General features: G+C 37.9%; 2 protein-coding genes across 2 annotated transcripts; one reads left to right on the plus strand and one right to left on the minus strand.

The window, feature by feature from the left end:
* Positions 1 to 28,258: 28,258 nt before the first annotated feature.
* Positions 28,259 to 29,318, minus strand: LOC145063834 (uncharacterized). Its single transcript, XM_079011410.1, has 3 exons — positions 29,121 to 29,318; positions 28,571 to 29,026; positions 28,259 to 28,489 (listed from the first exon to the last, which is right to left on the minus strand). The coding sequence occupies exons 1-3, from the start codon at positions 29,316 to 29,318 to the stop codon at positions 28,259 to 28,261; spliced, it is 885 nt and encodes a 294-aa protein (XP_078867536.1).
* An 8,886-nt stretch (positions 29,319 to 38,204) lies between these two features.
* LOC145062001 (ethylene-responsive transcription factor 4-like) lies at positions 38,205 to 39,284 on the plus strand. Its single transcript, XM_079009613.1, has one exon. It carries the CDS (start codon positions 38,275 to 38,277, stop codon positions 39,022 to 39,024), a length of 750 nt encoding a protein of 249 aa, XP_078865739.1. The 5' UTR covers positions 38,205 to 38,274; the 3' UTR covers positions 39,025 to 39,284.
* Positions 39,285 to 72,089: the final 32,805 nt, after the last annotated feature.

A 72,089-nucleotide genomic window follows, 5' to 3' on the forward strand; every position in this document is an offset into this window, starting at 1 on the left:
GTTTTTCGATGAAGACATGGGTGACAATGTAGATGTTTATCCCGAATTGCCAAACATTTTCAATGATAAGCTCAATTGGAAGGAGCAGGAACCTATTTTAGGTATGAGGTTTGAGAGTCCTAAGCAATTGAAACACATGCTTTGTAACTATGCTGTCGCGAATGGTTATCAATTATGTTTTGTTAAGAATGATACTAGACGATTACTTGTCAAATGCTGTGGTGGCAAATGTACTTTTAGGCTTTGGGGTTCTTGGATGAGTGAAGATAAGTCTTTCCAGATAAAATCTCTTATCAGTGAGCATAATTGTGCAAAGAATTTCAAATTCGGATCAATTGTGACTTACAAATGGATAGGGACCCACTTTAAGCACCAATTTTACAACAATCAAAAGATGAGCGTCCGAATGCTTAGAGAGGAGGTAAAAACAGATTTTGGGATTAACGTGAGTATGAGTCAGTGTAGGAGAGCCAAGAAGTATGCATTGAGTCTAGTTAAGGGACAATAGCTGAGAATTATGCAAGATTATGGTCATATGGTGAGGAGATTAGAAGATCAAATCCTGGATCCACAGTTAAAATTTGTGTTGATTCAATGCCTGATGGTAAGAATTATTTCAGCAAAATATACATATGTTTTGCTTCAGTAAAAGAGGGATGGAGGGGAGGATGTAGGAGGATCATTAACCTGGATGGTTGTTTTCTGAAAACTTTTTGTCAATGGGAGTTGGTTTGTGCTGTGGGTAGAGATGCTAACAATGGAATATTCCCAATTGCTTGGGCAGTTGTTTCTGTGGAAAACAAAGAGAATTGGAAATGGTTCTTAGAAAGTCTTTCAGAAGATTTGCAATGTTGGAATCATGGTAACGATTTGGTTCTAATTTCAGATCAACACAAGGTATGGTTCAAAACTATTGCATGTTTTAAATTTAGTTATTGCTATTCGAATTTCAAACATTAATGTGACTTATGTAGCGTTTGATTGAGGCAGTGAAGGAAGTATTTCCAACAGCTGAACATAGGCAGTGTGCTAGACATATCTATGCGAATTTTAGAAAGCCATTTAGTGGATCCAAGTTTGAAAATCTGTTTTGGAAAGCGAGCAAGGCAACAACTGAAGCACAATTTAATGTAGTCATGAAAGAGATTGGAAAATTAAATCCGGAAGCAGTTGTGCATCTTATGGCTAGAGATCCAAAGACTTGGTCTTTGGCTTTTTTCAGAGTTCATAATTCTTGTGAGTCAGTAGAGAATGGTTTTTCAGAGAGTTTTAATAGTGTGATTTTGGATGCCCGGAAGAAACCAATAATAAGCATGTTAGAGGACATTCGTATATATGTGATGCAAAGGATGGTGACTATGAAACTAACCGGACAAGGATGGAATGCTTATTCTGTTTGTCTAAATATCATAATGCGGTTGAATATGCTCCAAACTGAGCAAAGGTTTGTACATTTATCCAATTACATTACTACTTTACTCTTCACATCTCATGATATTTGCGGTTTTCATCTATATATGTAGGCATTGGCATGTCATTTCTTGTGGTGGGATGAAGTTTGAGGCAAGGAAGATGGACGAGGCGTTTATTGTGGATGTTGAAAAAAAGGAATGCAGCTGCAGGCTATGGCAACTTAATGGATATGGCTGCGTACACTCAGTTGCCACCTTAGCCTACTTAAATTTGACACCTGACGGTCCATATGTAGATTCAATGTACTTGGCTGCATTATACCATAATACTTACAAACAGCCAATCCATGGGATGAATGGACAAAATATGTGGCCTTCTACTGACTTGATACCCCCTTTGCCTCCATTGAAAAGGCGTATGCCAGGAAGGCCAACCATAAAGAGAAGAAGAGATGCTTCTGAACGGATGGGAAAACATACCGTCTGCAAGGCAGGGAAGAAAGTTTCTTGCAGCATATGCAAGGAGAAAGGACACAACAAGGCTACTTGTAGTAAAGGTGTAAGAACATCCAAACAAAATGGAACAAAGAAACAAAAACAGATACCTACGCAGGAGTCTGTAAACGTTACCATAGGAGTAGGGGAGGATGAGGTAATCGTAGATGCTACTGATGCTTTGGATAGGCCTAGAGATGAAGAGCGAATGGTGGGAGTCAATGGACAGGATGAAGGGGTGAATGTCAATGCTCGAGTTAAGCATGTTAAACCACCTAAAATGCGAAAGAAGTCAGAACGAATCATTAAACTGAAGCTTGCAAAAAATGTGGGGGGTGAAGGTAGCAGTGTTGCAACGGCCATGGAATTGGATTAAGTAGTTGTTTGTTATAGGGCTGTTCACTATCTGGATAAAACCGAATTGTCCAATTGGACAATTTGGATCGTACTATTTGGTTCGGATATTTGGATTTTTGGATTGGTTTTCAGCAAAACCGAATTAATATTTTGGATATCGGATTGGTTTTGGTTTATAAACTAAGGACCGAATAGTCCAAAAGAACCGAATAACAACTAATTATCTTTATTTCATATGTCTCTTTAACTATTTATAAATTTACTAAATTATTATTTGTAGTTATTAGAAGTTTTCATTGAATATACTACCTTAAATTACTTATTATCAAAAGTTTTTTGTCAATGAAATATTAACTATAATATATTTTCTTAGTATTTATTCATAAATTATAATTTATAAAAAAAATAGTTTCTTTGTAGATTTTGCTAATATTCAAGTTATATATTTTTCAAAATGTCTTGCCTCTTGAAAACCGAATTGTAAAAACCGATCCAACCGAATTGTAATTAGTTTGGATTGGATCGGATTTAAATTTAGTTTGGACTATTCGGATCGATGTTTTGAAAACCGAAATATATTCGGATTCCCTTGATTGGATCGGATCAAACCGATCCATCCAAACGAACACTCCTAGTTTGTTATTTGTAGTGAATGTGTGTTGCAGTAAACAAATGATCTTTGTATGTTCTTTTATGGTGTACTACGAATTTTAAGGGGTATTATGGGCATTTTAGCCAAAACAAAGTAAACTGACCATTTATGATGTGGGGGTATTTGAGTTATTACTATTTAAATTGACCATTTTGGTTGTGGGGGCATTTTAGTCATTATAAATTAAATTTAACATTTTGGATGTGAGGGCATTTTAGTCATTAGAAATTAAAACCATTTTTGGATGCAAGGGTAATTAACTCATTACAAAGTAAATTGGCCATTTTGGTTGTGGGGGCATTTTAGTCATTACAAATTAAGTTTAACATTTTGGATATGAGGGCATTTTAGTCATTAGAAATTAAAACCATTTTTGGATGCAGGGGTAATTAACTCATTACAAAGTAAATTGGCCATTTTGGTTGTGGGGGCATTTTAGTCATTACAAATTAAGTTTAACATTTTCGATGTGCGGGCATTTTAGTCATTATAAATTAAAACCATTTTTGGATGCAGGGGTAATTAACTCATTACAAAGTAAATTGGCCATTTTGGATGCAGGGGTAATTAAGTCATTACAAAGTAAATTGACCATTTTTCATGCAGGGGTAATTTATTCATTGTAAAAAACACGGGACTTGTGACTTAATCCATTCAACATGAAAAGGCTATCTTTAGAAAACTTTATTCCCTTTTTTTTTTTCCAAAAAAGGTTTGCAGACAAGCAGATATGGTTCAATCGTGTGCAAAGGTTTTTTTGGTCCCTTTTCCCAAACTGCACCATTTGTGGTCCCTGTCTATGCACATAAAGAAGGTAAATTCATTTTGCTTTGTCTTGTGGTGCTGTCCCAGTCGATGAAACATATATAATACCCAAATGTTTCTTTCTTTCATGCACACATACAGATACAGGTGAAAGACAATTTTTTTTTTAATAATATCATATTAAAACACAATTCACCCATGGGTTTGTTTACATCGCTTACTACTATTCAATAACCTATTACAGAGATCATCGACAAAAAACTTCATCAAAAAACGATGACAATCAGCAGCCCAGCAACACCACCACCAAATCTACAGACCAACATCACAAACTAATACCAGCAACCCACACAAAATCTACTACTAATATTGACACTAAACAACATAGGTAACACACCAAAACACAAACCCAGGAGTGAAATGCTTCAACCTACACAACATTTTTTTACTTAAACACCAAATACGTCACCACAGATGCACAAACAACACCAAAAATCCCAACACAAGACATCAGCTTCTTACGTTTGTTGTCCTTGAAGACCATCTTCGCATATGCTCCTTGCAGAGAAACGAAATGATTTTTAAGATCAGCAACCATATGTGAGATATCCATCTGACCAGCGCGAACGTCATCGACCTCAAGGTTCATGGCATCTAAGTGTCGATTAACTGCAAGACGGAGCTCACACAACTGGTCTTGGAAGTCCTCCCGTATAAGAGACAGTTCCGTCTGGGTTTGCAGTAGACTGATGGCTATGTCTTCGTTCGTTACACCATTCGAATGATTCTCATCCATGTGACGGGCGTAATTTGGAGACCAACTATGTTCTGCACGTCCGCTCGAAGCCATTTTGGAGTAAACTTAGAGACGAGATTGGGGTAATGAAGTTTGCAGATGTGCCCTTTTAGGTCAAGGAAGTCTTCATTTTATATGGAGGCGCTAGAACTGTCGATCGTTGCTCCTTACGATTCGCCTTCAATACGACGTCGTTGTGGTTGTTGGACGATTTAACTTCTTGCCATGTCATCGCTTACGTGTTAGGCTAGGTTTATGTGACAATGTTAACCGGCTACAATAGATAAAAGGGACTATATTGTTAGGTAACAAATAATTCGATCCCTTATTAAGCCACAAAATAAGTTAACTGGCTAAATGGGTCAACCCTAGAAACATTATAGGCCTATACGTAATTTTCCCAATATTAAATGCTTATGGTTTTTATAGAACTTAGCTGGCCTATATATAATAAAATTATTTTAAAAAACAAATAAATTAAGCACAGAGTTTTGGGTTTCCCTAAAAAGAGACGTAAAGTGACACAAGAGGGAAAGAAAGTGGCGTGTAAGGTGGGGATTTGGATAGAGAGTGTGGAAGGTAGGCCCCTTCTCGAAACAATAGCGCAGACGTTGGTGTTGTAAATTGTAATGTTGTCTGTCGTAATCCGGCACGTCACCTTCCTCCACAGCCGCTCACCATTTACTCCCACCTCCATTTCCCTTTTTTTTTTATAATTTTCTTTCTCTTTTAAGTAACACTCTTTATCTTCTATTTAACTATTTGATCGTTTAGTCGACTAGGTCAGTAGGTAGTATGCCCAAAAGGGTGACTAAATGTTAAAATTAAATAATAAGCGTTTTTTTTGCTGTATTTATTTTATGAACATTAACAAAAAAATAACAATACTCGTATATTTATTGTTAAAGGAAATAACCAAAAACTATGATTTCAGAAAATGTTCAATATTTTCGGAATGCGGACCTTGAAGTGGTCTCGTACCGACACGGGTTTAGTGGTCCTCCTAGTTATACGTGGTTTCCATAATGTGGTATCCATCAATGTTTTAAAAACCGGTTTGAACCGGCCGGTTGGACCGGGAACCTGGAGAAGGAACGGTTCAACTATTACCGGTTTTACATTGATTTCTAAACCGGATTGAACCGGCCGGTTTTTAGGAAAAACCGGTTGAACCGGTCAAAATAAATCGGTTGAACCGGTTAAATCGAATAAAAACACATGAAAAATAACCATTTACATAATAAACTTTGGTGATTTTTTTCAAATCTATTTAGTTTTCTTTAAATAAAAACATATGATAAATGTTATAAATTCATTTGATGTGTTTGTATTCATCAAAAACTATATTTCGTTTGGGTATTATACTTTATTAATTTTTCATTTTGACATATATGGATTGATGTAAAATACTAAAACTTATGGTTATATGTTATTTTAATGTGTTTGGATTCATCTACAATTTATTTTTATGTGTATTTTTAATGTTTGAACTTGTAAACATCAAATTCATAATTTCTATATGTATTTATGTGTAGGAAAATAGAAAAAAACATGAAAAATATAGAAACCGGTTCACCCGGCGGTCGAACCGGTTAAACCGGTTGAACCGGGAACCGGTCACCATACCAGTTCAACTAAAAAAACCAGTTTTTAAAACATTGGTATCCATGATATATCAGAGTCGTATTTCTGACGTTATGATTTTTTTTTTCGATGTTATGTTATGATTGTCAACGAAAAAAATAGATGTTTAGAGGTTGCAGTGTTGTGGTATTTTCTCTCTACCTTATATGTTTTGTTAGCATTTTATCAATCTAGATAATGTAAAATCATAAGCTGCAATATAAAAAGATTGTCTGTCGGGAACACGTAGAACTTATCTGCAATTTTGAACTTAGGGTCAAAATACATTTTCGTTGAGTAATCGTCAATGGATTCTCTTAGTTGGCATCAATAATGAAGATATGTGACGTTTTTTTGGTAAAGATGTGTGTATGAGGTTGTAAAGATAATGACTTGCAAGACTGACTTGGGTTGAGACATACTTGCAACATTACAAGAGGCGCTTTTCAGGGAGTTAAATTTTGGAAAATAGGTTGATGTCCCCACAGGCATGGAAGGGCACTCGTTGCTCATCTGCTACATGTTTTGTAAGGAGACTATTACATACCATGGTCCGATGTGAATAAATTATTCTTTAAAGTATGTGACTACGAGCTCTGCTTTGACAAGAAAGTATTCTTCCTGATAACAACTTTGTGGTTCGATGAATATTTTCCCGCTCATGTGACCACAACATGGTTCCAAAAATGAGTGCGTCCATTTGTCCAAATGGTTGACAGGGTGACAATTAGTGATATAGATGACAACTTCAATACTCACTTGATAAGTTATATGACGAAGATGTGGTGACCACGGTCAATTACGATAAGGGATGCAAGTAATTTTTCTTCACTCAAATCTATAAAATTATAGATAAGAAATCTGATCATAAAAGTTCAGAACGACTACAAATAATGTTTGCAAAATAATCTTACTATGCAACTGATACAAAAAAGAGGTACTCAAATTGATGGTCGTTGTAAGTCTTAATGTGGTTAACCGTCCTTGAATTTTTCATTTTTAAATTGAAACAATATATTAGGAGTATTTGGAAACTTCCTTCAAAGGACCCCCAATAAATCAAAAGAATGTAATTTTACATGATATGCTTGTCAATGAAAAATATGAACACTAAATTTGTCACTCGGTCAATATATCCTTTAAGAAATGCCTAACATAGGGGTGTGAATACTTGATCAGAATGTTCTAAGAGGGAATACCCTCTTGATGAGAGAATGGTTGTGGAGAGAATTCCCTCATGGTAGGAGAACGACCAGAAAGTGAAAGGGAGAATGTCCTCTTGATGAGAGAATGATCGGATAGAGAATGCTCTCTTTCTTTATTAAGAGAATTCTTCCTTGGTGGCAGGACGTTCCTTTTGAAAAATAATTCTAAGTCCTTAAAGTGATCGAGTACTTAGAAAATACGTTATAGCCTGAGCAAAAGGCGTTCCAGCTAATGCTAAATGTGCTTTGCTTGGGGGGGGGGGGATGCACTATTATGGAGAATGCGCTCCATGGATGCGCTAGTCCTTCTAAATATGCTCCAGCGGCTCAATGATGTTCTCTCGATGATGGTGAATGTGCTTCTTACTTCTGAATATGTTGGTATGGTTCTTTGGAAGCTGTTTAATGTGCCTATGTGCATGGTAGGTGGTCATGCAAGTTCTTAAAGGTTGAAGATTCTAGAAGTAGTTATATGACGTCTTATTGATTGGTTGATTCGATTTAGGGCCTATTTATGGATGGGTCAGGCCCATCATATATAGGGTACACATGCTTGCCTATAATTAAGGACTCTTATCTCCGTTAACATTTTCTACTTCAAGATATTTGTGTTTATGAGTGAATAAATTTCAAATAACAATCATTATGAGGTTAAGAGCATATCATTTGGAGCAGTTTGTCAGCAAAAACGATTTCATTTTTTAAGAGCTCGAGTGAGGTTCAACCTTGTATGAGTGATTTTAATTGTTCCTAGAAGATTAATAAATCCATTCTCTTGTTCTTGCTTAGATATACATCGATCAAACCATGTTAAATATTGTGTTCAATTTTACAGTTTTTTATTATTGTCTATCAGAAGTTTATTCCACATGTTTTATAAAAATCGTTTGTCGTTTGTTTGATGTTTCTTAACTTGTTTTTGTTGAATAACAACACCCAACACTTTGTTGTTGGATTGATGATGGGGATACAATTGTGTTTATGTAAGTGTGCTCATCCACAAACTTACATACTTAGATATATTTATGCAATGTTATCTTATGTAGCTCTCATCCGTTATTTATAATTTTTAGCATAACAAACTGCTTCAAACTTATCTTTTTATGTAGCCTAGTGCTCATCGCGATTATGGTCTGATCAGTTCTCGTCGTGACTTCATGGCACTAGGATGTCCATGTGGTGATATACATAACCGTTAAGATTTGACCAGGAAATTCCATGTCATCATGACATGGAAAATGGATTCTCATGTCATGGCCAAGAGTCAGACACGACCCTAGACGTTCAAAGTCATGTCGTCATGACATGGAAAATGGGTGCTCACATCATGAGAACTGGGCAGTTATATATTTTTTGTATCATCGATTGATAACCTTAATCAGCTCGACTTGGGTCCAATCAAAACCTCTATTGATATGATCTTAACCCCTCAAGACCATTTCTAAGTGACAAGAATGATAGGGAAAAGAATGGGACTAACTAACACACCAAAACCAAGAATTTTCCATCATCCAAGGTTTCTTCTTATATGTGATTGTAGGACAACATAATGAATCAAAGATAGATGCCCTTACATTCTGGAAATCCATAAATGAATCACCAAGATGATGCTCAGGAAGAACCTCAAGAATTCCACCAAGTGTCCACCAAATACACCAATAACTTCACCCTCCTTCTTCACATCAACTCACTATCAAAGGAAAGAACCCAAGAACACTCTCTCAACATGGCGAAGGCTTAGAGTAGGGTTTGTTGGCTGTAAATGGCTGATTAATCTCGGATTAGGGCTAAATGGTGTATAAATACAAGCCAAATTTTAATGTCAGACACTCAAAGTGTGCAAAAATGACTATATGACCCATATGCATGATCAAGTAACTATTTCTTACACTTAAGCCCCCAAAAATTTAACTTAAATCAATAGAAAGGTAATTTAAATGAACATATAGCAGAACTAACCTCAATGGCAAAGTGGGAACATTCAAGTCGTTACAAGAGATCAATTGAAAAATCATGTTAACCATAAGGACCATTTCTATATATCACTCTTAATAATATGTAAAAATTTATTTAAAGAAAATGATAAAAAAAATGTTTAATAAAAGTATAATAGTAAATTTAAATCAAATGTGGATCAAAACAAAATTGTTGGAAGTGTCAAACCCAACAAATGATAAGGGTACAAAATGACTCGAAATCCACCACTTAATTACACAAAAAAAGTAATATAATATGAGCAGGGTCGATCCACAGAGACACGGGAAAATCACTTATGCTTTTTTGCACAAGGTATAAGTTAATCACAAAATAGGGGGTTTGTTTGTAAGAAGTAAAAAAGACAGTTAAAGAACTAAGACAATGAAAAAAAATTAGAGATGTAAATGTTCCAACTCCATGATTGATTGTCTTATTAAGTGATTCAATTAAGAAATGATGTTCACTCAATTCTATCTAAGTTGGTACTTGGAAATGTTAACAAACTCTAACACTTCCTATTCACCAATTTATTAGATTTAAAACAAGCTCTCTAAAACTAACCTAATCTTTGAATTCAAATCTAAATAAGCTCTTAGAATTAAACCAATGATTGCATTAAGCTTTATGTGAATGTTCCCAACAACACCCAATACTCCTCACAAGCTCGGGAACGTAAGGATGTGTGAATTAAGTTTACACTAAAATCAATGGAAATTAATTTATGCTTGTTATTAAGTCTAATTCACAAAACAATTATGGATTTTGCAATTTAGATAACTGGAATGATCTAATCCTAATTTAAATGGCCGATAAGAATCAAAATCAAAATCAAATTCATATGATTAAACGACAAACAACAAGTCAAGACATAGAATTGGAAAATGTAGGGTTCCAGCCACACATGACTATAACAAAATCAACTAGTCTAGAATAGAAGTTAAAGTACAAAAGTTGCTTATAAATATGAAATTAATCGTTTCTAAATGATATTATCCAAGTTAATAGCCTAAAACCCTCTTCAAAAATCATCCCTAGTCCTAAAAGTGAGAAGAATGCCCCAAAATCCCAAAATAGATTATAAAAGAAAACTACCAAAATTTAGTTTTTGTGTCGGACATGAACCCCCGTGTCGGATAAGGCTGATGAGACACGATCCCGAATGGGTCCAAAGTTTGTTGCTAAAAATGTTTGTTTTGCCTTGACACCCCTCTTGTTGATTTGTGCTTAGTTGACATGACTCGTGTCGATTTTACTTTTTTGAAAACTTGATTTCTTCGTTTTAACTCTGAAAATTTTGTAGCTTTACTTCTGGCTCCTTTTCACCATTCCAAATCACCTCTAATCTCCAGAACCACCTGAAATGACATAAAAAGTGTGGAAATGAAGTGTGCCAACATTTGCCCCAAAAACAAGATAAATGCATGGATTATTATGGAGTGGAATGCAAACGAGTGAGTTAAGCATGCTAAAAAGGGTGCATAAAATGCACCAAACAAAATCTCACCAAGCTTAGACCTTTATTGTCCCCAAGAAAGAACAAAAGATTAATATAAATCGGAGAGAAGAAAAGAATAAAGTACAAATTTAAGTCCTAATTTTTGGAGTACAAATAAATCAAACAAAAATATAAAAATAAAAATGATCCAACCCGATTAGCCTTATTGTGCCACATAGTCAAGGATGTACGTTCCTTGAGCTAACATGGCATTAGCCCTACAAAGATATATAACATTAAAAACAAGAGTTTTAGCCACTCCCTAACACAGTTCAACAAAATCAAAAGTTACAACACTTGTTCATTCTTATTGGTATTGGGATAGAATATGAAACAAATTATGGTCTTACTTTCGTGAAAACATACGCGGAAAAAAATATGCTCAATCATCTTCATTTTGAAAACCATAACAATGACCAAATCCAGCTATTTGTTCATTGACAACAATCTTTTTCTAAAAAAATCTTTTCTAAAAATTCCCTAGGATTTACTCAGATTGGTTACATGTTTCAAACCACTTACCCTAGTCAAAGTATTTAACAATCAGTCTCAATGTCATAAGTTCAAGTCCAAGTCCAAGGGATCTTTTGGCAGCCAAGTTTTCCCAATTGTATTCTTTTATGAAACTCAAGTTGTTTTGGAATTGTCCACTTATTGACTCGATGGTACCCTTTTTTTCTCGGCTTAATTCTTTATATTTTTTACGTCGAGTTCTTCTATTGTTAGGAAATTTCACAATCTTTTACCGTGAGAGAATTCTAAGGCATTTTTCGGGGGACTGATGTAACACACGAGGACCCGTAAGTATAGTTGGAAACTATGTCCCTAAGTAGGGTACTTAGAAGGGAATGGGTAAAAATGAGTTTTTAGAGCGCTAGAAGGTTCGGTTCACTGAAACTTTATATTTTTATGTTCTTTCTTGGATTTGAGATTTGGTTCTAATTGAGCATTTACTAACAATAAGACTAGTCGTGAGATCCGAAAGCCAACCTATTATTATCCTTCAATGTTGAGAACCGCTTCCTTTTCCGTTTTGAACGAGTAGCTTTAAGAGATGTGTTCGTGTGTGATTAGATTTCTTTAAGATTTTAATTAAAAAATGAGCAAGTCTAATCTCAAGGCATACGACTCTCTTACCAACTCGACTATTTTTAAAAGACTGGGTTGCCTTGGATTGGATAAAAAACAAAACATGATTTTTTTTTGAATTGCTAAAATAAGAAAAAAGGGAAAAAGAAATAAAAAGGTAAAATCTTTTTGGAGTTTTTATTTTTAAAACCATGCAACATGTAATACCTTATACCCCTCCTAAGCTTAAAAATAAGCATCATCCTCAATGCTTGAAAAAGGGTGGGACTGTAACATCTGATTCAAGGTACTTTCATTTTTGACCCTTGGTATGTAAATATTTTGCACGTTTGGTCCCTAGGGGGCAGTTTTCCTATTTTTAGAAAACTTGTAGTACGTGGGGTGTACTCCTCATACGCGGGGGGGGGGGGGGGGTACGCATATGCATGCAGGGGAAAAACCCTAAATTTTAGGGTTTAGATCCTATTTAAACAACATTCTGAACCTTGAACCTCTCATTTCTCAACCTCCAAAGCCCTTTGAGTCACATTTCAAAACCCTAACCCCTTTGAAGAGTTTTAACCCTCTTGTGTCTGTTTTAGTGTGTATTGGTGAGATTTGAAGAAGAAGAACTTGGAATAAGGAGCCTCGATCAAATGAGAGCTTGTAGATCCAGACTTCTCTCACCATTTCCAGCTTCATTGAGCTATAAAGCTTGGAACCTTCTCCTTGTTTGCTTAAATCTAGTCTTTATGAATTTTTGGTCCCATTTTGGTCGTATGATTAGATCTAGTGGATTCCTTCCACTCTATAACTTAGGAGTTGCTTCTCTCAATGTTTCGGAGGTCCTTAGTCCATAAACTTAGCATCTTTATGGTTGTGGATCAACCATGCATGTGTTTAGGTCATTATGGTGAAAGTAGAAGGCTAAAAAGTGAGGTTTGGATCCTTTTGAGCCATGGAAAGGCTCCAAGTTCATGACTTTATGTATTAAGATGTTTAATAAGGCTTGAATCTGAAGTTTGGGCTTTTGGTTGCAAGTATTAAGCACTTAATGGGAAAAGTGCTTAACTGGAACGTACGCAGGGCATACATATGTGTACGTTGCGCGTACGTTGCCCGGTCCCCGATATTGCACGCTTAGTGAGTATGCAGGGCGTAATCCTGAGTACGCAGGGCGTACTCAGTTGCTGTTAACTTCAGTTGACTTTCATGATTTGGTCCACATTTAGACTAAAGGGGTTTTTGTGACATCCCCAATTTCTCGGCCAGAAAAGACCGATTTGTTTATGCTTGGTTTTTAAAATCAGAGTAATCTTTTAAAGAAAACAGTTGCGGAATTTGTTCCCAAAATATGATAAAGATTTATCAAAGCATTTATTTAAAGAAATGTATTTTTATTATATAACAAAATCTCGGGATGTCATGTTCCGATACAGACACATAAGCATAAACAGAACTTACATTATTTACACTAAAGATTTTACATCTCCTTTAATCTCTCCGTGAAATATATCTTCGTATCGATACCTGTGATACAAAGAAAACTGAGTGGGTCAGGCTTAAGAGCCTGGTGAGCATATAGGGTTTTCAACGCCCAATAATATAATTATTATATTTAATTATCAAACAATTAATCCAATTACCCACCCCCATTATCTCCATTTATTTAGTAAAGATTTACCCTAAGAACCGAATACCCTTCTCCCATTCATTCCTAAGAATTGCCCTAAGGAATTGGCACAAAGTCTAGTGCTGCCATGGTTCTTAGATTACCTTTGGTGAACACGCAGTTTAAAATAATTAATAAACACCAAGTTCAAGAACACCCATTGAACACACTCCGTTCAATAATACCTAATGAACACCTAGTTCAAATATCCCTGGTGAACTCAATCACCTAAGGAACACAGAGTACGAAAGCTCTTAGTTCAAACCACGTGATTATAATGTATATCTCGATCCTACAAAACCACTAATATTATTAACACATATAAATCATATTTCTAAAACAATCTATCCCATCCCGTCGATCCCCACATACTGACCCTATACAATGATCTTACGAGATCTAGCCTAAGGAAATCGATATGAACAACAACTGACGAAGCTGCTTCGGAAATTCCCTAGCAGCAAACGAGGATCAATAAAGACATCAAATGAGGGGAATAGAATGAGTTTCACCACGAACCTTCATTCGTAAAAGAAAGAACCACAAGACATTTTAAGTCAGGGGTAGTTATCTAGATAACAATGCCTAGGCGTGGTCTGACTATCATGAGGTATTATACCCCCAGACTTTACCTATCCCAGCATCGAACTTTGCCTAGCAGTGGCCTGAATACATGAGGTATTTAACCCCCAGACGCACCCTATCCAGCAATATAACACCAAACATACCTAGCAGTGGTCTATTACCGACACACTTTACTAGGCAGTCTACGAAGTTCCCTTAATTACTTCGTGAAAGAAAAACGCTGACATATGAAGCTCGGTCGATCACCTCATAAAAGAAACGCTGACTCCAAAGCTCTCTCAAAATAAAAGTATTGGGAAATACTACTAGAGTACTCCCGTACGCTCTCGTAACCGACACACAAAATCGCCAAAAAGACTTTATACATGATAGTACTTCTGGCACATTATAGTACTTTGGTATGCGAAAGAATCGTACCCGAGAACATAATAGTACCCTGGCACAAGCAACACCCAAGACACGGAGCTTTAAAAAAGACTACGTACATAAAATGTACTTCTGTACGTAGGACGTACTCCACCGATCATCAATCTCGCAACGCACGTACTCTTAATAAGAGACTACCCAATGTCCAAACTTAATTGAACTAAACATCCCTATTTAAGCCTTAACCCATCACTAGGCAAGCCTACAATGCTTATAATCAATTTTCGATATTAACTCCGTTTAGGCAATGCTAACTAGTGTATACTTAACACAGAGTTTTAAGTAATAATATCATATATTCACATCTTAACACATATTGAACCATAACTGATTCGCACGTTGTATATTATCAAATATATCTAATCCGTATTTCGGACGATAACAAATACTTTACATACATATGTATATTTCATACTTTAATCAATACACGTATAAAAATCACATTTCTAAATGGGACTATACACATGATACCTTATCGTATGAACACGTAATTCAAAAATACATAATCCGTACTCCCGGATCTTAAATTTGCCTCATTACCTAATCCATATTCCTAGATCTAAAACTAACCTCTTGATCTGATCCATACCCTTGGATCTAAAACTAACCTCCTACTCTGATCCATACTCTCGAATCTAAAACAAGTTTATCTCTTTATCATTTTATCTCATGGTCCAACCCACCTTTTATCACCTACCAACAACCTCATCTACTCATGTTCTACCCAACATATTTTTAGATGCAACATACGTATATAGCTTAACTCATTAAAACTTATATAATTCACCCGTTCCACAATCATCTCAAATAAACAACAAAATATTATACACGTAGCACGTATTTCATAGCAAATACTTAATATTTATGTGTTAGAAGAAAGTGACCACACACTCACTTGATTAGAAGATGATCGGACAACACTACGGCTTGTAGAAGTAGTATTCTTCGGCAGATCTGGAAGATCTTCACAAAAACCGGACTCCTCGCGGGCAAAGGTTCGGCTCGGGAATTTCACTTCTCGGGATCTTCGGGGCCTCGGGACTTGCTTCGGGGCTCGGGAATGATACCGGGGCTTCGGGATAATTCTTGCACGAAAAACGATGCAAAAATGAGAGAAAAAGGGGAGAAATGAGAAAACTACTCGGCTGCCCTCGACACCCTTTTATAGGGGCTGGAAGGTCGAATTACGCTGGGCGTAACGACGATAAGGTCGCTGACTCCCCCCATGGATAATATCGGCCAATATATATTTAAATTAAATATCGAAAATATTTAATAAACTTCAAAAATTCATATCTTCCTCATACGAACTCCGTTTTCGACGTTCTTTATATCCCCACGTAGGTGAGACTACGCTCTACAACATTCGTTTAGACTCCGTCGGCTAATTTTGATTTTATTTTTATTATTTATTTTTAGTAGGCCGGGACAGGAAAACTCCGTTATAAAATCATAACTTCTTCATCCGACGTCCGTTTTCGCCTATCTTTTTATCGTTTTACTACAATTAATGAGATATTCAATTCTCATTTAGATTGTTTCGGCTAAAAACCTTTTGGTCTTAAATCGAGCATTCGGGCTGCATACCGCTAAGTCGAAACTTCGAAAAATCATAACTTCCTCATACGAAGTCAAATTTGGGCGTTCTTTTTATGCACGCTCATGGTTTAATGTATTCTACGACTTTCATTTAGATTGCTAAGGCTAAATATCACTCTAACGTAAATTCACTTTTTACGTCGCGCTGTGTCGTGCCAGTTCTGTCGCGAAACTTCGACAAGTCATAACTTCTTCGTTATAACTCGGATTTCGGCATTCTTTATATGCACGATGTCGGGCGGAGCCTATTATATGTTTGATATGTATGGCATGTTGTGTTTTGTTAAACTCACTAAGTTCCGTTCTTACTGTTTTCAATTTATGTTTCATGTACTTCCGGGTCCAATGGGAAGAGCTCGGGGTGATCGCCTCGCACACACCACATTGTTCTGCATTTTATTTGACTTTGGTGTATTTGGATGTTTTGGTTATACTCTGATTCTATTATGGTTTTATAAAACACGTTTGGGTTGATGGCTTTATTATAATTAAAATGAAATTTTTCGTCTAAATTTTTGGGATGTTACGGGGACGATCTATTCACGAGGAGGCGACAGATATCCAAGGAAGTGACGGGTCCAGTGGCGCAACTCGTCAACAACGCCGAATATGTCTTCAATGTGTTTGTCACACCTCTCCCGGTCAGCACTATAGTTAGTGATGAAGTCCCTACCATGAATGTTTTAGACCTTGAAAGTCAATAGTGAGGGAGTCAACACGCGTGTTCACAGGCTGAATGGTGGTATGAAGGTTGGAGTAATTGCGGTGAAGATCAACAAAATGATCCATGTACATCTGGTGGTAAAGCGGGCAGTCAGAGGGGACCAACCCACTAGATGACCCAATGTGGTCTGAATAAGGTGGGTTTTGGTTTATTGGCTTGTCTTATTGATTTTTTTCTTCTCATTTCCCTTCAATCTGCCCTTGATTGTTATCCTCCTAATTTTCCTCAAGAAATTATGATAAGGTCCAATCAGTATGCTCAGTAGGAATGGATAACTCAAGCATGTAGGTAGAAACTCTATTGATAAGGAGGGTTTTGTTGGTATCAAGATTGATGTTCTGGAGAAATCCATTATCTTTCTCCTTGAACATAAGCTTGGAATCAAAGGTAGATTTGAGAAGAGTGTTTTCATCAAAAAACACAGGGAGATGTCAAAAATTAAGTCCCAACATATTGGAATGAGCAATGAGGTTGACTAATCCTCCACATTGGATATGCCCGGAATTCGCTTGGCTCACTTTAAGGAGCTTGTGGAAAATATGAGCACCCAACTGTGGTTTAATAGGCATGTCATGATTCATACAATAAAACAACCTCAACACAATTGAGTTAACAGTGCTCCTCTCAAAGCTTTGGAAGACAATGGAAGCTATGAGCTGGTGAGTGACGCGGAGAACAGAATGGAGGATGCATGAAGATTTACAAGCCTTTTGCATCAAATTATACGTCGCTTGAGATTTGTAACCAAAAACTCCTATCGTTGAACCCTTCAATGTGGTTTATATTTGGAGAAAAAGTATCTTCAACAAGAGCATCGAGACAAGAAGAGATTTGGTTCGTGGATATTTTCCATGATTGATTTTTCAAACGAAGGGATAAGACGCCATGATCATTGTAAAGGGTAGATATGAAATCCATGGTTGGATTTTGGTAGCTACGGTAGCGGAGTTTGAGGATGTATGCTCAGTCAATGTTCCTAAAAAGAGTAAGAACACCATCCCACACATGAAGTTGACGAAGGCAACTACGGTCTACCAATCTTTGATTTAGGAACTTTTTTTCCTGAAGTGAGTGTCAAATTATCCCTTTTAAATGTCAGTCACGAACTACATCCCCTCATGGTTTGGGTCAGGGGCGGGCCTAGTTCGCTTTCGGGGACCCATTGAAAGTTGTTTTGTTTTAAAGCACAAAAGGGGGGGGGGGGTAAATGAGTGGGTGTTACTAGTTCCTAACTCGATTTCTACCAAAACACCAAATATCACACAAAGATGCAAGATTTTCAACAATGTCAAGAAACTAACAAAAAATGGAAGGAGTATATTGGATTATTTCTTGAATGTGTGATTTTTGTGATGAAGATTCCTCTTTCAACCTCCCCAATTTTATCCTACACGACAAATCAAGTAATTTAACACAATTGGTGGGAAATTTGCGGACCTAGGGTGTGTTAGAGAAACCTAAATTCACCATGATTGTTTCAAGAAAGTTGTTCTAACAAACCTATATTCCTTTGATTTGCCTATTAGAGACCCCCGCTTGCTCGTTGGTTTGAGGGTGAGAAGTTGTTGAGAAATTATGTGTCACCCTATACTTTTTGAAGACGACTTCAAGCGTTCAATTGAAAAAGTGAGTCCCACAATCACTTATGAGAGCTTTTGTAGCGCCAAACCAGGAAAAGATATGCGCCTTAAGAAAATCCACAACAAATTTTGAGCAATTAGTACGGGTGACCTTGGCCTCCACCCATTTAGACACATAGTCCATCGCCAACAAGATATACAAAAAACCAAAAGAGGGTGGAAATGGTCCCATGAAGTTGTTGGATTAGTGTCTAAGTCCATAACTATTTTGGTATGTACTTGACCCGATTATGAGCATGGTCCTTTTGGGTTGCCTTCACCATAGCAATATGTAGGATGAGTTAAGGAGAGAAGGGTTTAAATATGATTTATTAATATATTATGAGAATAATATATTAAAGGAGAAATCATATTGTTTAATTAGTATTAGTCCAGAATTAATTGATAATTAATTTTGTGGCTAAAAGAGATTAATTAAATTTAGGGGACTGGACTGCAATTATTGTATAATTGAGTTATTGGGCTAAGGAATGCTAAAGGATCCAGGGGTGAACGAAATTATGATGGGAGCCCATCATATTTTCGTCCATGGCCTTATCCAGAAGGTTCCATGGGCTGCTTAGATTTTAAGCTGTCTATTAGGGTTTTGACTGAAACCCTAGCAGCCCACACAAGTATATAAAGGACCCCTTAGGCTCCAAAACGTGGACAACTGATTCTCTAGGGTTTCTAGTCGTTTTTGGGCAACCTCCTTTCTTCTCCTCTTCATCCAAGTTGTATATGGTGTTTGTGACTCCATTAGAGGTGCAACACTTGAGGCACTAAGCTTTTGAAGCCAATCCAAGCAAGGAATTGATTGTTATTGCTATATAACAATCAAAGGTAATTCTATAAACCCTAATTCAGTTTATAATATGTTAGATCTAAGTTAATTAGTCTTGGATTCAAAGCATGTACAATAGAGAAACCTAGATCCAAGCATTAGGGTTTGTATGAGCACATAGGATTGTTCTTATGCATAAAACCCATCAGTGGTATCAGAGACTTGATTGGTTTCTGTTGTATGTGATGCTATGTTGTATTATTTACTGAAAAACGAGTTTTTTGCCTCTGCCCGACTCAACTCGGCGAGTTGGCCCTACTCGGCGAGTCCAGGTCTAACTCGGCGAGTCAGTGCGTCAGGCAGAGGGTATTTCGGGATTTAACTGCTGTTTTGACTTGGATTTGATGCTTAAATTGTTTTATGAAGTTAAAATCCGAATTTTATCTTAATTATATGTTTATCCTTTCCAAAACAATAGATAATTTCAAATCTTTTAAATATTTGTTGTTTATGTGATAAATATGGATTATTTAAAGTTATTTGGTAATTATCTAATGACTAAAATAAGATTAGGTCAAATATAGATAATAATGAAATTAATTGTTTAATTTGAATTATTTGTTATTTGATCCCTAAAGTTTTGAAATGTTTCAAAAACTTGCCCTCAAGTTTTGGAATTTAAAAGTTGGTTAAAAGTTTAATTTTGAAATGTTAAATTCTAAAACCCTAGTAATTTGAAAAGTTCAAATCACACCCTTATGGTTTTATTAATTAATTAAAGTGTATAATTAAAAGTGATTTAATAAATCCATAAAGTTTTGGTTTACATTTAATTAAATTAAAAGTATAATTGACTAAGTTAAACCACCTAGTATTTTAAAAGTGTAAAATACACCCTATACTATATATAACATTAAAAGTATAATATTATATATGTATGAGTAAACAATCAGTCTTACCGTTAGTAGGCCTCATTCACGAAGCTGGTCTATAAGGGGTGTTTAAGGAAGTTGCCTATAAAATGGCGATTGAATGGGTATCCACTCTTACCCACCGCACTCTTGACTAGTGGAGGGTCGTTAGCCGAATGGGTAGGATAGGACAGAAACCTTCCATTATAAGTATAATGAAGTACAAAGTAACTAAATGCCTTTTCAAATTCCCACATCATAGTTAGTTTAGGAAAAATGTGAAATTATATGCTAATCCATAGAATTACACTTCGTACCCCTGTCAAACATTAGTGGAGCGTGTGTGGTTAACCGGCACACTAATTTGGGGATGACATTGGTAGCGAAGGGTGACTCGATGTTTGTCATAGATCAATGGAGCGTGTGTGGCTAACCGGCACATTGATTAGGTGATTGTAGCATTGGGTGCACCACGTGATTCATATGGTTATTCACACCTTATTTGTGATCCTCGACATCCCAGTCACAAATAGTAGGGCATAATCGAGATTAAACATGCCATTGAAAAGTTCAATGAATCTCAAAAGATCTAGGAGTTTCAGTTCATTTAAAACTTAAACTTCTTTTTCGTTTTTCATGGTGGAAATTGGTAAATCGTCATTTACATACCTTCAAATATTCTGCAACTAGATTACGGCATCCCTCTTCTAGGTTGTAGAGTATTGTGTTGGATCCTAGCTTGATGTTTCATTTGGGTGTTACATCAAGAATTCTAATCAACATAACTTGAATTTTCTCCCGTTTTGTAGATGTCTGAATCTTACAATAGTCTTCCCAAATCCTTTGGAACAAGCTTTCCAAATGAAGATGACATTCCGAGATACGATCAAGGAAATGAGAGTCATGATTCACTTCCTCCACCTCCTCCAATTGTTCTCCCTGACCCACAAGTTCAAAGGCTTGAAAAGTTCAAGCTCACTCAAGCCCTTTTGGCAAGTAAACACGAAGATGGGAAACCTGTGTGTGCACACCTCTTAGAGATGAAGTCACACATTGATAGGTTAAACATGTTGGGTGTCGAGATTTCAAGCGAGTTGGCTGCTGACTGGGTTCTTCAGTCACTTCTTGAATCATATAGTGAGTTCGTTAGAGAGTACTATATGATGGACCACGACGTGACCCTAATTGATCTCACCTATTTGCTTATAGCTGCTGAATCAGCAATGATTTGGCGTGCTGGTCAAGCAAATTTGTCTAGTGAATCAAACTCCCAAACTTCAATGGGCACTGGCAACATTGGAAGTCCAGAAAGAACTACGTCTGTGATTGTCCGATGTGCTGTGCTAAAGGAGTCCATTTGCTTTTATTGCCAAGAGAAGGGGCATTGGAGACGAAGCTGCCCTAACTACCTGAAAGATCTAAGAGATGGGAGAGTCAAGACATATGGCTCTACTTCAGGTAAAATCCATTATCTAACTCTTTTGAGTTCCTATTCTAGATTCTTAATACATGATTGATAAGATTACATTTTGATGTTTTGTAGGATCGAAGAAAAGAGAGGAAGCTTGAGAAAAGAAGTGAGCTGAATCTAATCATGAAGAAATGGATTTCGATCGCATTACTTGAAGAATGGATTCTTGAGCTACTACTTGGAGTTAGAATAGATTGTTAAGAAATATGTAATAACATAGTTTTTTTTTTCATTTGAATTTTGCATTGTAAGGACATGCTTTCCGCTGTTTTTATGAATAAAATAAATTTTGGTTTTATCTTATTTGTTTATCCTTGCAATGAAATATATGAAAATTTGATGTTTGTGTACTTCAATTATTAGAAAAATGGATTTGATTCTTAATTATGTTATTTGTGGAAATGTCAAAAGTTTACCAAATAGGGAGAGTTTCTCATCGCCCAAGTTTCAATTGGACAGAAACTTGGAATCATGCAATGTGTATTGTATGATGAATGAAAAACTTTCACATTTGGGAAACTTAGGCTAATTCTTTGACAAAGTGTCAATTGAAGGACAAGGAGATCAAGTACACTAGGTTGTGCGTTGATCAAGTCCACCACAAGAGTGACAAAGATATTCGTCATGATTTACTAAAGTTTAGTAAATATAATTATACTTATAAGATTAAGTGTAATTCTGAGTTGATTGAAAAAGTTTCAATGAATAGTAGAACGAATAAAGAAGAATCAAGTAGGCAGAAAGATAAAAGTTTCTCTATTCTAAGAAGAAGGGAGAGTACCTTTCATTGTGTTTTATGATAAGTCTTAATGATTAAGAACCATGTCTCAATTGATCCTCTAAGTGAGTCTTAGTGCAATTGCATGTCTAAGAAGAGGAATCGAGAATTGTAGAAATGGTTAAATCAAGAAGTCAATGATACTTCGTTACAATATCAAGTCTTAGAGTCAAGATTGTGACATTGAGTGAAAAGTAGGTTTATAACACTCATCAAAAGTGGAATTTTGAAAAGTTTTCTTATTCTTGCACATTTGAAATTGGTAAGTTGTGCTGTCTTGGATAAGACAAAGACCAACTAGGACCAATTATGTGAAGTGTTTTGTCTTGATAAGAACTACACTAACTCTTGAGTATTTGCTTTATCAAGAAATGTTTCTTGACAAGGGAATCTTATATGTCAAGGAGTCAGTGGGAGTCTTAATGGTCTTGAAAGGTTTCAAGAACAAATCAAGAATAAACCTTATCGATCATCACTAGCACACGACTTGAAGTTTACAACCTATCGTGCTGACATTATTTTGTTTCTGTGCCATTCCAATTGAGTTAATTGTGTATGTGAGTTCTATGAGTTCTCATTTGAATGCATACTAAAACCTTAGTCGATGGAAAGTACATTGATATGTAAGGACAAGTTACTAAACTACTTGGAAGACATGGTGGGCACTCGTGTTACCATAAGGCAAGAAATCAAGATTAAGAAAGTTCAGTCCATATGAGTTTGGATTTGTCACAAACTTTGGTTTTGGCAAATTCACATGGATAGGAACTCATACACCATAAAATCTAAGTGTCATAAGATTCCCTCCTTCATGAAAATGACTGTGAGGAAATGCTTTCACTAAGAGAGATCTTAAGAAGATAGCAATTGTGAAAATTGTATTCTCAAATTCGATTATGGTTACGGCATCCCTTTCCATAGTTCGAATTGTGAGATTTGGCAATTAGTTTGAACATTGGAACTTAGTAACATAAGTTCTAAATTGTTTAAGCACACATATGAGCTATCTAAGGTGAAGGTGTATAAGTTTAAGAAGCTTAGATAAAGGCTTATCGAAGCATCTGGTATTAGAAATATGAATTTCAAAAATTCAATAGGCATTGTTTTCTGGAAGTCCATTTGTTTTCTGAATACATGTCAAAGCTAGTGGGAGCATAAGTGTTATGCTTATATGATAATAATCATCATGATAGTGGGAGCATAATTGTTATGATTGTATGATTATTATAGCAAGTATTGCAAGTTAGCAATATTAATTATAGAAAAACAAAGATTCAATTTGCAAAGTTGCATGGGTTGAAAAAATTGTTTTTGCTATAATTAAGGGAGAGAATATTATACTTCGTTTCAAAATCTAAAGCTTAGATTGAGAAATTTTAATATTTTTAGTCAAAGGATACATTGTGTGTTCTTAAAATTCGATTATGATTACGGCATCCCTCTTCATAGTTCGAATTGTGAGAACATGAAACATAAAATATTATGGCAAAAGATTGGTAAAGTATCATATCTTTATGTAAGACATTATGCATCGTGTCCCATACGCTTAGGGTATACGATCGATTGCAAATGCTACAATATTTTACCATTCTAAAATTTTTTCAAATGTCTAGCGCATGAAGAGGGAAAAAGGACTAGAATTGGTTTTGACTAATTAAACAACTATCAAAGGACGATCCAAAGTTCGTTGAGGATTGGTCGCTTGTAAGTAGTTGGAAGTATGGTATTGGATGGACCATATCGACATTATTATGAATAGATAAGATTCTATTAAGAATGAGTTGTCATATGGCAAATGTGGAAATGTTTCCATATTGGGAGTTGCATATTAAGAATCTATGTCTAGATTAGAAACTTTTATGCAAGAAGGATGTTCAAATGAATGTACTTTGAATGAGAGACTTCACGTCTATGGAATTGTCTTGTAAAAATTTCCGATAGAGTACTTTGTAATTTCATTGGCCAAGTCTTGGTGACTTTTGTGCTATGACTTTGCGAAAGGATCGTTGCGTAAAATGTTAGAATCTAGCATATTCTAGTAGTGGCAAGAACCTTGTGTTCTTACACTAACAATGGGGATTAAGGAATTGTGAAATGAGCATCATTGAAAAAGTTTTCCAATTGATCTATTTCACAAAGAATGGACCATAGGAAACAAAGTGTGCATGCTTAGAGCATGAGACAATTGTTGTTGTAATTCAAGTAATGAGTTGATTATCTGAAACATAAAATGATAAATAATGAGTGATCAATATGGTGGATAAATAGAAGTATTTTATTTACTCTCACAAGTTTGGGGCCATATAGGATTAAGTATTATTGTTATGTTTCAGTTTGCATGTTTTGACTTCCAGAATATCTAGGTTATTCAAACATCCACAGTCGGTCATACGTTGGAAGTAAGTATGAAGGAAGACTGTCATGAAGAGTCTGTAGATTGTCTGAAAGGTTTAGACATAGCACAAGTTTGTTGCAGAGTTCATGAGTGCTTTGATAAGATTAGAGTATTGGATTAAACCCACGCTCACTTGGATCACTTCATGGTTTTATCACGAGTGATAAGTGAGACGATAATATTATATATTCTTAAAACCGAGACGTGTGAGTTGTTATTTGTTGGTCGGTTGCACATTGATGATAAGTAAACGCACCAGTAACTTGGTGTTATAAAACTTATTGTTGTCTGTGATTCGATCAGTGAATGCAAGCAAGCATATGAGTCAAAGTTTATCCATTCCTTTTACCCAAAGTGGGATAAAAGCGATATATGTGGGCCTCTCGATGATTTAATGATGACATGTAAGCGCTTGGCCAAGCCGGGAATAAGTTGATGTGTTCAATTGTGGTCTGTTATCAGTCGTCATAAATCAGAAGTCAGGAAACAGTATAGAGAGAATGATTAAAATTCATGTCTTATGTCTATACGATATCTTGAGAACGGAGGAATATATGATCCCTTATCTAGAGGACACGCTATCTGATAAGATCAGAGTTGACAGTGGCTTTTGAAAGCTACGATTGTTGATCAGGTTCTGAAGTCATACGGAAAATAGTTATTAGACTTATCCAAGTGGGAGACTGTTGGATTAGTGTCTAAGTCTATAACTATTTTGGTATGTACTTGACCCGATTATGAGCATGGTCCTTTTGGGTTGCCTTCACCATAGCAATATGTAGGATGATTTAAGGAGAGAAGGGTTTAAATATGATTTATTAATATATTATGAGAATAATATATTAAAGGAGAAATCATATTGTTTAATTAGTATTAGTCCAGAATTAATTGATAATTAATTTTGTGGCTAAAAGAGATTAATTACATTTAGGGGACTGGACTGTAATTATTGGATAATTGAGTTATTGGGCTAAGGAATGCTAAAGGATCAAGGGGTGAACGAAATTATGATGGGAGCCCATCATATTTTCGTCCATGGCCTTATCCAGAAGGTTCCATGGGCTGCTTAGATTTTAAGCTGTCCATTAGGTTTTTGACTGAAACCCTAGCAACCCACACAAGTATATAAAGGACCCCTTAGGCTCCAAAACGTGGAAAACTGATTCTCTAGGGCTTCTAGTCGTTTTTGGGCAGCCTCCTTTCTTCTCCTCTTCATCCAAGTTGTATATGGTGTTTGTGACTCCATTAGAGGTGCAACACTTGAGGCACTAAGCTTTTGAAGCCAATCCAAGCAAGGAATTGATTGTTATTGCTATATAACAATCAAAGGTAATTCTATAAACCCTAATTCAGTTTATAATATGTTAGATCTAAGTTAATTAGTCTTGGATTCAAAGCATGTACAATAGAGAAACCTAGATCCAAGCATTAGGATTTGTATGAGCACATAGGATTGTTCTTATGCATAAAACCCATCAGAAGTCTATACCCCTCATGTCAAATATCTTACAAATCAATATGGGTGTAAGGGGAATTTGATTCCTAGAACTAAGGGTCCCAAACTTTTGACATTTCTCACAATCTACACAAAAAGGAGTATGAGTCATGAAATATGTGTGACTAATAGAACCCATTGTCTAAAATCTTTCTTGCGGTTCTTTGGGGACCAAAATGTGCCCACATGCATAAGAATGACAAAAATTAATAATATATTGTACCTAATTTTTTTCAACACACCTTCAGGTAACGTGATCCACACAATATTTCCATAGGTAAGGTTTGTCCCACACATATCTTTTCACTTCCTTTTTGGTTTTGTCTTTTTGAAATCGTGAAAGATTGGAAGGGAATTGGTTTGTGACAAGCTAGTTCACAATATCTGCATACCATGGCGTGAGTTTTGTTACAAACATATGCTCATCCCGGAAGGTTTCACGGATAGATGTCGGGTCATCGAGTGAGACAATGCGACTCAAATGATCTGTGACCCAGTGCTCTTTCCTGTTTTTTTCTTTAATCTTTATATTGAACTCTTAAAAAAGCAACATCCACTGTACTAACCTCGAATTTGAATCTTTCTTAGTTAGTAAGTGCTTTATAGCTGCATGGTCTGAATAGATGATCATTTTAGTCCCGAGGAGGTATTGTCGGAACATTTCTATCGCAAAGACAATAGCAAGCAACTCTTTTTCTATGGCGGTTTAGCTGCTTTGCGCTCCATCTAGAGTTTTGGATGCATAATAGATGACATGATGTGCTCGATTCACTTTTTAGCCCAATACCGCCCAACAGCTGCGTTGCTCGCATCGCACATGATCTCAAACGGGAGATTCCAGTTAGGTGCTTGGATGATGGGAGCAGAGGTAAGCATGTCTTTCAACCGATCAAAAGCATCCTTTCATGGTTGAGTAAACTCGAATTTCAGCATCTTTTTTAGAAGTTTACACATCGGAACCGTGATCTTTGAGAAATCCTTGGTGAAGCGTCGATAGAAACCTGCATGACCAAGAAACGAACAAACTTCCTGAACATTTTTCGGGTAAGGAAGACTCTTGATAACATCTATCTTAGCCTTGTTAGCTTCCAAGCCTTTTTGGGACACAATATGACCTAAAATCAGTCCTTTTTCCACCATGAAATGACATTTTTCATAGTTAAGCACAAGGTCCATGTCAATGCACCTTTTCAATTATTTTTAGATTGCTTAAACATTCATCACATGAGTCTCCATAAACTGCAGAAATCATCTATGAAGACTTCAATAATGTTTTCAACATATTTAGATAAAATGATCACCATGAATCTCTAAAATATTGTGGGTGCAATGCATAGACCAAAAGGCATACTCCTATAAGCAAATGTTCCAAAGGGACAAGTGAAGGTGGTTTTCTCTTGGTCTTCCAGGGCTACCAGAACTGGATGAAAACCCGAGAATCCATCTAAACAACAATAATGAGATTTACCCGTCAGTCTCTCTATCACTTGGTCAATGAATGGAAAGGGGAAGTGGTATTTTCTAATGGAAGCATTTATCTTCCGATAATGAATACAAACCCTCCACCTATTTTGCACACAAGTGGGAACCAATTCTCATTCAAAGTTTTTAACAATAATGACTCCGACTTTCTTTGGGACCACTTGAACATGACTAACCCATTTACTGTTAGAGATGGATTAAATTACATCTGCATCCAAAATTTACATGATTTCTTTCTTCACTACCTCCATCATTGGACGATTTAACCTCCTTTATGCCTCCTTTGTGGGCTCGAAGTCTTCCTTCATCAAGATCTTGTGCATGCACAAGGAAGGACTCAATCCTTTTATGTCTGCAATTGTCCACTCAATAGCCTTCTTGTATTGTGTTTAACAAAGTGATTAACTCCTCCTTTTTTTTTTCATTGACAACTTATTAGAAATGATGACCGGTAAAGTGTTTTCCTCCCCAACTATGCATACTTCAAATGGTCTGGCAGAGTCTTCAGTTCCAGCTTTGGTGGTTGAATCACTAATGGAAGGAGTTTGGTATCGGTGGTTGGTAACTTATCTTTCCTTTCATTGACCCCCAGGTGCTTCTTGTCATCCATAAGATTAACCATTTCCAACATATCTTTGTCTATCTTGATCACCCTTTCAAGTTCCTTGATTTTGTCCTTGTCTAAACCTTGTGAAAAAACTAACTTCAAAACATCATTGTTAGACAAATTAAACCATTATTTAGTCAAAGGCTGAATCACATCCACAAAATTAAGAGAATGCACATTGGAAGGATATCTCATAGCTTCATAAATATTGAAGTTAGTGACTTCCTCATAAAATTCCATAGACAAAGTACCATTGTAGACATCAATTTTTGTTTTTGATGTTTTAAGAAAAGGTTTACCAAGAAGTATGGAACTTGAATTAGGGGAGTCGTCATCTCCCATATCTAAGACATAGAAATCAGCCGAAAAAATAAGCTCATTTACTGGCACTAACACATACTTTAGTACACCTTTTGGGTGTATTATTGGCCGGTCGACAAGTTGAATGATAACACCGGTTTTTCTCAATGTTCCTACACCAATTGATTTGTAAATAGAATATGGTAGGGCATTTATAGATGAACCTAAATCGAGCATAACTCTAGTTAGGTACATGAAGATTCCCCAATTTGCATGGCAAGGTAAAGACAACGGGATCCTTGCACTTTGAGGGCATCCTTCTTTGCAAGACCGCTGAAACATTCTCACTCACTTTTACTGTTTCGTTATCCTTAAGTTTCTTTTAAGATGTGCAAAGTTATTTTAAGAACATAGCATACCTAGGTACCTGCTTGATGGCCTCAGGGAGTGGAATATTAACTTCAACCTTTCGAAACATTTGCATAATCTCATTATCTTCCCATTCTTTCTTTGAACTTGACAATCTACCAGGAAATGGAGCTAGAGTGACTTTGGCTTCAGTGATGAAAGGCTTCTTTTGATTGGATTTGTCTTTCTTTTGCTCTTCTTGATCTTTCTCTAACATCTTTACCACTATCTCTTCTTCCTTTTCTTCAAGATCTATCGACTTCTTTGGACCATCATAACTTTTTTTGCCTCTTAGTGTAATAGCACAAGCCTTGTGCCTCGGGTTGGTCTCGTTTTGGCGGGAAGCTTTCCTTGAGACTTTAATTTGCTTACTGACATGGAAAGTTGTGACATTTTTTGTTCTAAATTCTTTATGGTTACTTTGGTCTCTAGTTGGACTGATTGAGTGCTCGTTGCCAAGATTTTGACTATGTATTCCGAAGACATACTTGATGAACCCGCCTATTAAGGTGTTTGTTGTGGCTGTCTTGGTTGAAATTTTGAGGTTGAAATAATGGCCTTTGTTGGTATGAAGGTGGTTGTCTTAGTTGATAACACATGCCTTAATTATGGTTCTTCCCTTGATTGCATCAAGGCTAATCATAAGCTCTTTGATTATGTCCAGAATAGCCATAGATATCATTTGATTCTTCATATTCTTCTTCTTGCAATTGAAGGCACATGTTGGTTGGGTGCCTGATATGGGTGCATATTCCATAAGGGAGGCATGTGGGATGCACACCTTTTTCTTTAGCAAGCATCATTACCACCTTAGTCAACTCAAATAGTTGTGCTTCAATTTGAGGAGTGTGCACCCCTTTCACACCTCGGGGTGCTTTCGTATGCCAATCTTCATATTGACTCGTATGTTTTGGATCCTCCACCATGTTCTTGATAAGATTACGAATCTTGGTGGGGGTCTTATTGGTCAAAGACCCTCCATATGAGGCATTAAGAAGTATCCTTTCTCAAGGAGTCATTCCCTCGATGAATTATTGGATTATTTGTTTATTTGCTAATGTCATGATTTGGGCAACATACACAAAGCTTTTTGAAACTTTCCTAGTATGTATGAAAGGCTTCTCTTTTGTGTTGTTTGATCCCTGTTATATCTCTTCTTATTGTCGAGGACTTCATTTCTGGGAAATATTTATCTAAGAAGAGGTTTGCAAGGTCCACCCATGTATTGACGTCCCCGATGGGAGGTCATAGAGCCAATCTTTTGTTGAGTCTTGCACTACAAAGAGGAATGCCCTAAGCTTGATTTGATCCTCTGTGACGTTGCGTGGTTTCATGCCAACACACGCAACATGAAAATCTATGAGGAACTTATGGGGATATTCATTTTTGAGTCCTCTAAAGGTTAGGAGTAGATTAATGAGGCCGAATTTTAGTTCAAGGTTTGTGGCTGTAGAACAGGTGATGCAAGAGGTTGATGAGTAACCTCTTGCCTCACCTATTGGCAAAGGGTTTGCTCGGGTGGGTTTTGTGGACCACAGTTGTTAGTGTTGTTGTTATTACCCCCATTTCCTCCTTGGTCTCCCATGGTAGAAGTAGGAATTAAGGTTTTATGTGGGTATGGACTTTGGGAAGCTATGAGTAGGTGAGGAGGGTGGAGTGGTGTTTCTGGATGAGGATGGTTGTGGTGAGAGTGAGATAGTTTTTGTTTCACTTGGAAACAGTTTAACTGTACAAAATGTTAATGAATAGATCATGCCCAAGTCTTGAGACAGGTATATCATACCATATGTTAATGACAGGAGCGGTGGATGATGAAGAGGTCCCTGAACCCGATTACCTCTTACGAAGCTTCGCTTACTTTCGTAACCTATTTGCAGTCTTCTCTATCACCTTATCAATTGGCAATGGTGTACCCGAAAATATCTAGGCATAAACAATTAGTATCACCGCGTCCCCGACAACGACCCCAATTTGAAGGAAGTGTCAAACCCCAATAAATGATAGGGGTACAAAATGTCTCTAAACACACTGTTTAATTGCACTAAAAAGTAATACAAGGTAAGCATGGTCGATCCATAGAGACACATGACAATCACTTATTACTTTTCCAAAAGGTATAAGTTAATCACAAAATAGGGGGTTTATTTGTAAGAAGTAAAAATACAGTTAAAGAACTAACACAATGAAAAACAAATCAGAGATGTAAATGTTCCAACTCCATGCTTGATAGTCTTATTAAGTGGTTCAATTATGAAATGTTGTTCACTCAATTCTATCCAAGTTGGTACATGGAAATGTTAACAAGCTCTAACACTTCCCATTCACAAATTTATTAGATTTAAAACAAGCTCTTTAAAACTAACCTAATCTTTGAATTTAAATCTAAATAAGCTCTTAGGATTAAACCAAGGAATGCATTAAGCTTTATGTGAATGTTCCAAAAAACACCCAATACTCCTCACAAGCTCGGGAGTGTAAGGATGTGTGAATTAAGTTTACACTAAAACCATTCAATGGAAATCAATTTAGTGCTTGTTACTAAGTCTAGGTCACAAAACAATTACTAATTTTGCAATTTACATAACTGGAAAGATCTAATCGTAATTCAAATGGCCAATAAGAATAAAATTAAAATCAAAACTCTTTGTTGAAGCAAAACCAACTTCAATAGATATAAATTGAAAATAAACATCAATTCATATGATTAAACCACAAACAACAAGTCAAGACATAGAATTGGAAAACCTAAGGTTCTAGCCACACATGACTAGAACAAAACCAACTAGTCTAGAAGAGAAATTAAAGTACCAAAGGTATTTACAAATATGAAATTAATCATTTCCTAATGATTTTCTCCAAGTTAATAACCTAAAACCCTCTTCAAAAATCACCCCTAGTCCTAGAAGTGAGAGATAATGTGTGGAATGCTTCAAAATCTGAAATATATCATAAAAGAAAACTACCAAAATTCAGTTTTTGTGCCGAACACCCCTGTGTCAGATAAGGCTAAGGAGACAGGACCTTGGGTGGGTCCAAAGTTCGTTGCTAAAAATGTTGGTTTTCACCTGACATGACCCCCCGTGACGATTAATGCTAGCCGACACGACCCGTGTTGACTCTACTGTTTTGAAAACTTGATTTCTTCGTTTCTACTCCGAAAATTCTGCAGCTTCGCTTCCGACTCTTTTGCACTATTCCAAATCACCTCTAATATCCAGAACCACATGAAATGACATAAAAAGTATGGAAATGAAGTGTGCCAACACTTGTCCCAAAAACAAGCTAAATGCAAGGATTATTATGGAATGGAGTGCAAACAACTTAGTTAAACATGCTAAAAATGGTACATAAAATGCACCTACCAAAAACTATAAAGACCTCGCAAGATATATATATATATATATATATATATATATATATATATATATATATATATATACCGTAAATGCCCTTCTATTTTTTATTTTTATTTTTTAGACTTAATTTTATAAAATGATCGGTTGAAATTGATTTACACAATAACACAATAGATGTTAGTTTACATATCATCCTAGCACAATATATATATATATATATATATATATATATATATATATATATATATATATATATATATATATATATATTTAATTAGTTAGTTAGGATGATATGTAAACTAATATTTATTGTGTAAATCAATTTCAACCGATCATTTTAAAAAATTAAGTCTAAAAAATAAAAGAAAATAAAAGGGCATTTACGGTATTTTGACCATAAATTAAATATTAACATTAATTTTAATTCCTATTATTATGGAAATAGTTTTATATTTCCATAATTTAAAAACCTAATCTCTTTATTTGTAGGGGACACTCCATCAAAGTCTACCACTGGTCAATAGCCGCCACCACTCCATATGCATCATCTCTATTCATATTTCATTGGAGCCTAACATTTTCATCTTTAACCCACATCACTGCCTCATCTCCTTCGTCAGCACCATTGTAACCAACATCACACCCAAAACCTCATATTCTCACCCTCTTCTTTACATATAATTGTTAATTGGTTTTAAGGGTGGAGTGGGTGGCTGCGTTTTGTTGAAGGAGATGACAGAAATAAGACTGTATTTTATACTTTCCTCATCCTTGAAACTTCAATTTTTTTTTCCAGATCAGAACATATACATAAATTTTTACACGTCTTCAAGAATAAGGTATTTATTATTAATGGTCTTTTGGTTGTGTTTTGTTGAGGGAGAAGACATACACAAGGGTAAATCTTTAACATGCCATGGATATGAATTACTTTAATCAGATACTCTCTTCACCAATTTGTTTATTCTCCATTTGATTTTGGCAAAAAAAAAAATGATTATCAAATCCTAACACCAATTCTCTTTTGCGATCCCGGTAGTCTTTTTCTTATTTCGTCTCCATTTGATTAAGTCGACCACAACATAACAAAGATTTATTTTCCATCTTCAGTGACCTTATCCCAAAAGGTTGTTCGATATGTTGATTCACAAACAAAAAAAGTAATTAATGTTCTTCATTTTCGAACCTTCGATAAAGGGATGGAAGCTGCGATCAAGTACCCGCAAATTCAACTTAAAGAAAGGGTTAAGGTTGTGTTTTGGTTCATTGTAGTTAAATATCATATATTATACAAGAATGTCATATTATTATTTTTCTAGAAGAGAATGTCTATATTTAGTCTAATTTTTTCTAGAATGTATTTTATTATACCAGAAATATGGAACCAGATACAATCCATAAGGGTCGGCCTTGGTGCCTTAGACCCTATTGATAAAGTGAGGATAACTCACCTCGCTAGTAATGCTGAAATACTGCAAATCTCCGACTGCTGTCTCACCAGGAATCCCAAACTATTACACAATAAACACCAAAATTAATACCCAAAGCAACCTTCTTGACTAAATATCCACACCATTCATTTAGTCCACTCACGTTATTGGGCCAATGCCCAAATACCCAAATCTTGACTTGGAAGTCCATATAAAAGCCCATTATCGGCCTAATTTACCAAATTGAGCCCAACCTCCTAATTGGGCTTAACCCCATGATCCACTACCACTACCTGGCCCAAAATATCTCATTTACAGAGTCCAGCAAAGGCCCAAATCCATTAGACCATAAACAACCCAAATCCGAAGCCCGTTTGACAAAAACCCAAACAGAGGACGTACGCGGGGCGTACTCATCCAAACGTTGACCACTATCGGGGTGGTTGACCCAGTATGCTGGGCGTACTGGATTTACGCTGGACATACTGGACGATTTTGCCAAAACCTTATTAAGTGCTTAATAGCTTAAGCACTTAAGCCCAAACTTCAGATCCAGAGACCTAACATGCCTAGGATCCATAAAGTCATAAACTTTATCACTTTGGACGTCCATAAAGTTCTTAATGCTTGGTCTTAATCCATTAAGACCTTATTTTCCATGCATGGGACACATTCAGTTGATGGGACCTCATTTTTATCATCCAAGGTCCCCTCAAGAGCCCAAAAGGATGATCCTTTTTGTCCAACACACAACATGCACCAACTTGTGATTTTGTGACAAGGAATGGGTCTTTTAAAGAAAATGGAGAGATCTAACCATATAAGCATAGAGTTTGGAACTTTATACCTTCTGGAGCTTCTTGAGCACGAGCTAACTTCAGATCTACAAGCTTGGTCTCTTCCTTCAACTCTTTGATGCAAAGATTCCCTCTTAAAGCACTCAAGAACACACAAATGAGCTTAAACACACAAAAGGGAAGGCTAGGGTTTTGGGAAAGACGAGTTGATCTATGGAGGCTGAGATAAGAGGGGTATTGGTGCTCATTATGTTGCTTATATGGGCCCCAAACCCTAAATATTAAAGTTTCACCCAGACATTAGTACGTCCAGCTTACACAAGTGTACACCCAGCGTACTCTTATGTACGTGCAACGTACTCCCTTTTTGGCCCAAGTTTGCAAACATGGTCCTTAACTTATATTGGCTCTTCACTTCCAACCCCCAAGGACTATAAATGACAAGGAACAGATAGAAGAGGGTTCGAGAATACTTGACAAATCTCAGGATGTTAAATTTAATTCAAGAAATAAATCAGACTTTGATGTTAAATACCGGAAATCAAAAACTTTAAATCACAAAACCCAATTATTAGAACAAAAAGTTATATATTTTTTTAAAATAAAATTTTATTATGTCAAGAATGAAATGTATCTTTACAAGAATAAAAATGCAGCATATATTCCTTTTATGGATTCAAATGAGTTTCCTAAGATCTATTAGCTTCCTTTTTTATCCCTTACTAAAATGTCGAATTTACCCTTTTATAATCGTTTTTTTTTTAAATTAATAATAAATCATATCATACTAATAGTATATTTTCAAGAATAGTTTTATTTTTTATTGATCCAATGGTCACGATCGAGTTACACGGTTACATAGTAGATGCTACTTAACAGTATTCTTCAAATGTTTCTACTATCTATTGTGTGCCTGTAAGATTTATTCTGGACTAATCATTTTAGTTATTTTATGAAAGTAATTAATGTATATTAAATGTTGAAGAATTAATTAATACTCGTTATATATTTAACATGTAATATACATTAATTACTTTCTTAAAATAACTAAAATGATTGGTCCAGAATTAATCCTACATGCACACAATAGATAGTTAGAACATAAGAATATATATATATATATATATATATATATATATATATATATTACTTTCATAAAATAACTAAAATGATTGGTCCATAATATATATATATATATATATATATATATATTTGAGTGTGAGTGTATATATATACACACACACACACACACACTCAAATAAATAAAATATCATTTTGCCAAATGTCATTTTGTGGTATTTTAAATTAATTTTTATTCAACATGTCATTTTATGGTTTTTTCATTTTATTAAATTTCACATGGTATTTAAATGTAATAATAAATGCATATAAATTTTATTAATGGATTTTCCTTTTAATTTTAAAATTACTAAACTACAACATCATTAGTTTTCTTTATTTATTTATCTAAATTATTTGTTTAAATTTAAAAGATAAAAAAAACACTTTAGTTTTAGTAATTCAATATTTTTCTTACATTCCTTATACATCCAAATTTCTCAATGTTTAGAATTTCATATTTATTTATTATCTTATAAATAAACTCATTTAATACATATGTCTCACACCCAATATATATATATATATATATATATATATATATATATATATATATATATATATATATATATATATATAGAGAGAGAGAGAGTTAGGTTCAAATGTTTTCACTATCTATTGTGTGACTGTATGATTGATTCTGGACCAATCATTTTAGTTATTTTAAGAAAGTAATTAATGCATATTAAATGCTGAAGATGTAATTAATACCTATTATATATTCAACATGTAATATGCATTAATTACTTTCTTATAATAACTAAAATGATTGGTCCAGAATCAGTCATACATGCACATAATAGATAGTGAAAACAAAATAACATAACCCTATATATATATATATATATATATATATATATATATATATATATATATATATATATATATATAGAGAGAGAGAGAGAGAGAGAGAGGAAATGTATAACTTTAGTTTAAATAAAAAATAAAGACACTATTTTAGTTCTAACAAAGCTAGATAAATAGTTGAAATGGTTTTCTATATTTGTAAGTTTTATCTTAACCATCTTTCGTTATATGGATGATCCTCATGGTTTCAATTTCTTGTATGGTTGATCTTTATCCAACTGAAATGACATTTCTACACTTTTTAATTTATTTTATCTTTTGCATTTGACTAATTTTAATTAAAAAAACTAAATAAAACCTTCAATCCCTTACCCCCAATATAACTTATCTCCCACTTGTTCCATTTCTCATATCTGGTGGCCGCATATCCTATTCCCCAACTTTGAAGAACGAGAATGTAATCTCACGATCTTTGATGTGTTGTGGAACGTAGTTAATGATGGAGGCTTTAAGAGGTCGAAAGACATAGAGAAAGGGAGATAACGAGATTATTTGTCATTCCGACACACATCTTTGAATCTATGCAATCAAGTAGTTTTTTCTTGACAACATAGGTTTGTGATGAAGTAGAACTGAGTTATACAAGTCTGCCACAAGTTAACATACACCAAGGGTTTCTAAGTCTGAAGAATATGAACCTCGTCTGTACAAGTCATAAGATCTTGTGTTTGATGTAAACGAAATGAATGTTTATAATGAGTTGTTCGTGGACAAACTGAAAAGCAAGATGCTTATGTTAGTTGGGATTCATTAAATAAAAATTCATAAGAATCAATGGTATGTATAGTTTAATAGGTTGTTAGTCAAGACGAAAAAGATTGATCGAAACTCTGTCTTTGTCAATTTTCACATTCGAGATCTTTCTCTCTCTACCTAATTCTTAGAAAATCTAACCCTATGAAAACCCACTTTTAGAGTCAAAGTAACAAAACTTAAAACTGTTAGTGACAGTGGCATTTGTTGTGAAAGATGATGAAGACATAGAACTTTTCTTGTGAAGATGAAACTAGTCTTGAAATTAACACAGGAGGATGAAACATGAGAGATTAGTTAGTGCATTTGAAAGTTGAGGATGAGATAATGATAATGGTAGAGAGCTAGGGTGGCAAGTGTAAAATACTAATAACAGATCAAATTTGTAATTGAATGAAACGATAAGACACACATAAAAAATTAAAACAACATAGACTACCCATATAATTAAAAAAAAGGTTAAAGGAGGAAACTTATAAATCTCAAAAACCTTGGGGACCATTTATCCAATTTTGTAAATGTTTTACATAGACTTATACGTAGCTCTACTCCAAATTTTATAGACCAGCGCGTGGCGTCAGAAGCTCCGATCACGCGTTACCTTTCCTTTTCAATTCGGCCACTTAAGAAAGCAAAATTAAATAAAAAATTAAAGAATATATAAAATTAATGGAAAATATGATGCCGCCATGCCACGTAACCCCCCCGCCTTTATGGGCGGCTGCCCCCCGTCTACGCTCCTATCGTTGACCGGTTCTCCTCCATCTCTCCCTATATAATCGACCCTTCATTCTCTTCTTTCTCTAAACTGCCGTCAAACCTTTCCTTTTTCCACCGTTACATCCTATTCAATGTCGCCTAGAGAGAGAACACCGGCCGTCGTCAAAGCTAACGCCGCCGATAGCGGTGTTGGTCCGCTAGTAAGAGAGGCGCATTTTAGAGGGGTGAGGAAGAGACCATGGGGGAGATACGCTGCCGAGATTCGTGATCCTGGGAAAAAAAGCCGTGTATGGTTAGGTACATTCGATACGGCTGAGGAGGCGGCTAGGGCGTACGATGCGGCGGCGCGTGAGTTTCGTGGTGCTAAAGCCAAGACCAATTTTCCAGTGTATGAAGATAATTGTTTGTTGAAAGTGGAAAATGATGAGTTGTTTAAAAAAGCGAATTTAGTGAGTCAGCAGAGTACGAGTCAGGGAAGTACCGTCGAGTCCGCGGGTCGAGAGGCGGAATCGGTAGTGCCGTCGTTGGATCTCAACCTCTCCTACGGCGTCCCCGCTCCGTCGGTGGTGCAGTTTCCTTTCCACCAGAAGAATCTGTATCGTTTTCCTCCACCCGCAGGTACGGTGACCGGATTTTTCTCGCCGCAGTCGAATCAAATGTTTTATTTCGACGGGATCTTCCTCTCCGGACAAGTTCAGGTTCACCATAGCGGCGGCTACGATCGCCCTCCCGTACTTTTCCGGCCATCTGCTAGCGTTGCACGGAGCGATGACTCGAACTCATCCTCTGTTATCGACTTGAAGCCGTTACCAACTCCGGCACCACAACCACAACCACAACGCATCGCCATCGATCTTAACCTTCCTCCACCAGCTGAATGAATCAATCAACCTGATTTTGATCTTTATTATCTAATCACTAGAGCCTTTTTTTCATCGGTATGATCTTTTTCGTCGGTCAACATCGTCGACTGTAAATTCTAAATCAGATCTCAATTTCTTTGCAACATTTAGAGAAATCTGTAGCGTAATTTCTCCTCTTGTTGTTCCTCAACATTTGCCTGAATGTGTAATCGCATTTTGTAGAATTATTCAACGTTTTTTTTTTCTTATTAATGTGACTTTCTACAAGTTTTCCGGTATCAATTATTGTAGATCGGTGCATTACAGATCCATTCATGTTATCTAATTTGCAATTTTCCGTCGTAATCGCCGGCGAAATCGTGTCTACGGACGCCACATGAGTTTCAGGATTGAGTTATTTCATCCGTACCGGTGACGCGTTTGTTCAAACAGGAAAACAGTCTTATTTTGACTTGTAAAAATGATTTTTTTTTGTTGACTTAGATCAGTTATATTTATGTTAATAACTGAAAATGATAACATTACTTAAAATGGCCTTTAATATGGTTTATATGAAGAACGTATTTTTATACTTAAATTATGCACTAAAAATCCTTAATTGTCGATATCGTTGTAAATGGGAAAAAATTAAGAAACTTTGCAAGGGGACAGAGCATTGAATTTGGAGTGTATTAATTTAAAAAATAAAAATAAAAAAAGGAAGCCACGTGATGCACGTGGATAGTAGCGCGTGAGACAGAGGTGTGGGTCCGATAGGAGCTGTAGAAGTTGTGGGCGGATGAACACGTGTGAGGAAATAAGTGGAAGACGGACACGGAGACCTTATCCGACAGCTTCCCATTAGGGCAACTAAAATGGAGCGCCATAAAAGATATTGGCCTCCATTTTCATTTTGGTGAAAAATGAGTAAATTTACATTTTTAGTCCCTTTGGTTTATATGAATCTGTATTTTTAGGTTAACTTTTAAAATTTTAACATGGATTCACTCTTGCGTTTTTTAAAAGTTGCAACCCATGGTTAGATGTTAAGATGCTCAGCGTTTTTCAAAAGTTGCAACCCATGGTTAGATGTTAAGATGCTCAGCGTTTTTCAAAAGTTGCAACTCATGGTTAGATGTTAAGATGTTCACTTAGGTACATTGCAAATGATGAATGTGTGTCTCTTTTTGTATTTTGTACCTTTTATTATATTATTTATTTTAATATAAATACATATAACCCTAGTTATCCCAACCCTCACACCACTAATCACTGCCACCAATCACCAAAACCACCATATCACTCAATCACTAAAACAAACACTATTATAATACCCAACCACGACCACCCACTTCTGCCAGAAACCAACCATAATCGACACCATTACCTATGCTACAACCAAATCCACTAACCATCACACTACTATCACTACCACAACCACTGAAACCCTAACCACCACCATCACTAAATCATCTAGCCTTTTGATAATCAATATCATCACCACCACAAAACTGAAACCTTAAATCTAAAATCAAAACAAGACGGTCATCACCTATAAGGTAGAGAGATCCGTTAAGATGTTGATGTTGGACAACCACATGTACGTTGGGCAGAGATATTTGGTGGTAGGGGATGTGGTCATTTCCAAGGGTAGCATGAGGCGAGAGAGACATAGTAGATCTAGTGGGTTCCAAAGTTAGAGGTGGAGGTAGTAGATAACACTGGAGAGAAGGTGGCTAACGATGGTTGCCTTTCCGGAGATGGAGATGGCGTTATCGGTGGTTGGAGGTTGAGGAAGGAAAGAGGTGAGACGTAAACGGTAGGCAATGATGGTTTCTAGATGTAGGTGACAAATGAGGGAGGGAGAGTGGTGGGTGTTGGTGATGTGTGAGGGGATGGGGGCGGTAGATTCTAGTTGGATAAAGAAACAACCATGGTATATGTGAATGTGATCATCGATGGATGTTGACTTTCATGGTTTTTTTATTTTTTTTTTTAAAAAAATGGCCCATTATGGTATAAGAAATTACAATTTTAAACCCTTTAGATTATAGTTTTTTATTTATTTTTATTTATTTTTTATTTTTTTTATTTTTGGTTTGAGGCTAATATGATATTTTACACCCATTCAATTGACACCTATTCATAGAAATAGTCTAGGGGCCATGGTTGAAACTTTTGGAAACAACATAGACAAGTCATATAAAAAATTCAAGAGTAAATTACACGGATGGTCCTCGTGGTTTGAGGTAATTTATACGTTTGGTCCTTGATTTATTTTTTTTAACTCGGACCGTCCCTATAGTTTTATTTTATTGTGCGTTTGGTCCCTAACCAGCTTAAAATGACCAATATACCCTTACCTATTATTTTAAATGTTTTGTTTTTTATAAACTTGTTAAATAAAATTGTAAAAAAAAAAATTGTTTTAGATGTGAGCCCATCACCCTCACCCATACCCATACCCGACCTCCCTCCTGTCCTTCACCCTCATCCTCTTCTCTACAGGACTTCTTACCTTCCCTGCCAACCCATTCATGTTTTCCTGCAACCTATCAATCTTCGTCTTTGCATAACAATTCAATACATTAAACCGCCAAAAAAACATGAACCGAAAGGAATTATCCAATCAATCAAAATCAGAAAAAAAAAAAAGATACCTGTAATGAAGTCAAAAATTCAAGCTCTTTAATCAAAATCAAAGGCTAAGAACACTAGAACAGGAAGGAATCCTTGAATGATTCAACTTGCCACGATTTCGGTTTTTTGGATTCTAGATTTTTTACAATCTCCACATTTCCCCTAAATGCCTAAACACAATGATTTCTAATGATATTTCCATCAAGAAAAAAAAGTTGCAGGTGTGTGAACTAGTTGCTTCGTTTTTTTCTGGCGATCTGCAGTGTTCTAAAGTCTTCTACGATGATCTGCGCCATTTTCTTTGGTGACTTGCTTCCTTTTTTTTTTCGGTGGACCTGAAACGTTCGGTTTGTTTTTTGGAGATCTAAAACTTCGTTTTTTTTCCGGTGGAATCTATGAAGGGGGAGATGAAGAGATCTAACATTTACTTTTTTCGATGGCGATCTGAAAGAGGGAGACATGGAGGTTGCCAATGAGGTCCGATGAGGGTGAGTGGCAACGATTTTCTCTTCGTCTGGTGTTGCCGGTTGAGAGTCAAAGGGAGACAGATGATTGTCGTATGGTCCGGTGGATCATTTAGGAGGGTGGACGATGGTCGAGAGGTCTCCGGCGGCTGAATTGGTGAAATGTTTCCGACGAAACAGACACTTGTGACGGCAAATAGGTGATCAATTTTTCATGGTGTCTACGTTTAGGTTGAAAGTGAAGGTAAGGAGCAACAGTGAAAGAAAGTGTATTTAAATAGGCCCTTTTTGATTATAATTATATTAATATAAATAATAAATTTAAATAGACTAAAAAGTTAAAATATGTTTTAAGGGTATAGTAGTCATTTCCGATCTGCAAGAAACTATACCCGAAATAAAACCAAAGTATAAGGATGGTCCGAGTTAAAAAAATAAGTTAGGGACCAAACGTGCAAATTATCCCAAACCACAGGGACCATCGGTGTAATTTACTCAAAATTCAGAAATTGTACATAAAATTTAATATAAAACTTTGGATTAAAAATAGAAATTGATATAAATCCCTACCAAAACTGTAATTTACTATGTAATTATTAAGTTTATTTGCAATTTAGATTATTTGATGTTAAATTTTGTAATACATCATTAATTTTTTTACTTGTATAAAAAGAAGTATTAACATGAAGCTAAACATTAGTGAAACAAATAAAATTATAAACGAGCTAGAATTAGTTGACGTGCTTAGTACAGAGCGTTTAAGAACTTGTAGCTGTTAACGTTTGAAAAAAAAACCATTTTTAGAACTATAAATTTTTAGCGTTTATTTAAAAAAAACACTCAAAATCTAAAAGCTATCTCACGTAAGATTTAACAAAACGTTACCAACTATTCGTTACTCGTTACTCACTATCCGTTACCAATTAGAACTATAAATTTTTAGCGTTTATTTAAAAAAAACACTCAAAATCTAAAAGCTATCTCACGTAAGATTTAACAAAACGTTACCAACTATTCGTTACTCGTTACCCACTATCCGTTACCAATTAGGTTTGTTGAACGCTACCATTGTAAAAACCTTAGGCATTAGTGAATGGACATGATTAGATGATTAAAACACAAAAAATATCTACAAAAATGTATAATTTAAGTGTTTTTTTTTCAAACAGTCATGCTTATATTTAATTTTATATATTGTCTCGCAAAATAGAATATCCTTGTGAATTCAGTATTATGTGTAAATGTTATATTTTATTAGTTCCAAACTTGTTTGTATTTTATTTAGTGATCGACAAATAAAAAAAATAAAAAAAGATGCTGAAATGAAAATGTAGATGAAAACGAGGAATCCAAAGAGTTTAATTAATTCTTAATGCTGCAAAAGAAGATGCTTAGATGAGCAATGCAATTTATAAAGATTAATATCTCTTAGTCAAATAACGATTTAACATTTATGAATAACAAGATGCCGGCAACAACAATTACTTAAGATCTTTAATGCGATGACATAATCTATCGAATTAGCACCATAACATTAAGACAGAAAACCATTTTTATGAAGTTATGATTGATAATCGGTATATTTCCCATAAAACAATTCCTTCTCATGGATCAACAATATATACTAATACAAGTAAAGGGCCAGAATACATAAACCAATATGAGCCTAATAATACATGGTGTGTTATAGCTAACCTCCCCCAATCTCTCTCAAAAAACAATTTAGAGTTCCTACAATTTTTGCAATTTAACTCCTGGCAAGTTGATTTTGGTGGTTAGTCTTGGGTTTTGGAGGCCTCGAAAGCTTTCTCTGTTGCTCCCTATTGTTGCTCCTTATTGCAGATATTTAGACTACTCGATGCTTCCTTCTTCACCTCAATGCTGGTCATGGAATCATCTCACTCACAAGAAAATTAATATACCGATTTGGCAGGTAATTCATGGAAAACTCCCCATGCTTGTCAGCTTACAAAAGCTTGGTTTTTGCCTCAATTCTTCCTGCCATCTATGCAACAGATATATGAAATCTGAAAACCGTTTGTTTGTTGAATGTCCTGTTGCCTCAACCTAGTGGAAGTTTTTCCCTACCTCATTCTCTTCGGTGTTTGATCTGAGTCGTTGTAGAAACCTTCTTTGTAATCGCTCTCGTTTGGGTTTGGTGCACGAAGATATTATGAAGGTTTTCATTTGGGTGATTTGGAACTTTCGGAACCATAAAATGCATTCTTCCACTACCAAGACACACTCCAATTTGGCAAATGAGGTTCAAATTCTTTAACACCTTTGGATAAACTCTCGCATGAAGAAAGGCAATACTCTGAAATGGATTGAATGGTGCAATGACCCTATATCAAAATGTCTCTAACGCTTGCTAGGTTGCTTTTCAATCAATTTTCCGTTCAAAAAAATATGGGCCTAATAATACAGAGTAATATAAACATCATAATACACAATAACCCCCCCCCCCCCCCCCCCTTGGCAGTTTGAACAGGAAGAAGATGATGAACATTCAAACTGGATTTGAAATCCAAAATATAGATACGAAGGAATCCCTTTGGTGAAGATGTCCGCATACTGACAGGAAGACAGAACGTGTAGAACTCGAATCTGACCCAATGCCACTTTTGTCACGAAAAAAGTGAATATCAATCTCAATGTGTTTTGTTTGTTGGCGTTGAACATGATTGTTAGGCAAGTAGATTGCACTAACATTGTGCGAGACCCCGATTCTCCAGTTCCCGAGGGTTTGGATGATTTCGTGATCTATTGTGACGCCTCTATTTCGGGTTTGGGACATGTCCTTATGCAGAGGGGTCATGTGATTGCTTATGCTTTGAGGCAGCTGAAGCCTCATGAGGAGAATTACCCTACGCACAATATAGAGTTGGGGGCAGTGGTTTTTGTGACAACCCGAAATTTCTATTATGTACAAACATGTCAGGTCAATAGAAGTCAGAGCAGTTGCTGTTAATTTTCAGACTTTTTAGAATAAGTTTGAGTATTTCAGGATTTACACTTTAAGAGATATCATGAGAGAGGATACCCTAGAGTATTTTGTGCCTCTAATAAGTTTCAAAACTCCAAGAGTTTGAAGTTTACGGCTCAAATGATATTTTTGGACCAAAAACTCAACGAACTATATAAAGGGCACTTAGCCATTTTTAGTTCATTTCTTCAATTTCAACTAGAGAAAAGCCCGAATTCTCTCCCAAGGATCTTCAATCTTTTGCCCCAAATTGTAAGTACTTCTACCCAAAGTGTTTTAAAGCTTACTACATGTTTAGATATCATAGAAATCACTCAAGAATCACAAGAAAAAGGAGCTTACGGTCCAAGATCTTCTTGGACCGTAAACTCTATTTTGGGTGCCAAAGTGCCCCCAACTCTTCCCTTATGCTTAGAAACTAGTATGGAAACCTTCCTTGATGGTTTTAGCATATAAAAAGCACCATAAAACCCCATTTATATGTGTTTACGGTTTGGGGATCTCCCAAAACCATAAACACCCCAAAGTGTGTATAAATGACCCATATTCCTTCCCTGTGCCTTGAATCAAGCCTAGACTTTTACCTTAATGTGTTAAGGACTTGAAAACATCAAAATACCATCATCCATGGGGGTTTACGACTGTAAAACCAATAGGAAATGGTCTTTGGACCGTAAACTCCAATTAGGAGTGAATTGGTGCCCTAACTTCTTCCATAGGCTTATACTTCAAGTAGAAAAGCTTCTAGGGACTTTTAAGGCTTCAAACCAACAAATGGTAAAAAGTGTATGAGCTTACGGCCATAAACTCAAGGGTTTACGACCGTAAACTCTTTTGTTAGTGACCACAAAACCGTAAACTCTCTAATGGTGTTTTCCTTGAACCCCAAGCACACTAGCCTTTCCCTACAACACTTAGAAGCAATCCTTGGGACTTATATCACTTGTATGAGGTGTTTAGCATGTCCTAGTGTGTGTTAACTTTGTTTATTAGTTGTTTAAATACTAATTGGATACATATATGTGATATTATATGTTAACTAGGATCATAGAGTGTGTTCAAGTCTTCACTTGACACCTAGCAATCCTACATCTTCAGTTCATCCAAACCACCAACTACAGGTGAGTTCATACCCCTTGAATTAACCTTTTAAATGTTTATAAATGCTTTATGGGGGGGGATACAAGTTGAATCATGTTTAGTTATTATATCAATCACATGTGATTAATAATTAACATGCAAATGGCTTTACTATACGTTAACTGTTTTACCAATCAGATTTCTTCAAATGTTTATCTTAAACGTTTTTAGGTGTTTAAAACACTTTATTAAACTGTTTATTAAACAATATATGTTCATTTCAAAACCCTGTTACATTTGTGTTTCAAACAAAGGTTCCTTTATACTTAAACTGTTTTGTTAAACAAATACTTTCAAACCGTTTTATAAACTGACATCAAGTCGATCTTTTCTTAGGTATTAATCTTTTTCAAAGGTTTTTATAAAACTCCTTATATGCTTTTATATTGTCAATTGCATGCATGTATATGTATAGTTATATAAATAATGTTTAAAAGACTTAGGAAGGCTAACCCGCTTTATTTCCTTTTCCCCGTTGGGATGTGGTCTGGTAGGGTATCGGGTATCCGTCCGAAGGTCGTTTAACTATCAGTTATATATCATGTATACATATAGAGACATAAAAGTTTTCCTCAGTCAGTTCAGTACCTTTGGGTAGCAAAGGCATACTTCAGGTTATACACGTACATGGTTAGTAACTATTATAGGTATAGTTAGGAGATACCACTTACCAATCCAAGTACAGGGAATCACACAAGAGTCAGTTCATTCATGAGTCTATACTAGTACATTACATGTTACATGATTATGTTTACATGAATACGTTTACATAGATACGCTTACATGAATACATTTACATAGATACGCTTACATGAGTACGTTTACATGGATACTTTTACATGAATACTTTTACGTAAATGTTATATGATGAGTTACTATTACATATTATATGTGTAGATACTGTTATATAATTCTCCTTCTTATCTTTATTTTGTGATACGATCACATAATTGACGAGATAGATTGGACTTTATATCCTCGTTCCAAAGGATACTTTGCGGGACTAACCATTCCTAGAACCTCTGCTAGCTACAGAGGTAAATGCACATCTACGGATGTCTTCGGTTGATACCATTATAGGTATACTTTAAGGGACTAACTATTCCTACACCCAGCTGTTAGCTATAAAGGTAAATGCACATCTACGGATGTCTTAAGTTAACACTGTTAGTTATCCTAGTATAAAAGGATAATACTTAAGTTAATTATATTATTACCTTTATCTTGTGACTCATTCACATAACCGATGAGATGAATTATATTTGAGTATCCTAGTACCAAAGGATACAATTTCTTATAATAATAATAATAATAATAGTCGAACAGTCGGGTCTTGGTAGAAGACTACTTTCAAAACAGCCGGGTCTTGGTAGAAGACTACTTTCAAAACAGTCGTGTAACGCCGGAATTTTTTCCAAAACAAAATTTTCATTTAAAATTACTTTTCTCCTTAATACTTTTCATAAAAATCCCATTTTGTATAAATTACAATACATGACTCTTTCGTTCAATCAATTAATAAACCAGGATCTTCAAAACAACCGCTTCCTCTGGTGTGTACAATCGAGCCGGTGCCGTCCCGTGATCCGGAGAAACCTGAAACACATAACACAAAACACTGTAAGCACGAAGCTTAGTGAGTTCCCCAAAATACCACTCTAACACATATTAGCCACTCAAGGCTATAACTCTGTTGACCTTCTGGTCAATGTGTCTCAGTGGGACCCTCCAGTCCCAACTCTCGGTGGGCCCTCTAACCCTAACTCTATGGACCCAAAGGTCCTAACTCTGAGAACTCTTAATCACATATCACAATAAATCTCAACACATAAACAACATACAATTACACTGGCACATAATTCTAAAATTACCACATATAACATATATTAGCCACTCGAGGCTATAACTCTATGGGCCCTTGGGCCCCAACTCTGCGGACCCTCTAGTCCTAGCTCTGTGGACCTTCCGGTCCTCACTCTGATACACACACAACATAAATCACATAGAAATAATGCAGTGCCACACATCACATAGATAGCATATAATATCTCTATCACATAACTCTGTTACCACTTAGGTAAAGTATAGTGAGAAGACTCACTTGCTACTGCCGACTGAAGAACAGTCCACGTTGCTCCGACCTGCGTCACGAACTCCACCACTGAATCACCGAAACCAATAATCACCAATAACAACCAAAATACTCCTGGAAGTCAACTGGTCAACTCTTTGTCAAAGCCAAAGTCCTCAGTCAAAGTCAACCCTCCTAGTTCACCCAACTCGCTGAGTCAACCCGTCGACTCGTCGAGTCCCCATGCTCAGAACTTCCCCAAACCGCGACTCAACTCGCCGAGTCACCCCGAGACTCGCCGACTCCTACAACTTTGAGTCCCCTCGCACTCAACTCACCGAGTCCTCCCTTGACTCACCGATTCACGGCTCAACCAGAAGAATGTTAGGACCTCACGACCAGACTCGCCGAGTCCAAGAACAGACTCGCCGAGTCCAAGGCTATCTTCAACCAACTCGCCGAGTTCCTGCCCATCTTCAAGCAACTCACAGAGTACACCTTTGTGACTCGCCGAGTACCTCTAGATCCTAATCCATACAGAAGCTTTTCAGGCCATGCAAATGATCCAAACCACAGATCTACCCTTCTACAACCCATCCATCACGTAAAGTGGCAAACTTTATGTGAATCCAAAGAGATATAAGCATATAAAACTCTAGAGTTAGGGTTTGGGACAAGATGGCTTCACCAATCACTCAAGAACAGGGACTTTAATGCACTATAGACCTTCTCCATTCCAGATATGAGGTGGCAACCTCAGATCTAACCTCCAACTCAAAACACCACATGCTATCTTTTCCAAAAACCTAAAAATGAAGAATAAAAGCCCAAGCAACGAAATAATACCTCAAAAGGAAACTCCAACAGAAGAGAAATCCGAATCCTAGCAAAGCCCTTTGCTCCAAGCCTCTTAACTCTCCAAGATCTCTTCCAAAATCTCTTCTCTAAGGTTCAAATGCTCTCAAACCACTCACAAACGCTCCCTAGGGTTTTCTGGACTTCAAGAGAGGGTAAAGAGGCTGGGGAGAGGGTATAATGTCCTTTATATAGGGCTCATCCTCCGAAATTAGGGTTTTCTCCACACAGCACCAACTCGCCGAGTCCAGCCGCTGACTCGCCGAGTTGGCCACTTAACGCGCGACCAGAATCGCGAGCTTACTCGCCGAGTCCACCCATGGACTCGCCGAGTTGCTCTTTCACATTTACACTTTGAACCCTGAATTTTCACTCCTGAACTCGGGATGTTACAATTCTCCCCCACTTAAATTAGGCTTCGTCCTCGAAGCCTGCGGCACACAACTCCAGAACTACTCTCGCAATGCACCTCTTGGCATTAACCAGACCAGGTTCCTTCAAACATTGTTACCAAACCCCTATAAGGTCTGACTCCTTCTCACAGAGTCGCGACAATCGAATCAAGCCGGCCATCGGCTTCTTTCTCTGATTACAACCCTTATTAGCCAAATGATCACCCGATGATACTTTCATCACTCCAAATCACAACAATCATTAAGCCCTTACCAAGCTAGATATCACCCTGAACCACCGGATCCTGACCCGGTGCCGACTGCTGGGACTTATCCCGCTTCCTTTCGGAATCTAACTCTTTTCCTTCTGTGCTGATAGGATAACACACCTTGCATCCCTTGAGCAACTCCCATGAGCTCTCCATCGAAATCGCATACACATGCTGAGCCTGCTCTACATCCTCGGTTTGGAAAAACCCGACACACTGACGATACCATCAGACGTCCCCAGGATGAATTACCACTATAAACATAACCTCTAGATCACAACCATACTTAAATCCAAGGCTCTATTCTTGCATCTTCTTCCGAACTCCTCTGGTTCTAAACCACCGGAGATTCTTCTACAACCTCAACAGACACCCAACCCGGATGTGCTTCCATACCACTGGCACAAACACAGTGTTCAACCACCATACTCCAAATCATCCATTCTCACTACTGCTTTCACTTCCGTGAACCAACACTCCCTCCCGGGGTTACATACCTTTCTCTTTTCTTACCCAAGGAAATCCACTTGTCAACCTTGCCACTACTCCATGTATCGCACATGTTCTGGATCTGCTCGTAAGGACTCTTGGGTCCATTCGCTACCTCACCGCAACAAATAGGGAGGGGGTCCAACGCCTCCTCCTATACAACAGCTCAAAAGGTGGCATACCAATGCTCGAATGATGGCTATTGTATAGAAAACTCGGCCAAGAGCAAATACGTGCCCCAACTCCCTCCGAATTTAATTCACATGCCCGAAGCATGTCCTCGAGCGTCTGAATCGTCCGCTCGCTCTAAAGTGTCCTCAGATATCACCATGACAAACTCTAGCTCATTTCTCATATCCCACTTCGATACTGATTACCAGTTCAGGTTTTGATTCCACAACTGAACCCCCAAAGGTCACCTATAACGTGATCCAAAATATCTCACTAGCTTCCTCACCGTGACCACAATCCCGGCCCAGTGACTCACAAGTCACGAAATTCTCTTTTCCTCATACGAAAAAAATACAATCCAACCGAGGATCGACTCAACTCTGACCCCAGTTCCGCCCTTGGTTCAACCACCAGGCTCCAAAACTCTATACTAAGGCTGCTCAAGCCTACAACTCTTATGCATCAAACACTGATAGGAGTACACCCCAACATCACACTCTCTCACCGTCTAGTGAGTATTACGGCTCCCTGCAATAACACGACGACCTCTGACTAGTGAGTACTACGGCTCCCCGTAGCACCACAACACCAACTGTCAAGTGGGTACTACGGCTCCCCGTACTACCATGACTCCCTCTCTCTGACTTGTGAACACTACGACTCCCCGTAGCATCACAACACCCTCTGACAAGTGAATACTACGGCTCCCCGTAGCTTCACCCCATACTCTCAACTCATCCCAACGCCACACTATGTCCACTCACTCATGCCCGTAGACTATCATAGATAGCTACACACACTTGTCCCACATATGCATCACAGACTCTGGCGGCAACCACTATAACAAAAATTATTTACCTCTGCGGAGATCCATCTTCTAAAATAATCCCTCTTGCTGTCAATACTCGAAGGGCTCCCACTGGAACTGTAGATACATGATATACCAATGGTCGTCTCAAACTCAAGGCTCTAAATAACTCCGAAATCGGGACATTATTCCCGGTCACCACGGATCACCATTACGGACATCACGATATCCTGCCTCAAACACTGCTCTCCTACTCCCAGCACCATACAGATACAACAATTCATTTCCTCTGAAATCCATAAATAATTCTCCGTTACCCAGTGTGCAACCTCAGTGTACCCAAACACTCAATTGGAAACAAGGAAAGCGCTAACGCTTCAGAATACGCTGGTGATCCTCCGAAACCCTTTTCCCCTACTGCTCAAAATCCACGCAAGAAATACACACACCGGCCCGAAAATTGGCCGCTCGATAATCCCCTATCCATCCAAAAAGGGATGTATGAAATCCATACTTCGACCCAGAAGTTCTTGACTGTCCGCACCACCATTACGAGTCTTCCTCTTGAAACGGCCCTGGTCACCACCAGATTCCTGTATCCAACCCCTAATCTCTCTTGCACAATCTCTGGTTCCCTCAATAAAATACCCGGTTCTCCCCCACTTAGAGATCAAGAAACTTCAAATACCCTAAATCTTTGAAGAAATCCTCAAGGATTCTCATCGCGACTGTCTCTAGCCATTCGAAGCCTCATACCATTCCAATACCGAATACCTCAATTGTCCAGTAAGATCACTGACTCTTAGACTGAAACCATAATTCAGCGTACTCCTCGCCCTCGACTACTCCACCCAAGTTCCATAACTTGAATCCTCATAAGAACTGGGACTCCACTCCCATACTCAATATCCATCATAGACAGAAGAGCCGCCACCCTGATATACTCAACTGGATTGCCCACTGATACTGCTACCACATGCCCTACTATACTAAAATAGGATGCAACGTGGTCCTTGACCACCTCAGTACCAACCGACTACATGCTCACGATATATCCTTACCTCGCGGCAGACATGCTGCCTGATACACTGGAGGAAAATCGACATAAATGTCAATCCGCAGGGTTTTACTCTTAAACCCCCCCAAACAGAAATCTCACACTTCTTATGTTTCTCACTAGAAACGGAAATAGCACCACTTAGATCACAGAAGGTGACATCTCTTCTATCGGCTGGTTGCTCAACTCAGGCTGTAATCCTCTATAGCTGCCATCTCTACTCCTTCCCGAGTCTTGCAACTCCAATTTGCATCTCATCAACAATCCCTCGGGGCTAACTCGATTTCCTCATTAAGGGATACTTCACTAAAACTCGTCCATCATGGCCCTCTAGCCCCATACTCTTTCACCTCCGATCTTGGTCTAACCAATCACCACGGGTAACTGGTAGAACCAATAACACTAACTGTCACGGGTCATGGTACTCGAACCACGACATCACCTCTAGATCTGATGCAAATCATGGTATTCAAACCATGGAATCACCTCTCAATCAGCTACCAATCATGGAACCCGATCCATGACATTACTTTCCAATCTGCTCCGATGTATGGTACTCGAACCATAACATCACTCCTCAGTCTGCCACTTAGAACCTTCAGAATACTCCCTGTATCGAGTATGGGTCCTCTGCTTTCGGTAGTACGGGCCCATACTACCTGCCACATCTACCCATACTTTCCACACGGACCATTCCAGAGTCCCTAAGTAGCTGCTCAACCTTCTCGTTCACTAATTCTGCCACGTGTGCTTACTCCTCAGTGAAATGCTCTACTTCGCCAGCGTACTCATCTGGCTAAGGTCACTCCCACTTCTCCGTCATCAGCTGCTGAAGAGCTCCTAATGATGCTAGCCATCTACCTCTTGAATATCGTCATATTCACTTGGTAGATGACTCCCATCATCGAGAGTTCCACAAAGCACGAAGCAAGCAGCATTCGGGCATCGAAGAATACATAGAACTCACCCTAGGTGATGACTCCGCCTGCTCTACTCATTCTCAAAAGCACCATTGAACTCTGCAACTCTACCCCTCGCGGGTTCTAACTATTCTTTCGATAAGCACCACAATACTCATCTAGGCATCTCTCCTAGGTTACTCCTCTACTCAAATCCCCTAAGAGGATTCCAACTGAATACTCTCACTCATACTCAAAAGCACAACACATATAACAACAACTCCTAGGCTAAGGCATCACAAATCAGACCACTCTAGTCCTAAGATATGAAATACCTAGCCTGCCTCTAGCATGCATAATATCTCATAAAATGTATCATAAATATCTTATAACACAAAAGTAAGGGTATTTTGGGAAATCACCGTTCGGGCTCTGGCTGATTGTACACACTGCTCTTTCTTGCTTTCTCTTTGAACTCTTATTCACTTTTAGAATTTCATTTCTTTGAAAACTTTTCTTACTTCCTCAGTTTGAGTTCAGACTTACCCGAAGGTACATTCGAATCCCTCAAACCTAGACTCTGATACCAACTTGTAACGCCGAAATTTTTTTCAAAACAAAATTTTCATTTAAAATTACTTTTCTCCTTAATACTTTTCATAAAAATCCCATTTTGTATAAATTACAATACATGACTCTTTTGTTCAATCAATTAATAAAACATGATCTTCAAAACAACTGCTTCCTCTGGTGTGTACAATCGAGCCGGTGCCGTCCCGTGATCCGGAGAAACCTGAAACACATAACACAAAACATTGTAAGCACGAAGCTTAGTGAGTTCCCCAAAATACCACTCTAACACATATTAGCCATACAAGGCTATAACTCGGTTGACCTTCTGGTCAGTGTGTCTCAGTGGGACCCTCCAGTCCCAACTCTCGGTGGGCCCTCTGACCCTAACTCTATGGACCCAAAGGTCCTAACTCTGAGAACTCTGAATCACATATCACAATAAATCTCAACACATAAACAACATACAATTACACTGGCACATAATTCTAAAATTACCACATATAACATATATTAGCCACTCGAGGCTATAACTCTATGGGCCCCAACTCTGCGGACCCTTTGGTCCAAGCTTTGTGGACCTTCCGGTCCTCACTCTGATATACACACAACATAAATCACATAGAAATAATGCAGTGCCACACATCACATAGATAGCATATAATATCTCTATCACATAACTCTGTTACCACTCTAGGTAAAGTATAGTAAGAAGACTCACTTGCTACTACCGACTGAAGAACAGTCCACGTTGCTCCGACCAGCATCACGAACTCCACCACTGAATCACCGAAACCAATAATCACCAATAACAACCAAAATACTCCTGGAAGTCAACTGGTCAACTCTTGGTCAAAGCCAAAGTCCTCAGTCAAAGTCAACCCTCCTGGTTGACCCTACTCGCCGAGTCAACCCGTCGACTCGTCGAGTCCCCATGCTCAGAACTTCCCAAACCGCGACTCAACTCGCCGAGTCACCCCGAGACTCGCCGACTCCCACAACTCTGAGTCCCCTCGCACTCAACTCACTGAGTCCTCCCTTGACTCACCGATTCACGACTCAACCAGAAGAATTTTAGGACCTCACGACCAGACTCGCTGAGTCCAAGAACATACTCGCCGAGTCCAAGGCTATCTTCAACCAACTCGCCGAGTTGTTCTTCCAACTCGCCGAGTTCCTGCCCATCTTCAAGGAACTCGCCGAATACACCTTTGTGACTCGCCGAGTACCTCTAGATCCTAATCCATACAGAAGCTTTCCAGGCCATGCAAATGATCCAAACCACAGATCTACCCTTCTACAACCCATCCATCACGTAAAGTGGCAAAATTTACGTGAATCCGAAGAGATATAAGCATATAACACTCTAGGGTTAGGGTTTGGGACAAGATGGCTTCACCAATCACTCAAGAACAGGGACTTTAATGCACTCTAGACCTTCTCCATTCCAGATATGAGGTGGCAACCTTGGATCTAACCTCCAACTCAAAACACCACATGCTATCTTTTCCAAAAACCTAAAAATGAAGAATAAAAGCCCAAGCAACGAAATAATACCTCAAATGGAAACTCCAACAGAAGAGAAATATGAATCCTAGCAAAGCCCCTTGCTCCAAGCCTCTTAACTCTCCAAGATCTCTTCCAAAATCTCTTCTCCAAGGTTCAAATGCTCTCAAACCACTCACAAACGCTCCCTAGGGTTTTCTGGACTTCAAGAGAGGGTAAAGAGGTTGGGGAGAGAGTATAATGTCCTTTATATAGGGCTCATCCTCTGAAATTAGGGTTTTCTCTACACAGCACCAACTCGCCGAGTCCAGCCGCCGACTCGCCGAGTTGGCCACTTAACACGCGACCAGTATCGCGACCCTACTCGCCGCGTCCACCCATGGACTCGCCGAGTTGCTCTTTCACATTTACACTTTGAACCCTGAATTTGCACTCCTGAACTCGAGATGTTACAATTCGGGTCTTGGTAGAAGGCTACTTTCAAAACAGCCGGGTCTTGGTAGAAGGCTACTTTTAAAACAGTTAGGTCTTGGTAGAAGATTTCATCTATATTAATAGGAATCATAGGGATTTCTAGGGGTTATCAAACGCTTTAAATTACTTACAAACATTTCCACACTTATACGAACTTTCCTTCAAAACAATGTCAAGACTTTCATTACAAGTTTTGCAAATCAAAGACACATTAATACTTATGAATTCACCAGCTTTTTGGCTGATACTCGCTTTCAAAATAACTTGTATTCTCAGGTCAAAAATAGACAGGTACGACGACCAGGTTTGGTGAAGACGGAGCAGTTTAGACTCGTCTTTTATTTTGATTATTCATTATGTTGTCTTATACTATGAAAGAACACACTTGTAATTAAAATTATACTATTAATGCAATGGATGATGTTGTTGCTTGTTTACTAGTTTACATTGTTGTGATACATTACATGACGTCCTCTGCCCCAGAACGTTTCCGCCGTTCTCGGTTTTTGGGGTGTGACAGTTTTTGTCCTCAAGATTTTGAAGCACTATCTGTATGGGGTTAGGTGTACTATTTACACTAACCATAAGAGTTTGAAGTACTTTATGGATCGGCCAAATTTGAATATGCGGCAGTGAAGATGGTTTGATGTGGTAAAAGGTTATATGCGAGATCCTGTACCACCCCCGGAAGGCCAATGTGGTGGCCGATGCATTGAGCCGTAAGGCTGTGAGTTCTCTTATCAGGGATATTTGTTTGAGGATGGTTGTTACTTCGCCTTTGTTGGATTTGATCAAAAAGGCTTAGGTGGAGGGATTGAAAAAGGAGAATTGGAAGGTTGAGCGGATCAGAGGGAAGATTCCCTTATTTATCAGAGACAGTTGGGGGTTGTTGACTTAGTGTGGTAGAGTCTAGGTTCTAACAATTGGTGGGGCGAGGCAGACAATTCTGGTGGTTCGACATGGATTCAAAGTTTCCAATTCATCTGGGGGCTACGAAGATGTATAGGGATCTGAAGTTGAGTTATTGGTGGCCCTATATGAAAACGGAAATAGCTTGGTTTGTTGAGCGGTGTCTGGCTTGCAGGAAAGTCAAGGCCTAACATCAGAGACCCCATAACAAGATGCAGACCTTACCCATTCTCATGTGGAAGTGGGAAGAGATTACCATGTATTTCATCACAAAGCTGCCCAGGATGACACGTGGAGTTGATTCTATTTGTGTCGTTGTAGATAGATTGACCAAGAGTACACTTCATACCAATTGTCGAGAGTATATCTATTGAGAAGCTAGTTGATATCTACATTTAGTAGGTGGTTGTTCGACATAGGCTGCCAGTTTCGGTGGTGTCGGACCGGGATGTTCACTTCACCTCTAGGTTTTGGAGGAAGCTCATGAGGAGTTGGGTACTCAACTGCATTTTAGTATATCATACCACCCCCAGATAGATATGGTCCGATCTTGTGTATTAGATTTCAGAGGGAGTTGGGATACTCACATTCCATTAGCCGAGTTCTCCTAAAACAGCAGTTATCATGCTAGTATTAATCGACCGCCTTTTGAGATGTTATATGGGAGGAGGTTCAGGACCCCAGTTTGTTGGGGGGGGGGAGGGGGGAGGTCGGGCATCAGGTCATGGGGAGTATTGATGTGGTACTCAAGACCACTGCGTTGATTTAGCAGGTGTGTGACAAGTTGCGAGTCACGTAAAGCCGACAGAAGAGTTATGCAGATCGGCGACGTTTAGACCTCGAGTTTCAGGTGGGAGATTTGTTACTTCTGAAGGTGTCACCTTGGAAAGGTGTCATCCGATTTTGGAAGCGGGGCAAGTTGGGCCCCAAATTCATTGGTTCCTTTAGGATTTCCTCCCGAGTGGACAAGTTGAGTACCGACTGGATTTACCTGATAAGCTCAGCCAGATCCACAACACCTTCCATGTTTCTCAGCTTCGGAAGTGTGTGGCCGGTGAGTTTGCATTTGTTTCTTTGGATGACATTCAGGTTGAAGATCGCCTGAATTACATGAAGATACTAATGGCGATCTTGGATAGGAAAATGAAGGCCCTGTGCAACAAAGAACTGTCTTTGTTCAAGGTCCAGTGGCAACATCGGAAGGGTTCCGAATGGACATGGGAGTCTAAGGCGGAGATACGAGAGCACTACCTCGATTTATTCACGACAATTGACTTCGAGGATGAAGTCTAGTTCAAGTGAGGGAGATTTGTAACATCTTGATTTCCATGTATTTACCTTTTGACCCTTGGTTGGTGATGATATTGCAAATTTGGTCCCTAATGGCGTTTTCATAAGTGTTGGCCATGATGGACATGCGTTGGGCGTATGCTGAGTACGCAGGGCCTATGTAGCCAGGGTGCAAACCCTAATTTTAAGGGTTTAGACCCTATTTAAACATCTTTATGGCCTCATACACTCTCTTAACTCCAACCTCCTTCCTCCTTTCGAAACCTTAGAGTGTGTGAGTGCATTTCGAAGCTTGGAGTATCTTTTTGGTTCCATTTTGCTACTCTTGGTGGTGAAGAAGGAGCTTTGAAGTTGTAGTATTTCACTCAAGACCTTGGATCCAACATCTACACTCCCTTGTGAACCTTTTGGAGGTATAAAGCTCTAACCTTGATGAGTATTTCATTTAGATCTAGTTTTAGCTTAAAGTTTGCACCTTTTGTCCCAATATTGATCCTTGAGAGTATAGAGTACTCCAATACGTTTGAGTTGTCCTTTCAGATGTTCTAGGGTGTGTTAAGCCATAAAAATATGATCTTAGGCATTAGGTTATCTCCATGCATGATCTACTATGTCTTAATGAGTTAAGAAGTTAGGGTTTTTGGTGTTGGGCACTTAATAGCCATGCAAAATCATAAAGTTGGAAACTTTATGATTAAGGACGTCTTTTTAGGGCCAGATTTGAAGTTTGGACAAAAGAGCTTGAGGATTAAGCTCTTAATGGAATGGATGAGTAGCAGTCATGTACGTTGGGCGTACCAAAAGGTACGCGGTGCGTACTTGGTCAGCTCATTGACTTTGGTTAAACATGTAGTACGCCTCGCGTACGTGTTGAGTACGCCCATTGTACTCACTGAGTTGACCTAGTTGACTTAATTGACAATGACCTGGATTTTGACCAAGTTTCACTACAGGTATTTTGGGTATTTTGATCTGTATTCTGAGACTGTGTCACTAAACTTATAAAGGTGACTGGTATAGTTGATTTCAGAGCAGCGTGCTATTTAGTTTTCTCAGCTGTCTATGAGGTGAGTTTCCTCATTGTATCCATGGGTGGCAAACACCTATGTCGACCCATTACGGTGTATTTAGGAGGATAGCTGCTATGTAACTGATGTTTGTCTGTATATTGGGTTGAAATATACCTCAGGGCGGGGCCTACTATTGTATGTTCGGGTTGAAATAGAGCCCAAGACGGAGCCCACTATTGTATGATCGGGTTGAAAGATAACCTAGGGTGAGGCCCCATGGTGAGGCCCATATATGTTGATCGGGTTGAAATACACCCCAGGGTGGGGCCCATATATGTATATCGGGTTGGTTATACCCCAGGGTTAAGCCCAGTCATGTGTTTTGGTATGTAGTACTTTGGGGTACTTACAATGTTTTGTGCTTACAATTAATGTTTATGGTTGGTACTTTGGGGAACTTACTATGCTTTGTACTTACAATTAATGTTTATGGTTTCAGGTACCTTCGACTCGAAAAGGAAGGGCGCGACATGATGGCACAAAATCTTCCCCTCATGATTTTCGCATTTTGAATAATTGTACTATAATGTTTTGAATATTATAACTTGGTGTTTGATTTTGATACAATTGATGAATGCTTTGATAGACTTCAAATGAAATTTTTATTAAATTTTTTGGGAAGTTACGACCCACATATCGGGCTCCACTTGTAACACCCAGACATTAGGTATTTTCCTCGTTGACCCAAAAGTATATATTTGTTGCAAAATTGGTCCTTCACCATGCGTACTTAGGGTGTACACATGACGTAGTTTATTAAATAGATCGCGGGTGTATGTGAGTACGATGGGCGCCCTCATGAGGTACACAGGGCGTACTTAGCAGATATGTAAACCCTAATTTTTAGGGTTTGAGCACTATTTAAGCAACCTTAACCCTCAAAACCCCTTCCACCTCCAGCCTCCATTATCCCATTCGACTCTTCCAAACCCTAGTGTTCATTTGTGAGTTTTTGAGCCATTTGTGTGTTTGGTGTCCATCGTTGAAGGAAGAAGATCTTTGGAGTGCTTTTGGGAAAGCTTCAAGCCTTGTAGAACTGAGTTTTTCACCTTGCAAGCAACCTACAGAAGGTATAAAGTTATGAACTTGATGAATGTTTCCTTAGATCTTACTAGTTCTTAAAATTTTGTGTATTTTGGTCCCATAATCTTGGTATATATGAGTATGGCTTACTCTAAGCCATAAGACCCACCCTTTCAGACGTTTTTGAGTTCTAGGAACCATAAAAATGTGATCTTGTTCCCTTCCTTCCCTCCATGCAAGAGTTTTGATTCTTGGGTTTGTGTATTAAGTTAGGGTATTGGTTTTTGGACTCCTTCTAGCCATGGAAAGTCATAAAGTTGGAAACTTTATGACTTAGAATGATATTTGGGACTATACCTGAACTCTGGAAGTAATGTCTTAATGGGATAATCACTTAATGAGAAAAGTAGAATCAAGTCGTGTACATCATGCATACCTAGTGGTACACAACGCATACTGGGGTGAGGCCCCATAATCTGGCCAAGGATCTTCTACGCCGAGTGTACTGACGAAGTACGCAGGGCGTACTCTGTCTGTGTTGACCCCTTTGACTTTTTGACTTTGACTTTGACCGGGAATTTGACCAAGTTTGACTTAAGGGTATTTTGGGTAATTTGAATGGTAGTTTGAGTTTAGGTCATTGTTTATTGTATACGTGACTGGTAGAGATAGCATTTGGAGCAGTGATCTGTACAGCTATACTTCGGACTGTGAGGTGAGTTTTCCTCACTGTACTTGTGAGTCGAAGGCACCAATATCTGCCAACTGGATTTTGTATCCTGGTATATTGGATGATGTTATGCTAGTTATGTGTTAGACTAATAGACCTGTATGATTACATGCGTTCATTGAATATGTGTTAGACTTGTAGATCTGTATGATTACATGTATTTGTTAATTATTGATTGTTATTGTATATGTCGACATGTTATGGTTGTTGGGTTGAGGTGTTCATGCTTTGTGCTAACATACCAAGATACCTGGGGAGTTCTGGATAGTCTGAAGCCCCTCGAGGTGGTCTAGTCAGATCGAAGGCCTAGAGAGCGGTCCAGATAAGTTGTAGGCCCTACGAGGCGGTCCAGTCAGGCTCAAGGCTCATATATGCATGTTGTTATCTGTTTGGTTGGGTGTGGTACTTTTGGAGAACCCACTAAGCTTTGGATTACAAATTGATTGTTATTGTTTCAGTTACTTTAGAGGATAGGGGCAAACCGAAGGCTTGATCGTGCACATCCTCTAGATTTTTATGATATTTTGATTTTGGGATTCTATAATTCATGATTATGACTTTTGGAAAATATGTTTGGCAAACACTTATGGTTTTCGGATTGGTTTCAAAAATGAAAATTTTACATTGATTTTAGGAATGTTACACCACCTAACATATCGGGCCCCACCCATCATAACGGCCCCCGCTCAAAATACAAATGAGCCCCGTCCAACATACAAACGAGCCCCGCCCAACATATAATGCAAGAGTCACAAAGACAGCAAGCATCCTACATAGTATAGTGAGAAGACTCACCATTCTCACGATGTCAGACAAACCACAACTCAATGTCGCGAAACAGGTGCTACAATACACTTATCGAATCAACCAAGGTTCCATCTTAGTCTATATTATAGAACTAGCAATTTGACCAAAAGTCAACCCAGGTCAACAAGTCAAATGTCAAGGTCAAAGTCAACAAGCAACATCACCATCAGCTGACCCTCACATTGTGTGTAATGCCCGAGTCGCCTGGTATTTTCTTTTGCTGCTTAAATAAGTAATAATAAAAATTTTATGAATATGGGAAGGGGACCGTACGATGTGCGTACATAGTGCGCGAATAGAAGGAAGCCCCTACGTATGTTAGGCCTAGGCTGGCTAGATGCAAACCCTAAATTTTAGGGTTTGCACCTTATTTAAACACCTTAAATACCTCCCAACCCTCATTCTCTCAGCCTCCACTGTCCTTAAAGTGTTAAACTCGAACCCGAAGCCTATTGCATGCATTTTGAGCTTACCTTGAGCATTTTTGGTGATTTTGAAGAAGAGGGACTTTGAAGAGGGAGTAAGTGTTGGATAAGGTGTCTAAGTCCATAACTTATTTGGTATATACTTGACCCGACCCAGCATGGTCCATTTGGGTTGCACTTCACCCGAACAATTTATGGATAATTTTATGAGAGTTATACACATATGTTTATTAATATATTATAAGTTATAATATATTAATATGAAGTTATGTTATTTAATTAGTCTTAGTCTTAAATTAATTATGAATTAATTTAGAGATTAAAAGGAAGACTTATTAGATTATGGGCTATTGGTTTTATATGGTGTGGGCTAACACTCATTTGTTAATGGGCTAGGCTTGGATGGAAGTCCATGGATGATCCATGGAGCTTTTAACTCATGGGTCCTTGGAAAAGGAAAGGTCATGGGTTATTAGGGTTTCACCCTAACCATGTACACTATATAAGCATGCTTATGTTGCATGAAATAGCCACTAGTGTGTGTGCTTGTGTGTGGCCGAAAATATAAGTGTGTGTACACTCTCTCAAAGTTTTCCAAGTGTTTGTGGTGATTTGTGATTCCATTTGAGGCATTCACATTATTGGTGCTTGGCTCTCAAACTCCAAAGAATCAATCTCATCAAAAGGTATGTAATCTCATCTAACTCTTTTATGTTTAAATGTTCCCCATGCCATGTTAGATAGGTTATGAACCTTGGAAAATTATTATTTTGCATGTATTTAGACAAACATAGATCCAAGGTTTATTAGGGTTGCATGCACACTTAGGAAGTGTTAGATTCCTCAAAACCCAACAGTGGTATCAGAGACTAGGCTTGCTTGTTTGATACTTGATGCAAAATAGTTGAAAAAGTCAAAAAACTTGTTGTCTGCCTGATGAACTCGCCGAGCCCATGGGGGGACTCGCCGAGTTCATGTGTATCTTCAACCTGCTCGCCGAGTAGGTTCATGCACTCGACGAGTAGGAGCCACAGAGTGCAGATTTTCGACTTGTACTGCTGGAAATGGACTAGAAACATTACCCTAAACTGTTTTGGTGTTTTAAAACTGGTTTTAGTTGGTGTAATGGTTGTTCTAATCCATTTACAATAGCATATATCAAAATTCCATGTTTTTTATGTGTTCATATAATTCTTGAAAATTTGATGATCATGTTCATGTTCTTATGAATTTAGAAGATGATAAGAATTATTTGCTGAATTGTTTAGAATTAATTCTTGATCATTTATGTGTTTTAATGGAGTCCATAATTTGTCCTCAAGTTATGGATATCCAAAGGTTACTTTTCTTTAACACACACATTTAAACACATAAGTTACATGAAAATGAAGAGTCTTCATTTTTATGAACCTTTAATTCATAAGTTATGAAATGAAAAGTTTTGGATAGTTACAAAACTTGCCCTCAAGTTTTGGAATTTGTAAAGTTTCATACACTTTAATAAACTTTAATTCCAACCCTTAGAGTTTTAATAGTTAAAATTCAACCCTTATACTATTTATAACATTAATGGTTAATTATTATATATATGTATAAGAATAAGTCGTTCTACCGTTAGTAAGCCTCATTCACGAAGCCGGTCTATAAGGTGGGTATAAGGTTGTTGCCTATAAAATGGCAACTTAATGGGTGTCCACTCTCACCCACCGCTTGCTTGATTGGTGGAGGGTCGTTAGCCGAACGGGTAGGACAATGACTTTAAATCCTCATTAAAAGTATAATGATTATTATAAAGTAACTAAACCTTTTTTAATTCCCAATCTTAGTTATTTTAGCAAAAATGTGAACATGGTGCTAGTCCATGGAATTCACACTTTGTACCTTACCAAGTCGTTGGTGGAGCGTGTGTGGTTAACCGGCACACTAACTTGGACTAGTAAGGATCACGAAGGGTGACTTAATGTTTATCATAGATCAATGGAGCGTGTGTGGTTAACCGACACATTGATTAGGTGATAATATTAAGGGTACCAAGTGAATTAGCATGGTTATTCACACCTTGTTTTGTGATCCTCGGCATCCCAGTCACAAAACTTGAAGGGCACAATCGAGATTGAAACATGCCATTGAAAAGTTCAATGAATCTCAAAAGAATCTAGGAATTTCAAATCCAATTAAAACCTAATAATTCATTTTGTTTTTCATGGTGGAAATTGGTGAATCGTCTTTCACCTACCTTTCAAATATATTATTACTTAGATTACGGCATCCCTCTTCTAAGTATAATATATTATGATTGGGTCCTAGCCTTAATATTACATTTGGGTGTCATATTAAGGATCCTATATATCTAATCTAAACTTGCTTTCTTCTTTCAGATGTCTTCCAACACTAATGCTTCGGGCTCTAACCCAACTAGTTCTTTCTCTCTCATGAATCTTTGTGGGAGGGTCATCTTTGATGGTTCCAACTTCATGGATTGGATTAGGAACATCAGGATGGTTACTCGTTATGAGGACAAGGAATATGTCCTCGATAAGGAGTTAAAAGAGCTTGATGAGTCTACTGCTACTCCTGAGGAGATCGCTGAATTCAGGACACATGAGAGAGATGCTACTAAGGTGGCATGTATCATGATGGCCACGATGACAGTCGAGCTCCAAAAGTCATATGAAGATTTCTACCCTTTTGAGATGCACCAAGACCTGATGGAAAGGTACCATCAGAGTGCTCGTCAGGAGCGGTATGAAATAATCTCCTCCATAATAACTACCTGCATGAAGGACGGTGAATCCGTTACGGCCCTCATGCAAAAGTTGCAAAGGTATGTGGACCGTTTGCTGAAGCTGAATGTGAACATTCCTGAGGAGTTGGCAATTGACATCATTTTGCACTCCTTACCTTCTTGTTATGACCATTTTCGTATGACATATCATATGAACAAGGAGGAAGTTACCCTCAGCAAGCTTCAAGGACTCTTGAAGACCGCTGAAATCGGTCTTAAGGGCAAGGCGGTTGTTACCTCTACTGCTCCTACTCCAACATCTACCCCTGTTTTGGCTATCGGGCAAGGCAAAGGGAAAAAGAGGAAGCACCCTTCGAAGGGTAACAAGGGAAAGTCTCTTGAAGGCTCCTCATCGAAGACCAAGAGCGGTTATGTCACTCCTTCTGCCATTCCCAAGGATGCTGAATGCTTCTATTGCCATGAAAAGGCACACTGGAAGCGAAACTGCCCTAAGTACTTGCAGGATCTAAAGGATGGGAAAGTGAAACCCACCCATGCAGGTATTTACACTATATTGTCTAACTACTCATCATATTCTAACTCTTGGGTGCTTGATACAGGAAGTGGTATTCACATATGTTCTGATTTGCAGGGCCTAAGAAGAAGTGAGGATGTGGAGCACGGGAAGATAAACTTGATCATGGGGAATAGGAAGGCTTCACCTGTTTCCAAGATTGGAGTTTATACTTTGTTGCTTAATAATGGGTTAAAATTAGATTTGAATAAATGTGTGTACTCGTCTGAAATGGCGAGGAATATTATTTCTTTTCATGCTTTGTCCAAACAAGGTTTTACCTTTTCATTTGATAATGAATGTGGTGGTATTAATGCTTTCTTTAAAAATGTGTTTTATTTTAAAGCGTTACCTTGTGATGGTGTGTATGAAACTGTGTCGATTGTAGACAACTTAGGAAATAATGTGTTGTATATTGATTCTTCTACTAGCCTAGATAAAGCATCATTGTGGCATTATTGTCTTGGACATGTAAACAAGAAACGCATAGGCCAACTCCAAAAGAGTGGAGTCTTGGAGTCATTCGACCTTAAATCGGATGATAGTTGTGAATCTTGTCTACTTGGAAAGATGACAAAATCACCCTTCACTGGAACTTGTGAAAGGGGTGAGGGTTTGTTGGACTTAATACATACTGATGTATGTGGGCCATTCAAAACCGCCACAAGGGATGCTAATCGGTACTATGTGACTTTTATTGATGATTTTAGTAGATATGGGTATGTCTACTTAATCAAACATAAGTCAGAAACCTTTGAAAGGTTTAAGGAATTCAAACAGGAAGTAGAAAATCAATTGGGCAGGAACATTAAGATGCTTCGATCCGATCGAGGTGGTGAGTATCTTAGTACCGAGTTCCTTGACTATCTTAAGGAGTGTGGGATTGTCTCACAATTGACTCCTCTTAGGACACCACAACTGAATGGTGTAGCTGAGAGGCGTAATCGAACCTTGTTGGACATGGTTCGCTCTATGATAAGTCGAGTTTCGCTACCAATCTCTTTTTAGGGGTATGCCTTAGAGACTGCCGCCCATATCCTTAATCTAGTCCCTACAAAGAAGGTTACCAAAACACCTCATGAGATGTGGACTGGGAAGGTTCCCAATTTAGACCACATCAAGATTTGGGGTTGCAAGGCTTTCGTGAGGCGTGAAACTCATGATAAGCTCGAACCCCGAAGTGAAAGGTGTATTTTCATCGGCTACCCACAGAAATCCTTCGGTTACCTCTTCTACAGACCCAGTGAGAATGTGGTCTTTGTAGCAAGAAGAGGGGTCTTTCGTGAGAGAGAATTTATAAGCCAAGGAGACAGTGGGAGGCAAATTGATCTTGAAGAAATTCAAGAAGCAATTGGTGAAGGAACCTCAGACACTAGCAATCAACCTGAGGAGGAAACTCCTGTTGAGCAAGCTGACATGACTGTACCTCCGAGGCGTTCCACACGGGTTAGGAACACACCTTAATTTTATTATGGCTTTCATATTACTATGGAGGGTGATACGTTTATCAACGATAGTACACTGGTAAATTTGGATGAACCTAGCAGTGTTAAGGAAGCCATGGCAGGCCCGGAGTCTGCTAAATGGAAGGAGGCTATGGACAGCGAGATACAGTCCATGTATGACAATCAAGTTTGGAACTTGGTTGACAATGTAGCAGGCCGTAAAACAGTCGGGTGCAAATGGATCTTCAAGAAGAAGACCGACATGGAAGGAAAGGTGCATACTTATAAGGCTCGACTGGTTGCGAAGGGTTTTACTCAGACTCAGGGTATTGATTATGATGAAACCTTCTCGCCGGTAGCAAAGATTAAGTCTATTAGGGTTATGCTAGCCATTGCAGCATTTCATGATTATGAAATATGACAAATGGATGTCAAAACCACTTTCCTTAATGGAAAGTTGGCTGAGGATGTGTACATGAATCAGCCAGAGGGTTTTGTCAGCGCAGAGTACCCTAATAGAGTACGCAAGCTTGAGAAATCCATTTATGGATTAAAACAAGCATCTCGTAGCTGGAATCTTTGTTTTGATGAGAAGGTCAAAGAGTTTGGCTTCTCGAGAAGTGAAGATGAGTCTTGCGTGTATGTCAGAGCTAGTGGGAGTATAGTTAGCTTCTTGGTACTGTATGTGGATGACATACTACTTATAGGAAATGACATCCCAACCATGCAGGAGGTTAAGTCCTGGCTTGGGAAGTGCTTTGCTATGAAGAACCTAGGGGAGGCTACCTATATCCTAGGGATAAGGATATTAAGAGAAGAGTAAAAGACTAATTGGACTTAGTCAGAGTACCTATTTGGATACGGTGTTGAAAAGGTTCAACATGCAGAATAACAAGAAAGGAGATTTACCGATCCAAAGCAATGCCAAACTGAGTAAGACTCAGAGTCCGAGTACAAAGGCAGAGATAGCTGAGATGAGCCAATTACCATATGCTTCCACTGTTGGCTCGATCATGTATGCTATGACTTGTACCCGCCCTGATGTGGCCTTTGCTTTGAGCATGGTCAACATGTATCAAGGGAACCCTGGCAAGGCTCATTGGACCGCGGTAAAGAACATTCTCAAGTACCTGCGGAGGACTAAGGATTGGATCCTTACCCTTGGTGGGAGTGATGACTTGAGAGTATTAGGGTATAGTGATGCTAGTTTTCAGACTGATAGGGATTACTTCCGCTCTCAGTTGGGCTGGGTCTTTACCTTAAATGGAGGGGCAATTTCTTGGAAGAGTTCCAAGCAGGAGACGGTGGCTGATTCGACTTGTGAATCAGAGTATATAGCAGCGAGTGAAGCAGCGAAAGAGGCGATATGGCTAAAGAACTTCATCGGAGACCTTGGAGTTGTACCAGCTATTAAAGAACCTATGGAGATCTTCTGTGACAGCAATAGTGCGGTTGCCTTAGCCAAGGAACCAAGAGATCATGGCAGATCCCGACACATTGATAGAAAATATCACTTCATAAGACACAAGATTGAAGAAGGACTCCTCGTGGCAAAGAGGGTATCGTCAGATGAGAATCCTGCAGATCCCCTTATGAAGGGACTGACGAGGGTTAAGCATTTTCAGCATGCGAGGCGCATCCGGCTGAGGGACGATATTAGTTTTACAGATTAGATAGTTTTCCTGAAACTTGTAAAATGTAATCGACATTTGATGATGAATAAAATTTGTGATTTATTTATGAGTAAAGTGTTACTATCATTGTCAATTATTTACTATTGTTTCGGTTTTTCATGTTTTGACTTCCAGAATAATTAATTTATTCAAACCTCCACAATCGGTCATACGTCGGTAGTAGGTATGAATCAAGATTGTCGTGAATTGGGGTTGTAGATGGCTAAAGGTGTTTAGACATGGCAATGGTTGCTGCAACGTTCATGAGTACTCATAAGTTATGAGTATTGGTATAAACCCACGCTCACTTGTATCACTTCATGGAATTTATCTCGAGTGATCGTGAGACGATAATATCATATAAGTCTTCAAACCTAGAGATATGAGTTGTTACCTATGAGTTGGTTGTGCATTGATTGCACGTAAACGCATCAGTAACTTGATGTTATAAAACGTGCCTTTGTGTAAAATTCAACAAGTAGTAGAACAAGCATATGAGTCGAAGTTTGTTTGTTCCTTCTAGAAATAGAAGCGATATCTGGGCCCCTCAATGATTTTGTGTTGACCCATGTACCGGGCCCGGTCAGAACTAAACTGATGTGTTCAGTAAAGTTCTTTGTCAAACAAATCGGAAATCGAGAAACAACTGCCAGACAATAAGCAAGACATAGTTCCATGTGTTTGTCCGGCTGATATCATGAGAACAGAGGATTATATGATCACTTGTCTTAAAATGGCGCTTCATAGTTCAACAGAGTTTTCGAGAGCTACGATTGCTGGTTGGTACCTGAAGTTATATAGGCAAATACAGTTATTAGACTTATCCAAGTGGGAGTCTGTTGGATAAGGTGTCTAAGTCCATAACTTATTTGGTATATACTTGACCCGACCTGGCATGGTCCATTTGGGTTGCACTTCACCCGAACAATTTATGGATAATTTTATGAGAGTTATACACATATGTTTATTAATATATTATAAGTTATAATATATTAATATGAAGTTATGTTATTTAATTAGTCTTAGTCTTAAATTAATTATGAATTAATTTAGAGATTAAAAGGAAGACTAATTAGATTATGGGCTATTGGTTTTATATGGTGTGGGCTAACACTCATTTGTTAATGGGCTAGGCTTGGATGGAAGTCCATGGATGATCCATGGAGCTTTTAACCCATGGGTCCTTGGAAAAGGAAAGGTCATGGGTTATTAGGGTTTCACCCTAACCATGTACACTATATAAGCATGCTTATGTTGCTTGAAATAGCCACTAGTGTGTGTGCTTGTGTGTGGCCGAAAATATAAGTGTGTGTACACTCTCTCAAAGTTTTCCAAGTGTTTGTGGTGATTTGTGATTCCATTTGAGGCATTCACATTATTGGTGCTTGGCTCTCAAACTCCAAAGAATCAATCTCATCAAAAGGTATGTAATCTCATCTAACTCTTTTATGTTTAAATGTTCCCCATGCCATGTTAGATAGGTTATGAACCTTGGAAAATTATTATTTTGCATGTATTTAGACAAACATAGATCCAAGGTTTATTAGGGTTGCATGCACACTTAGGAAGTGTTAGATTGATCAAAACCCAACAGTAAGGACATGTAGAGGGCTTGTAGATCTAGAAGTTTGGCATCATTTCTGACCTATTTGGGGTATAAAGCTTTAACCTTGACCATTGCTTGCTTAGATCTAGTTTTAGGGTGTTTTAGGTTGTATTTTGGTCCCATAGTTGAGGTTCCTTGAGTTTTAGAAGTTCCAGTCCATATGAGCTGTCCTTTTAGGCTCTTGGAGGTGTTTGGAGCCATAAAAATCGGACCTTGATGGTTTAGCCTCGACCATGCAAGTGCTAGATAGCAACTAAGTGAGCTTATGGACTTAATTTGTGCCTTAATCCCCATCCATGAATGCAAAAGCATAAATTTTATAACTTTATGGTTTAGGACGTCTTTAGAGGCCTGGATCTATGATTTGGACGTTAGGACTTAAAAGATTAAGACACAAGGAAGTCATTAAGATGGCTGGTCGGTACGCTGGGCGTACCCTGGTACGCTTCATGTACTGGGTGAACCTCCTGTATCTGGTCAATGCCAACGTACTTTGGGCATACATGCCAAGTATGTCGCGCGTACGCATGCATCGGGTCAAAAGTGGTTTTCGGGCCTGGAATTGTTGGGCCTCAAGCCCACCTGTGGATTAAGGTCTCTAGGCTTAGGCCTAGGATTTTTGGTAATGGGCCTTATTGGGCCTTAAATCTTTGTTGGTTGGACTTAGACATTTTATTTTAGAAGTTGGGCCTTAGGAGGAAGAGGCCCAATAGGGCAAAGATTAGGGAACCTTTCCTTATGTTATGAATCAGGATTTGGGCCTTAGGGTTAGGTGTAGATCTAATGGCTAATTAGGAAGTTTGTTGTGATATAAGGAGAGGAGTCCCGAGTCTTCCGAGGAATATGATTTGACATTTACAGTTGATGTGAGTCTCCCTTCGTGAATGTTACGGGTCGAAGGCACCAAGGTCGGTCTTTTATTTATTGTTTAGTATGATGGTTGTCTGTGTGATAATTATCATTGGTCACGTATTGCTTGATGATCAAGTGATTTATGTATGTTATTATGTGGTAGTGGTAGGGGCGAAATAGACCTCGTAGCCGGTTGAAATAAACCGGAGGGTAGGTCGGGCACACAGATATGCATGGATGGGTAGGTCGAGCATGCAGATATGTTCGGCAGGGTAGGTCGGGCAACCAGATATGCCTGATAGTATGTTTGAATTATATGTGGTATGGTGGGAGAAACTGGCTAAGCTTTGTGCTTACTGTTTTAGTTTGTGTTTCAGGTACTTCCAACTCGTAGGGGAAGGGGCCAACTTGATCGCGTTGCATCACACTATGATTTTCCGCAGAAGGGATTTTGGGACTTATGCTCTAATAATGTTTTTCCACGAATTGTCTTGATTATACACTATAACTATCTTGTGTTTTCGTGATTTTGGAATCAATGATGTTTTATGTTTGTGATTTTGGTAAAATTAAAATGAAATTTCTGAGTCATATTTTTGGGATGTTACAAGTTGGTATTAGAGCCTTGGTTTAAGGGATTCAGACATACTCTCAGGAGTGTTTGAACTCAAATCGAGGATTTGATAGATTTTCATAAGGAAAACATATTTTTTAAAAACTAAGAACTTTAACCAAAGACAAGATGTGTGTTGCGTACAATCGGTCAGGCTCAAGTAAGTTTTCCCCAAGATACCCATACCTATTATCTGCTATGAATAGATTATGAACATGTAGATTACATGCCAGTTAGAGTTAGGGATCTACTTAAATTTTGCATGATAGAATGCTAAGAGAGATTCCTTGAATGCCTATTGTATGAGCTTATAGACTTGTGTGTTAGTGCTTATCTTTCGGTGATAGGATAGACTGATTAGGGTATGTTTGCTTCGTTACCCGAAGCCCAAATGTTGCTTGCTTTCTGCTTCTATGGGTTCTAACTAACATCAGCTAACAAGTGGGCGAATACGCCAAGTTACATGGTATGTGAACCAAATAATTTTAGGATGTTAGGTTTGGCTCTACTGTGCAACTCTTGTTTGAGTCCAACCGTTGTAAAGTAAGAACTCTTATTCGAAGAATTATCT

The sequence above is a fragment of the Lactuca serriola genome, chromosome 7, assembly GCF_051521515.1.
Source record: "Lactuca serriola cultivar US96UC23 chromosome 7, Lser_US96UC23_V15, whole genome shotgun sequence".
NCBI classification, from domain to species: Eukaryota; Viridiplantae; Streptophyta; class Magnoliopsida; order Asterales; family Asteraceae; genus Lactuca; species Lactuca serriola.

Excerpts from the sequence above, each read along its gene's own strand:
- LOC145062001 (XM_079009613.1), top strand. The coding sequence starts at position 38,275 with ATGTCGCCTAGAGAGAGAACACCGGCCGTCGTCAAAGCTAACGCCGCC.
- LOC145063834 (XM_079011410.1), bottom strand. The coding sequence starts at position 29,318 with ATGTTAGAGAAAGATCAAGAAGAGCAAAAGAAAGACAAATCCAATCAA. Across the intron at positions 29,027-29,120 it reads TCCCTGAGGCCATCAAGCAG|CGGTCTTGCAAAGAAGGATG; the intron begins GTACCTAGGTAT and ends AGAATGTTTCAG. Across the intron at positions 28,490-28,570 it reads CTATGAGATATCCTTCCAAT|TTAGTTTTTTCACAAGGTTT; the intron begins GTGCATTCTCTT and ends GATGTTTTGAAG.